Source organism: Mustela putorius, unplaced genomic scaffold (assembly GCF_011764305.1).
Source record: "Mustela putorius furo isolate JIRA1106 unplaced genomic scaffold, ASM1176430v1.1 tig00003899_pilon_pilon_pilon, whole genome shotgun sequence".
Classification (NCBI taxonomy): domain Eukaryota; kingdom Metazoa; phylum Chordata; class Mammalia; order Carnivora; family Mustelidae; genus Mustela; species Mustela putorius.
The window spans coordinates 7604807-7676391 of NW_025422048.1; the positions used below are offsets into that span (position 1 = coordinate 7604807).

Genomic DNA, 71585 nt, shown 5'->3' on the forward strand with positions numbered 1-71585 from the left:
GGGCCCGGAGATCAGGACTTGAGCCAAATGCAGATGCTTAAGCCACTGAGCCACCAAGGCCCCCAGCGCAGGTTCTCTCTTAAAACACCCAAGACACTTCATAACCTCATACTTTTGATGATGTAAATTCCATAAGGTCACATGGAAGTTTACCTAGTAAAGATGTATAAAATTCTGTAGGCTTTGGGTGGCTTATGGGAGAAAAGTGGTGCTTCAATAGCATTACAATGAATATTTCATAGTTTTCAAAATAGCTTATGTTTTAAAATACAACATTCATTTTCTTTTTTGTTTTTTAAAGATTTTATTTATTTGACAGAAATCACAAGTAGATGGAGAGGCAGGCAGAGAGAGAGAGAGAGAGGGAAGCGGGCTCCCTGCTGAGCAGAGAGCCCGATGCAGGGCTCGATCCCAGGACCCTAAGATCATGACCTGAGCCGAAGGCAGTGGCTTAACCCACTGAGCCACCCGGGCGCCCCCAGCATTCATTTTCTTAAAAAGATCTTTTAGAAACCTTGTAAATAGTCCAAAAATTTCATAGCGGGCTACCATAAGAATTTGCAGCTTGCCGTAAAGTCATGTTCTGACATTTGATGCCCTTTCTTAATCCCCTTATTTTTCTCATCTCTATTTTTTTAATTCTTATTTTAATTTTTTTTATTTAAAAAGAATTTATTAACGTATAATGTATTATTTGCCCCAGGGGTACCGGCCTGTGGCTCGTCAGGCTTACACACTTCAGCTCTCGCCATAGCACATCCCCTCCCCAGTGTCCGTCACCCAGCCGCCCTCTCCAGCCAGCAACCCTCAGTTTGCTTTGTGAGATTTAGAGTCTCTTATGGTTTAAAACTTTTATTTATTTATTTATGTGTCTGAAAGAGAGAGAGTGTATGCACAAGCAGGGGGAGGGGTAGAGGGAGAAGGGGAGAGAGGAGAGAGAACCCCAAGCAGATCTCTGCTGCGAGCAGAGGAGGCCTCCATCCCACCACCCGGAGAGCATGGCCTGGGCTGAAACCAAGAACCCGATGCTTCACCCACTGAGTCACCCAGGCGCCCCTCCGCCTGTATTTCGAACTGTCCTTTCAAAGTCAAGTTTCCCCCTTTTCCACCTTTCTTACTCCCCGATCCTTATCCTTGTCCAGACCTCAGCCCTCCCTCGACCTCCAGGTGTTGTCCTCACCGTTTCTCGGCCCCACCGATGGCTCGGAGAGGAAGAGCAGATGCGGGCGCACGTGACCCCCGGCGAGGCGCAGCGCTTGCTCCCTCACTGACGCAGGTGGATACATCGGAGTTACCCGGAAACACATTCACGGTGGAATATTATGGACAGGGTTCACCTGGACGGAGTGTTGGGCCAATAAAAGCAAATTGCAATTAGTTATTGCGTTCTTTTTTTTTTTTTTAAAGATTTTTTTTTTTTTGACAGAAATCACAAGTAGATGGAGAGGCAGGCAGAGAGAGAGAGAGAGAGAGGGAAGCAGGCTCCCTGCTGAGCAGAGAGCCCGATACGGGACTCGATCCCAGGACCCCGAGATCATGACCTGAGCCGAAGGCAGCGGCTTAACCCACTGAGCCACTCAGGCGCTCCAGTTATTGCGTTCTTAAGAAGGTTAGTTACTGGTTTGGATTTTTAAGGCATTTACTAAATAAGTAAACACTAAACACTTAGTGGCGATACAGCTTTCACCCTCTTACAGACCTACATCTGAAAAGGCAAACGTTCTCATTGAGGCTTTTCCTGAAGTTCTTCATTCCTTGAACCTCGTGATCTTTGGATTTCTCCATGATCTTAATTGCAGTCCATCCTAAAATTTGGGTCATTCTGCATCCAGGCTGATGGACGATGTGAATATGCATGTAAGAGAGCATGAGGGCAACTCCCCACGTTGTAGCTGACTTTGCTTACCGCCAAACAGACTTGGCTATATTCAGGGGAGCCCTAAGTCCCCAAAGTCCTAAGCTGCTCCAAGGAAACAGAGAACTGCCACTGGTCTTAAATCTCTCTCTCTCTGCGTCTCTATCTCATGCCTCCCCCAACTCACGCAAGGCTTCTTTCCACTTAAGGTCCTTCTCCTCTCTTGACCTCACTTTCACTCTCTGTAAAGTGAGGAAGGCTCAGTGATCTCTGAGACCCTGTCCGCCCTAATATTCTTTTGTTTCAAAACCTATGAATAAACATGATGCTAATACTCACACTGCTACTTCCCTTTTAAAATGACCTGTACTCTGGAAAAGAGAGGTTGATGAATGTTGTAAAAATCACTTCCTGGAAATGAGACGAGCCATTTTCATAATGAATATGATTTCATGCACCTAGCATTTAAAGAAGCAATTTGCTTGCCAGGTTGCTAAATTGAAGATTATCATTGTGGTAAGGAAATTAGTGGTTAACATTTATGGCCATCTACAAAATCTACTCCACATTGATAAGTTTTTCCTCATAGCCTAGAGAATGCTATTAAAGGGTTAGATTTCTGTTGTACAGATGAGTATTTTAAAGGTGAAATACAAGTGAATTGAGCTAGCTCATGCATTTAAATTTAAATTTGTCATATGTCTGTAGGTACTGAGCACACCATAAAGCAAGCTTTTAATGTTTCATGTACTTTTAAAGGGTGACACGGATGAGGCGCCAGCGTGGCTCAATGGGTTAAGCCTCATGATCTCAGGATCCTGGGATCGAGCCCCACATTGGGATCTCTGCTTAGCAGGGAGCCTGCTTCCCCCCTCTCTCTCTGCCTGCCTCTCTGCCTGCTTGTGCTCTCTCCTCTCTATCTCTCTCTCTCTCTCTTTCTCTCTGTGTGTGTGTTAAATAAATAAATAAAATCTTAAAAAAAACAAACAAACCCTATGGCATTTTTAAAAAGTGACATGGAGATTGTATTTGTGAGCAAGAAAGGTTTATTTAAATGGTTAATGAGGACACTCACCTCCCTCAAATAAAGCACATCTAAAAATATGTTTATCTTTCTGACCGCAAACCAAGGAAGAGTCCTGCTTATTTGCTTGCTACATCAAGTATGACCCATAGCTTTATAAGCAGACCAAGATTGATGGCAGGAGTGTCTGTAACCAAGATATTAAACTATTGGTTTGGGAAGACATGTCATGCGTCTGATTTTATTTTCAAAATATCTCTGAGCATAAACACCATTAAACAAATAAAATGCAATGAAATGTGGGCTGTGCTAAGTCATCTCGTCCTCAAACTTTCATTCATCACAGAAACTGGGAAGTATAGAAAGCTCCAGACGCTGGAAAAGCCAATTGTCATGATGGTGGTGGATGGCTATTTCTTTGTGGTCTTCAAAGGGCACCACTGCCTCGGAAAGGAAACGAGTAAAAGGAGCCCGTCCCGTGAGCCTGCAGTGACACAATAGATGCCTGATGGATCTTTCTTCTAAGTCATAATATTGCTCTTGACTTTTAAACTTTAATGCCTGTAAGAGCATCTTGAAAATGCATCTTTGTTTTGTGGGATTTAGGCTTGTGGGTAAATCCTGATATATGGAACACATCTGGGCTGGGTTTTGAAGGTTTGATAAAGTCTTTTTTTTTTTAAGATTTTATTCGTGCGTAATCTCCACACCCACTGTGGGGCTCAAACTCACAACCCTGAGATCAAGAGTCACACACTCCCCTGACTGCGCCAGCCAGGCGCCCTGAGAAAGCCTTTTTCATTTTTTTAATAATTCCTTTTCTTTTCTCCTCCTGCTTTTCCGTAGTCAGATACTAAATATTGGGAAAGGAACAAAAATTCATAAAATATGACTTGGTAGCTTAAAAGAAGGGATAAAAGGGGAAATGTATAAAAACAAATCCATCTAGTTCTGAACTAAAATCGCAGATCATGGTGTTCTACACATCTGCTAAGGATATGGTCCCAGAATTGTTTCCAGGAAGCCTAGCAGTCACTAGGAAAAGAGAGAATCTGTATGCTGAAAAAGCCACAATGTCGATGAAGTACGTACATAGCAATTATACAATGGATGTATAATTATTCTTGGTTGAGAGGCCAGGAAGTTTCCCCAGGCATCCGCATAACCAGTGGTACTGGGAGTGTAATAACAAAGGTCTCAAACACTGTCCCTGTGATGTTGAATTCCATCGGGCCATTGCTTAACATGGCCCTTAATAGAAGTTCATGGTGTGGGGGCGCCTGGCTGGCTCAGTCGGGGGAGCGTGTGACTCTAGTCTCGGGTTCTAAATTCAAGCCCCATGGGGAGTGTAGAGATTACTTAAGAAAATAAAATAGAGTCCTAAAAAATAAACAATAAAAAAGAAGTTAACGGCATAATATCATACCAAAGCTTAACGTAGGAAAAGCTGCTCGGCTGGAGGGCCAGTATGGTTCAATCTCTGTGCCCAAGCTTTCTGCTGACTCGCCTGACTCCAGGGACGTCTGGAAGCGTGGACCGATCGTGGCTTCTCCCCGCAGCCCTCCCATTTGAGGAGCTGTTCTTTTTAAGTCCGCTTTTGACAAAGACTGAGCGACGCAGAGCTGGGACCGTTCTCCCGGTAAACTGTTAGAGCTCTGCTGCTTTGTGGCGCAGGTCTGTACCACCAGACCTACATGTTTGTGGGGGCGGGAGACCTGGCAGTAAGGTAGCCTTTTCCTGAAACCTGAGGAATGAGAGAGAAGAGCTCAGCTGAAGTAAGTTATAAGATGAAAGGTTATTATAAGTGAAGGTTCAGTGACGACTGACTTTTGCCGGGCATTGTTGATGGGACTTTACATGCAGGATCTCTTTTAATTGTCACATCAACCAGTATTGTACCCATTGTCCAGATGGAGAGAGAGAAGAGCAGAGAAGCTAAGAAGTTTTGCCGGACATCACACAACTAGAAACTGATGAAGCTGGGATTTACAACCAGCTGGTTATTAGGCCAGATTCCACATTTTTAACCACCATAATACGTTGTGTCCTCGTGGCAAATCTTTTCTCATGACCCCAAAATGATATCTTGGAGAGGAGCAGAGGGCCATGAACCGACGAAGCATTTCGTACAGACAACTCCTTGCACTGCTGACCTTGGACTGCCCGCGTAGAGCAGTGTGGGCGCCCCAGAGGCCTAGATCCACCTTGGCCTGGCCGGCGGGGGAGATCCGTGACTGCACTCCGGTGACCTAGATTGGAGTCCTTCTGAGGCAAGCTTGAGTCAGTCTGGCTCAGTTTCCCCAACTGCGTAAGGAGGGATTTGAACTAGAATTGGAACTAGAATGGGGGTGGGGGGACAGCGGAGTGACGTCACCTGGGGAGCTTCCCCACGCAACGCTCAGGCCCTGCCCCAGACACGCTCGAGCTCCCACCGCGGGCTCGGTGTGCAGGGCAGGTGTGCACGGCAGGTGTGCAGGGCATAGCGCTATCTTTCCGAGGCCGGCTTCTCCTTTGCGAAGGTCTTCATGCTGTTGTGCCTAAAGAAGCAATTCTGCCTAGACAGGGGTGTTGTTGTGTTAAAAGCTAGAGCCGCGTGCCTGACTCCAGCTCCACCTAGAACAGCCAGCGGTACCGTCACTCTGGCGGGGTAAAGGTACTTGAAGAAGGGCCACGGGCACATGCTGAGGATCAATGACCAAACGGGACCAGTAAGGACCCAGGACAGGCTGTGGAAGTGCGCAAACCCGCAGCGTGGACTCCTCAGGTGAGCAAAGCCCGATCAGCAGCGGCGAGCCGACAGACGCAGCCGTGGTAGGAATCCCAGTAAAGCCGCGGTAGGAATCCCAGTAAAGCCGCGGTAGGAATCCCAGTAAAGCCGTGGTAGGAATCCCAGTAAAGCCGCGGTAGGAATCCCAGTAAAGCCGCGGTAGGAATCCCAGTAAAGCCGTGGTAGGAATCCCAGTAAAGCCGCGGTAGGAATCCCAGTAAAGCCGCGGTAGGAATCCCAGTAAAGCCGCGGTAGGAATCCCAGTAAAGCCGCGGTAGGAATCCCAGTAAAGCCGCGGTAGGAATCCCAGTAAAGCCGCGGTAGGAATCCCAGTAAAGCCGCGGTAGGAATCCCAGTAAAGCCGCGGTAGGAATCCCAGTAAAGCCGCGAGCAGTAAGGACAAGGCCACCGACTGCCGTCTCGGGCACTTGCTTGAAATCCCAGATGCCTGATCTCCCGGCTGGGTCTCCCTGGGCAAATTTCTCTAGCTTCCCTGAGCTTCGATTTCTGCATTTGCGATATAGAGACGGATCGGAGTGGACTCGGGGCTTTATTCCAGTTGGGTTATGTTTTCATTAACGTTTATTGTGTCCCTGTTACTTGCCAGATGCATTGTACGTGCTTGACACGTGTTACTTTATTTCCTCTTGACCGAACCCCAGAGAACACCGAGCTCGCAGCGGGCGGCCCGGCTGGGCCCAGTCTGCCGGGTTCCAGAGGCCGCGCCTCACCTCCCTGCCCTCTCCCCCGCCGCCTGGCCCCGACGACAGCTCCAAATGGACAGAAGCTACTAAATTGCTTCTTTATAAGCGAAGTCCATTAAATCCTCTCCATTATGAAAATGGCTTCTCTGGTTCCAGAAAGTGCTTTTTACAAGATTCATTAAACTCCCTTTTCCCGTGTACATGTCATTTTATGAGGGTGGCAGAAATCGAGCTATTAGTGCCATGGGTTTTCATTGACTCACAGAATAACAATGCTAGAGCTGTCAAGGCCCCAAGACATTGTTTAGTCTCTTCCTCTCATTTTACACATGGGGAAACTGAGGCTCCGAACAGATAAGTGTTTTGATCATGAAAAGCCACTAGGCTTGTGACTGAATCAAAATGAAAGCCCATATTCCCAGACCTAAGTCAGCGTTCACTTGCTCACTCACTGTCAGCACACAGCCTTGCAAGCAGCCGCCACTGGTGACTCGTTGATGCGTTTATTTATTCTGGGGATGCGTATTCATGGGGCGCCTGGGTGGCTCAGTCGGTTAAGCGTCTGCCTTTGGCTCGGGTCATGCATGATCCGCGGTCCCCGGATCGAGTCCCGCATGGGGCTCCCTGCTCGGCGGGAGCCGCCTCCTGCCTCTGCCTGCTGCTCCCCCTGCTTGTGCGCACGCGCGCGCTCTCCTCTCTCTCTCTCTCTCTCTCTCTCTCTCAAATAAATGAAATCTTTTTTAAAAAGGGATATATGTACTGAGCAGTTATGTAATTTGCCAAGCACTGTGCAGAGTCCAAGGGGGAGAAGAAATAAGCCGGAGGTTGCGCTGGACTCAGCCCCTTGCCGCTCTGGCTGGAAGGGACCGCGAAGGGGGCGTGCGGTGAGCCGTGTAAAGCGGCGGTGCTGGGCCTCGGCTGCGCGTGGCAGTGACCTTGGGGTGGTGAAGGTGCCGGCGCCGACCGTGCTCCGGGACCCACCCTAGCAAAGCTGCATGAGAATCTCCGGAGGGTCTGGGCTTGAGTGGTGCCCTGGGGGGCTGTGAGATGCCCCTCGGTTAGTGACCGCGCTCCGAGTGCGTGTTGTGACAGTCATGACGAGTGTGGGAAGGACCGTGCTCCCGCGCAATGCGAGGGCTCAGCAGGACATCGCTCTGCCAGGCGAAGGGAGGCCTGGCGGGGGGCACCGGCTCCGAGAGCAAGGGGAGTCGGCCCTCTCGAGCCCGAGCTCGCAGCTTCGCACGCTCACCAGCCCGGCCGGCCGGAGCCCAGGGTCCCGGGCACCTTCTCACTCCCGAGAAGTTGGTTGGAAGTTTCTGAAGCACGTGTTGGTGCCGCGCACGAACCTAGGCTAGGCGCTTCCACACAGGAGTGCGTTAGACCCTTGCGGGCCGGGGTGGGCGCTGTGACTGTGCCCGCCTTAGCACTGAGGAAACAGACTCGAGCTGATGAACTTGCCCAAGATCACACAGGAAGGGCTGAAGCAAGACTGCAGGTTACTCCCGAGTCCAGGGACCTCTTCCACCACATCATGGTGCGAAGGAAAAGCCCTTCTATAAGATGAGTAGACTGTCGCTCCTGTGCCATGTAGATAGGATGTTGGGGTGCCTGGGGGACGCAGGTTAAGCATCTGCCTTTGGCTCAGGTCATGATGTCAGGGTCCTGGGATGGAGCCCTCCCCTGCCCTTGGGCCCCCTGCTCAGTGGGGAGTCTGCTGCTTCCTCTCCCTCTGCCCTTCCCCTGCTCATGTTCTCTCTCTCTCTCTCTCTCATCAATAAATTAAGTAAAATAAAAACCTCAGGATGTTGATCAGGAACCTGTTAGAGCAGTCTGTTCCCCATGCTGGTTCCGTTCTCCCTCATCTTTCCTGTCCGCTTCCAGCACATCTTCCTGCCAAAGCAGCAGCAGGGACTGTCGTGAAAAGGAAGGAAGGCACTTGCCATTCAGCCATCTCCCTTCCAGGAGGTATGAACATGTCATCTCTTAGGATTTTGAAATCACTTCCCGTAATGAGTTTTGCCGGAGAACAGGCACAAAGAAGTGTGTCTCATTCTTAGCACATCTTCTCAGCACGCCTTTTAATGACTCCCGTGGAACCGGAGCCGCGCTTGCTGTGTTTCTGTCTTTGCTGAACATTCTCCACAATGGCTTGAAATTAGCAAGGCAGTTTTGAATACATTTCTGCTCTTTTGTTGTCGAAAGCTAAAATATGTATTTACTTTCTTCTAAAGTAACCAAAAATTTCCGACAACGTTGTGCCTGTCTGTTTGGGCTGCATTTGAGATCGAAAGGAAGCCGTCGGCACAGTGTGTGCCCGTGTCCTCGTACCGGGACTGCAGCCCTGGCCTGCGCATACTTCCATGCACTTGAAGGTGGAACCAGAGCGATGGGGGTATTTTTATTTTGTCAGTTGGCAGCCCATTCCCAGTCCAATGTGCTCATGAAAGTCTCTGCAAAGGAAAAGCCAGAGTAGGGTGTCAGAGCAAATAAAAGGCGAACCAGATTTCAGCTTGGGATTGTTATAGGGACTGCGAGGGAAAAGTCAATGTCACAATGCTGCCTACAAGGTGCTACCACTTGCGTGCCAGCTGCCCTTCCCAGCGTGGCTTGCCGGCAGAATGGGGTAACCATTGAGTGAGACGCTTTTTAGAATAAAGCACACTCACATGCACAGTGGCTCCCAAGACATTCGTCCCCGAAGAGGGACAGACCTGGTCTTGCGACCTTCACGGTTGATACTCTGCTGCTGACTTCGGGGAGGAGTGGCTCATGTGACATCTACCCTGTCCCCCAAAGTAACTCCTGCTAGGCAGGGGGCAGGGTGGGGCGGATGCAGTCCTCATCATCCCCAAAGTCCTTCAAACAACCCGAAGCACTCCTTCCCTGCGGTTCCCGCGCCCCGGGAGGAGGCCTTCGTGCTCGGGTTGCCAAGGTAGGTTTGAGAGGCCCGTGGCTCTGGCGAGGCTCTCCCCGCAGCCCGCGCAGACGAGGGCTCTGCAGTGTCTCTCAGAATCATGTCGCGTCTTCTCCCTCTCCTGGTGACTCTTCAGGCCTGGCTTTCGAACATCATCGAGCACGTGGCTTTTACGAGCGTGGCGTTGCTGCACAGGCTGTACACGTGCTGGGTAAGGCCGTGGCAAGGGCGGCACCCAGGACGCCAAAGACCCGTCCCGGACAATGGCAAGACGGGCTGCATCGTTGCAGACCTGCACAGGACTTGTGCTCCCTGGTCACCTTCAGACACTCCACGACCGTCTCGGTGGCAGCAAGGCTTGTGGAACGGCGGGGGGGGGGGCGATCTCAGGCACTTGGGGGAGAGCAGCTCTCATGTTTCCGTGAAAGGACTCTGTCCCCGCGTCGTGCATGTCCCCGCGCAAGAGGAGCGGAGGACGAGCGGATGCTCTTGCCCGCGGAAGCCCGCGAGAACTGGCACGTGCGGAGACCGGCGCGCGGGGGGCACAGGGTGCTCCGCTGCCCTCCCTCCCCTCCCGCAGCACAGCTGCTTGGGCTCCTGGCAGCGCCGGAATATTTCTTGGGCATAAAAGGCTGCCAGGCCAGGGCTGAGTGCCATGGTAAGAGAGGCGAGAAATGCACCAATGAAGGGAATTTCTCTTTCCTTTTCTCAGAACCCTGAACTAAAAATAAAACAGAGGACACTGCACTACTACAAATACAAACCAGCACAGGGGGAAACGCCCTTGGCCCCCTACACCCCCCCCCCTTACAGGATGGCTGTGAACGTGGCATGAATTAACACATACAGAGCACTTCAGATGCTGTTTACCACAAATGGAGGGCTATATAATTTTTTAACAGATTTTATTTATTTATTTGAGAGAGAGAATGAGAGAGAGAGAGCACACAAGGGAAGAGGTCAGAGGGAGAAGCAGGGAGCCCCATGCGGGACTCGATCCCGGGATTTCAGGATTATGACCTGAGCCACCCAGGCGCCCCTAGTTGCTATTATCATTCCTTACATTAGGGTGGCCCCACATCCCTATTGGATCCTTCAAAGGAATAAAACACGCAGAGTTGCTCAACATAATTCGCTTCCATCAAGTCTTGACCAAGAATAGAGTGAGTTGCGAGGCACTCACCTTTGCACATCAAAATCAATATAAACAGAGAAATGAAAGAAAAAATGGAAGGATTGGGCTCTTGCTAACTAAGCGCAGGAAACAGAGAATTCGAGCACTATTCCAGCAGAATCCCTCCGCGGAGAGTAGCTGCTCTCGGTTGAGCAAATAACATCACCAGGCCGACTTGAGAAAACCTTTGGAGAACCCCCCCCCCCGACGTCTCCCCATCTCGAATCTTAGGGGTTTGGGGGAGCAGCCGTGTCATTGCAGAGCTGAAGGAAGCCTGGGTTTCTAGAAGTCAAACGTGAAATGATTTTCCTGCCTGCTTCCCTTCTCCTAGAGGCCACCCCCCCCCCCGCCCCGTTTTGGTGAGTGTGACGGCCGGCCGGGCTGTCTGTGTTTGCTCCACTCCCTGGAAGGCGACAGCCGGTAGGGGCCCCTGAGATCAACTGGTCCACCCTCCTCGTTTTACACCCAGGGCTGAGAGCTGCGTCCCAGTTCGTCATCGGCACCGCCCCTGGCATGGCTGGGGCCGCGAACACTGGGAAAATGGGACAGGTTCCTCCTCCCCACATTCTCACGGAGGCCAAGGTCATCGCCCCCTCCCCCAGCCGGCTTCACACACAGTTTTCACTGTTCCTCTCCGCTGCGGCGGCGCGAGGCGGCTTCTGAAGCGTCAGGCCTTTGTCGCGGAGGGAAGACTTATAAGAGCTCAAGGAAGGTCAAAAGGGTGAATTATGCGGTGACTTGTGTATAATCAGCATCTTTCCAGTGCTCTCCGGGCTGAGGCTGACTGCAGGGGAGGCAGAGGTGGAGAAAAAGCATGGACAGTCACAGCACACGGAGCTTCGGGCAGGTGATGGTCCTCCTCTGTCTTCCCGGCTCTGCACGGCGTTCTGCTAGTTCTTTTCTCCGAAGAGCATTTAGGAAGAACAAATGACTCTTTCCAGATTTGTGTCAAAGTAGGAGTCGGAAATAACTGGATATCGTGTAAGATTTTCTTTATTCCTAGTCAAGAAAGAAAAGGCCCGAGAATTGGAGGACATGGTCCAGAACGGAGAGCTGTAAATCCCGAGGAGTCACTTCCATTCAAAAGGAGAGCCAGGAAGGCTTCACGGAGGAGGTGCACCTTGTATAGCTCTTCTCCCCTCTTCTTATTTCATTCTGCGTTGTTTCCTTGCACACGGGACTTCGAGAATCTGGTAGAATTTAGGTAAAATTAGGATAGGCGTAACTTTACATTCTCATACGACCATGCATAGAAATGCCAAGTGCCCATTGCATCCTGGGAACTTCCGGTCTCTCGCCCAGGGCGCCTGCGCACTCGGAATCGGCGGCCGGTGCTCTCTGGGCTGCCGGAAGCTCTGTGCTGTTGCCCGCTCAGCCGCGTCGAGGTAGGATTATGGCCCCAGTTCTTTGCAGAGCTCAGTGGCTGGGATCTCATATGAAACCGGGAAGAACATATTCCTAGGAATGTTTTCCCGCAACACCCCCCCCCCCGCTTTATTTATTTATTTATTTTGTAAGTAAGCTCCATGCCCCATGTGGGGGGCTCAAACTCACAACCCTGAGATCAGGAGGCACGTGCTCTACTGACTGAGCCAGCCAGGCACCCCCCCTCCTGCCCTTGACCTTTATAAGGGTCATTACCTTTCTGCCTCATCCATTCAGGCTTCCAGTACCTCCCATGCTGTCCTCACTTGAATATCTGTGTAAAGGCATAACGGATACGTTAGAGAAACCACTCAGCAAAGCAACCGTTTTTAGGTTTTAGGATCACCCCTTTCACTATGAAATAAGACGGCCCTTTCAAGTAACAAAATGGAGAAAGGATCAAATGTGAGTCATGACTCAGTTACATTTCTCTGCTTGAACGCTTCCCAACCATCGCCGTATGTAAGATGTGACGGACATCAGACTGTATTGACCTTTCACCCAAGAATAACCCTGGATGCACAATAAATTCACACCTTGCAGGGTTCTCATATTCCATATAGAATTTCTATGCTCCTACAGTCACCACACGTCCATGCTACAAACCAGAGGCCAGATAATGTTCAGGGTATGGAGGACCTGCTGGCACATTCATTCATTAGGGCATTCATAGATGTTCCTGTGCAAGTGCAGCCGTTTATTTGAAGCAAGTCATTTATCTACAGAAGCCTTCGGTGCATGTGAAGAAGTGAAAGTATGCTTCTCGTAGGTTCTTCGGAATTCCATATAAAAGGAGACAAGGGTTTAGTAAATGCTTTTGATGCCACGACTTTGGTTAAATATATGTGAACAGCCTGTATGATATAAACGTACAAGACTCTAGAAAGATCTGACCCCCGCCCCAATTCCTTACAGCCTTTTCTCATTTGGACTCCCTTACCCCCTAGTATCAGCAGCCCTGGCTCCTGCTTTCATTTTCATATGTTTCCCACCTCCGGTCTCTCCCTACCCTAGTCCACTATCCAAGGCCCCAAAGTGATTTTTCTCAATATACATTTGATCGTGGTACCACCTTGCTCAAACCCACAAAGCCCTCAGTGTCCTTAGAAGACATTCGAGGTCCTCCCCAGTTTGTTGCCCACCTGATCTGCCGCATCCTTGCCTCTCTCTCCTTCAGCCCTGTCCTGTAGTTAGTCACACCGGACCAGTGTCACCGTGACCACGAGACGTCCCGGGCTTGCCCAGGTCTGTGCCTTTGCACCTGCCGCTCCCTTCCCGCCTTTTGCAGTCAGCACAGGGCCCCTCCCTCTCCTAGGTCAGCTCGAGGATGACTTTTGCTAGGTCTCCCGCCCAGACCAAGTTGGTGGCTGCCTCGCCGCCATCTGGTCTCAGCGTGCGCACTCTGTCTCCTTGTAGCACGCGTTTCCAGCTCTGCGTTAGCATTTGTTTTGTGCCCCGCTTGCTCATGCACTCCTGGAGGATTAGAGCAGGAGTTTCGCGCAGTGTTTAATAAATGTTTGTTACATGAATGAATGAATGAGTCAATAAATTAATTATTTTCCCCCACCGTGGACATTAGTCAACATTTAGAACAGTCCATTTCCACTTGGGAATCCCTTTATTTCCATATAGTATGATGAGGGCTGTTAAGTTTACCAGGGGCCTGGAAAAAAGGAAATGTAATAAATGGGGAAGTATTTTAAGTAGGCATGTGTTAGCATTACCTTCAACGTTTTTTTTTTTTTAAATATTTATTTATTTGACAGAGAGAGAGAGAGAGATCACAAGTAGGCAGAGAGACAGGCAGAAGCAGGCTCCCTGCTGAGCAGAGAGCCTGATGTGGGGCTCGATCCCAGGACCCTGAGATTATTACCTGAGCTGAAGGTAGAGGCTCAACCCACTGAGCCACCCAGGCGCCCCTCCCTTAAACCTTTTAAAGACAGAAGTTATACTTAGGAAAACATTGTAAATGAGAATGTGGGGAAAAATGGTTTGCTGAGTAATAGCTAGGGGTGAAAAGTTCATTTCTTTTCCTTTTTTTTAAAGCTGTAGACCCAATGTGGGGCTTGGACTCATGGCCCTGTGATCGAGTCCCATGCTCTATGGACTGAGCCAGCCAGGTACCCCCCAAAAGTTCTTTTCTTTCACCCTGGGAATAAAGTGATAACCCACATTTCAGTCCTCTCCCTCTACCTGCTTTTGCCAGTGTTTACCAAGTGAAAAAGAGCCATTGAGTGGTTTCATCCAGACTTCTGGTCTCTGAAAAGTACAAAGGAAATACGTTCATTTTCATTGTTCTTGATTTTCTTAATTTTATGAAGATCAGGTGACATTTGCAAATGTGTTAACATGGTTTAAAAATAAGTTGCTTGCTGTAGGTAAAAATTATTCGTTCAGTTTACAAAATTGGAAATTTCTCCATCCAAAACTGAATTTATATGTTTGCTTTGGTATAATTTGAATCATAGCACAATTTGTAAAGTAAGCCGCAGAATTGTGCATTTTTAATTTTTTTAAAGATTTTATTTTTTGAATGCCTGCCTGGCTCAGTTGAAAGAGTGTGCAACTCTTAGTTTGAGATAATGAGTTCAAGCCTCCATATCGATGTAGAGATTACAAAAAAACATAAATAAACTTTTAAAATATTTCATTTCATTTTTAAGTAATCTCTACACCCCATGTGGGGCCCAAACTCATAATCCTGAGATCAAGAGTTCCATGGTCCACTGACCGAGCCAGCCAAGTGCCCCAGAACTGTGTATTTTTTTTTTTTTTAGATCAAAAGAGGTCTTAAAACCATTTTTGTCCAGTGTAGGTGACAGATTTGAGGAGACTTTGATGTCATTACTACTTGGCAATGTAAGAGATGTTATGTTATAAAAAAGCCACACAGAGTTTTTAATCTACCAATTCTAGGGATAACCAAAATACACATAAAGAATTCTGGATTTATTTATTTGAGAATTAAGCCAGAGTACCTGGGTGGCTCAGTTGGTTGGGTGTCCCACTCTTGATTTCAGCTCAGGTACATGGTCTTAGGGTCATGATCTCAGGGTCATGAGATCGAGCCCTGTGTTGGGTTCTGCACTGAGCATCGAGTCTGCTTAAGATTCTCTCTCCTCTGCTCCTCCTCCACCCTGTTCCGGGGCCCACGCCCAGGCTCTCTCTCTCTCTCTCTCTAAAAATGAAAAAGAGAGAGAAGAGAGAGAGAGAGGAAGAAAAATTAATTGAGACCTATACACTTATCTACCAAACCAGTCTTTAAGTTTTAGTTCTATCATCTTTACTTGGTTCTATGGTTTATAACAATCAATCATGAATGGAATTTAGTAACTTCAGGGCTATTCGGAGAAAACGAAATGAATAGTGCTTGAAGTTTTCTTAAGTCACAAGCTCCCTTTCTGCTATGATTCAGCAACTTTGAGCAGTTGCCGAGCAAAGCTTTCGGAATCTCTAGCCATCTGGCCCGTCTCAGAGCTCGATGGGGGGAGGCTTCAGGTGTCCGAGTCTGCACTCCAGTGTGTGGGGAAGCAAGACAGCCGGCCCAGAGGGTCACCTACTTCTGCTCTGGCCTCAGGGCTCAGGGCCTTTGCACTGTTTGGCACTACTGGGATTGTGTCAGCCTAGGGAATCAATGGGCAGTGTGCTGAGCGCTTGTATTTAGAAAAGTAGATTCAGAATAAGAATGGAAGCCCAAGTTTTGAGCCCCAGATACAGTCTGGACTTCCCACCTTACATCAGTGCCCACGGTGGCCCTGCAGTGACTGATGGGTTTCCGGGTCAGAAAGACCAAATACATCATTCAAAGATACCGTTGTCCTCTGGTCTCATTCATCCGCATTAAGGAAGACCCATGGTTGGAGGGTCAGGTGTAAACGGAAGAGCCGTTTGTGACCCAACGTCTCAGGCTTCTGAGAGCTCCAGGCTCCAAAGGCAGCTGTGAGCTTTGCCTCCGAACTCCTCCTCTGTGCCTGACGAATGCTTGACAGAAATCTTTGCCTGGGCGTCGGGGGAGTTTTTGCTTGTACAATGCTGTCATGATGTGACCTTTCTCATTTACTATTTAAAGAGTTTTGCTATGAATAACTGTTAAAATTTACCCGGGTGCCATTTAATGGAAATCCTCAAAGGCTTCAGAAACAATTTCATTTACAATGAAGAGATAGAATGCAATAAAAATATCCGGCTTCTGTGATTCTCTTCACTTACTGTTTCAAATTTTCCAAGCTCCCTTCCCTTCAAAATGCTCCTTTTTTTTGGTGTGTGTGTGTGGGGGGGTTTTTTTGGCTCCATGCCCAGCATGGAGCCCAATGCAGGGCTCTAACTCACGACTGTGAAGTCAAGACCTGAGCCGGGCCCAAGAGTCCGACGTTCAACCCACTGAGCCACCTGGGCGGCCCCAGTTTCTCATGTTCTCAGATGGAGAAAATTCTGCTCGCTTCTTTCTCCTTTCTTCTTGAGGCTCTTCTGATGAGTGCCACCTGGGCCCACTGGAAGTTTCTCTTGTGCTCACAGCTTAGATGAGGTCAATGGAGAGTGTCCCGAAGGACACAATTTCTTCCCCACAGAGCTTACCAGCACGCCAGGCCGTTTTCTTCACCTGCCCCTGCAGAAGCCAAGACGACTCTTCTAGAACACACGTGCTCGTGCAGGCGTGGAGAAACGTAACCACAACATTGGCAAAAGGAGAAGCATCTACCCTTCCCGACGCGAGAGGACAGTGGAACGAGAGCCGGGCAGCCGGAGAAACAAGAGGTCGTGGGATGTTCAGAAAAAGCGATCCCAGCAGAGCGAGCTCCGCCTTCGGCGGGGGAGGTCTGCGCCCGGTTGATGGGGTCGCTGCTGTCATAGACCCAGGACTGGTTGCGTCATCGGCGAGGCCCCCGGCGAAGGGAGCAGGCAGGGTCTCCTGTTCCAACATTGTTAATTTCAGGGGCCACTAGCGCCGCAGAGCGTGGGACCGAGGGGGGGACACTGGTTAGTGGGAGTCCCTGAGCAGCGGCTGCCTGCCCGGGCTGCTAGCCCCGACGTGAGCCCTGCACAGACCTGAGGCCCGGGGGTGGGGGGGGTGAGGGGGTCCCCTCATTATGTGGCCTTGGGTTTCTGCTCTCGTGACCGACTCCCTTCGAGGTGCTCTCCCTTCAGATTCCACGAAGAGGACAGGCCTTGTTTTCTTTACCCGATTTGCCTTCTGCTTTTCCCTTTGAGAATGTGACTATCATTAAGCTAAGAATCCCTGATGGTAAGCGGGGAAGGCTTACATGCGCGGCCCCCAGCAGATCCATCTGTACTTCCAGCTGTGCACAGCCCATGGTCAGAGGGAAGAGCGGGGTCACTTGGCTTCGTCTTCTCCATCGGGAGGACTCACTTCCTTAAACCCAGATTACCACAGCAGCTTCTGGGCCCCAGTCTCCGCTCGGCCCAAATGCTCAGATCATTCTTTTTGCCAGATGACTCGTTGCTTCTTTGTTTATCTTGCCAGACCCAGGGATGGAGCAGACAGGACACGGGTTTGAAGCCAAGTCAGAACTGGTTTCAAATTACACCTTTGCCTTGATTTAAGGACTATGTTCTATTTTGGAAACCCGAACTCATCGCTGCTCATAACCATCCTGCGAGGGCAAATATCTTAGTCACTTTGTTTCAGATGGAGAGACAGAAGCCCAGAGACGTTAAGTGACTTGCCCAAGGTCACACCGTGGGCGAGTGGCAGAGCTGGGTTTCCAATCTTGGCATGCGGGCCTGGAGGGCCTGTCCTTGAGTGTGCCCGCGCTGAATGAGGTGGCCCCTCCCAGCAGCCCGCGGGTCACCGGGGCAAGCACGCTCCCTCTCTGACCTCCAGGCTCCTCCTGGCACCCCAGCCCTGATTATCTCAGTAGTGATTACAGGGCCTCATATCCGAAATGCGTATGAAAGACTTTATAAGGCCCTGTATAAATATTAACAGTTTTATGATCTTTACTGTGCTTGAAGGCCTTTCCATTATTTATAGAATTGAGTCCAAATGTCTGACTCTGGCTTTCAAAGCCATCAAAAGGTAAGTCGAGCCAGTTGTTCCATGCTCTTCGCTGTTCTTCACAGGCTTATTTCTGTCTTTACATTTTCGAGCTTGTTCATTCCTCAAGCCTTTCCCCAATTCAAGGCGCTTTTTGTGTCATTCCTCCTCAAAGCAGATTTCTCAGATAATGCCAGTGCAGTGCGCATTGATCTTTTTCTTCTCTGACCTTGACCTCTCCTATCCCTTTCAAGAATAAGGAGCTCATCTTCCCAACTTGGTTATAAATTCCTTGAGGGCAGGAGTCATGTCTTCTTTTGGGTGCTTATGTTATGTGTCCCCGGCACAGAGAGGAGGTCCCTGACACACAGGCAGTAGCTAGCGATGTCTTCATTTCTCCCCTGAGTCGTGTTCTAGTGTGGGGCACCTGCTGGGCCTTCAGGAACACTTGTGGATCTGTCTTAGATGTGCATAGCATCTGTTCGGGTGTTCAGCACACAATGAGCACTCCATAAATTGTATTTATAGAGACGATCTGTTACCACATAAGGACTACCAGAAATTACTCACACTCTTTGTGTAAATGGATTTATACAATTATAATGTTTAGGAGCTGAAATAAAGATGAGGGAAAGAAAATCACGAGACTGTTTTTTTAAGGCAAAAAGAACAATAGAACTTCGAGTCCAAATGTTTTCACTGGTGTGTTGCAGAACAGGTGTGAGGTTTGTTGAAAATAATTTGTTATTAATGAGAGTTAATTTGTCAAGTCTGCAGATGATTTACTGTTTTTTTATGAATTGAAGTGGATTCTAGGTTTCCCCAGAAAGAAGCTCATTTTAATTCAATGGCTTCCTTGACTGGGAAGACTTTGTCTAACTACATTCTCATTCACAGACCTGGAGGCTCCTCGTCCTTTGGAGAACGGTCCCTCCACTGTTCTCAGGCTCTCCTCAGTCAGCAAATCAGAACAAAATAGAACCCCATAAAATTCGAAGTCTTACACAGGAAAATGTTTTTCTCTTGAACGGGGACCAAGGCTTAGGAAAGCTTTCTCTTGGACAGGCAAGGTTTAGTTGGGTCCTGAGATCGAGCCCGGTGTTGGGCTCCCTGCTCAGCGATGAGTCTGCTTCACCCTCTCCCCCTCCCCCTTCCCCCCAGCTCATGCTCTCTCTCTCAATGAATAAATTAATAAATAAATAATGTTTTAAAATAAATAAAAAAAATGATTTGGGGAAATATGTCTTTACCCTTCTCCTAAGGCTTCACCTGATCCATCCTTGGATATTTTTTTGGTCTAGAGAGAAACTCAGAAAGTCCAATCCAAAAACAATGAACTGCATCCCCATAGGCAAAGGCTCCCCCCATTTTAATCTGTACGAGCAGAAAAATTAGCTTAGTTTTGAAATTTCAGAACATTTGATCTGTTTGCATAGCAGAACTGAATAACTTTCTGATGAATTTGCACAAAGCAAAATCTGAATAAATAGTTTCAAACTAATAAGATTAAAGGTTACCTTGTTACCTTGTTACCCTGTACCTTGTTACCTTGTTAAAGGTAACAAGTCTGTCTCTCAAATTACCCAGATGATTGCTTAACATGTACTTGCTTTTCAGAGATCAATTTGATAGATAAAATATTTTTTTAATCTCAAAGATTTATTTAAAAAATTTTTTTATTAACATATAGTATATTATTAGCCCCAGGGGTACAGGTCTTTGAATCATCAGGCTTACACACTTCACAGCACTCACCATAGCACATCCCCTCCCCAATGTCCATCACCCAGCCACCCTCTTCCTATCCCCCTCCCCCAGGCAACCCTCAGTTTGTTTTGTGAGATAAAGAGTCTCTTATGGTTTGTCTCCCTCCTGATCCCATCTTGTTTCATTTTTTCTTTCCCTACCCCCCAGACCCCCCACGTCGCCTCTCAAATTCTTCATATCAGGGAGATCTTATGATAATTGTCTTTCTCTGATTGACTTATTTTGCTCAGCATAATAACCTCTAGTTCCATCCACATCATTGCAAATGGCAAGATTTCATTTCTTTTGATGGCTGCATAGTATTCCATTGTATATATATACACCATTCCTCTGTTGAAGGACATCAGGTTCTTTCCATAATTTGGATACTGTGAACATTGCTGCTATAAACATTCAGGTGCATGTGCCCCTTTGGATCACTACGTTTGTATCTTTAGGGTAAATACCCAGTAATGAAATTGCTGGGTTGTAGGGTAACTCTATTTTCAACTTTTTGAGGAATCTCTGTGCTGTTTTCCAGAGTGGCTGCACCAGCCTGCATTCCCACCAACAGTGCAGAAAGGTTCCCCTTTCTCCCCATCCTCGCCAGCATCTATCGTTTCCTGGCTTGTCAATTTTAGCCATTCTGACTGGTGTCAGGTGGTATCTCACTGTGGTTTTGATTTGTATTTCCCTGATGCCGAGTGATGTGGAGCACTTTTTCATGTGTCTGTTGGCCATCTGGATGTCTTCTTTGCAGAAATGTCTGTTTATGTCCTCTGCCCATTTCTTGATTGGATTCTTTGTTCTGTGGGTGTTGAGTTTGAGAAGTTCTTTATAAATTTTGCATACTAGCCCTTTATCTGATATGTCGTTTGCAAGTATCTTCTTCCATTCTGTCAGTTGTCTTTAGGTTTTGTGGACTGTTACCTTTGCTGTGCAAAAGCTTTTGAAGTCCCAATAGTTCATTCTTGCCCTTGCTTTTCTTGCCTTTGGTGATGTTTCTAGGAAGAAGTTGCTGCGGCTGAGGTCGAAGAGGTTGCTGCCTGTGTTCTCCTCAAGGATTTTGATGGATTCCTGTCTCACATTGAGAGCTTTCATCCATTTTGTGTCTATTTTTGTGTGGTGTAAGGAAATGGTCCAGTTACATTCTTCTGCATGTGGCTGTCCAATATTCCCAACACCATTTGTTGAAGAGATGATCTTTTATCCAGTGGACATTCTTTCCTGCTTAGTCGAAGATTAGTTGACCATAGAGTTGAGGGTCCATTTCTGGGCTCTCTATTCTGTTCCCCTGATCTATGTGTCTGTCTTTGTGCCAGTACCATACTGTCTTGATGATGACAGCTTTGTAATAGAGCTTGAAGTCTGGAATTATGATGCTAGCAACTTTGGCTTTCTTTTTCAACATTCCTCTAGCTATTTGAGGTCTTTTCTGCTTCCATATACATTTTAGGATTTTTTGTTCCATTTCTTAGGAAAAAAAAAAGATTTTTTTTTTTACTTTTTTTTATGTTCAGCATAACAGTATTCATTATTTTTTCACCACACCCAGTGCTCCATGCAATCCTTGCCCTCTATAATACCCGCCACCTGGTACCCGAACCTCCCACACCCCCTGCCACTTCAAACCCCTCAGATTGTTTTTCAGAGTCCATAGTCTCTCATGGTTCACCTCCCCTTCCAATTTCCCTCAACTCCCTTCTCTCCATCTCCCCTTGTCCTCCATGTTATTTGTTATGCTCCACAAATAAGTGAAACCGTATGATAATTGACTCTCTCTGCTTGACTTATTTCACTCAGCATAATCTCTTCCAGTCCCGTCCATGTTAATACAAAAATGATGGTATTTTGATAGGGATTGCATTAAATGTGTAGATTGCTTTAGGTAGCATATACATTTTCACAATATTTGTTCTTCCAATCCAATGAGCATGGAGCATTTTTCCATTTCTTTGTGTCTTCCTCAGTTTCTTTCATGAGTACTTTATAGTTTTCTGAGTACAGTTTCTTTGCCTCTTTGGTTAGGTTTTTCCTAGGTATCCTATAGTTCTGGGTGCAATTGTAAATGGGATTGACTCCTTAATTTCTCTTTCTTCTGTCTTGTTGTTGGTGTATAGAAATGCAACTGATTTCTGTGCATTGATTTTATATCCTGATATTTTACTGAATTCCTGTACAAGTTCTAGCAGATTTGGAGTGGAGTCTTTTGGGTTTTCCACATAAAGCGTCATATCATCTGCAAAGAGTGAGAGTTTGACTTCTTCTTTGCCGATTCGGATGCTTTTAACTTATTTTTGTTTTCTGATATCTGAGGCTAGGACTTCTAGTACTATGTTGAATAGCAGTGGTGATAATGGACATCCCTGCCATGTTCCTGACCTTAGTGGAAAAGCTTTCGGTTTTCTCCATTGAGAATGATATTTGCAGTGGGTTTTTTTTTTTTAAAGATTTTATTTATTTGTCAGAGAGAGGGAGAGAGAGCGAGCACAGGCAGACAGAATGGCAGGCAGAGGCAGAGGGAGAAGCAGGCTCCCTGCTGAGCGAGGAGCCCGATGTGGGACTTGATCCCAGGACTCTGGGATCATGACCTGAGCCGAAGGCAGCTGCTTAACCAACTGAGCCACCCAGGCGTCCCTGCATTGGGTTTTTTATAGATGGCTTTGATGATATTGAGGTATGTGCCCTCTATCCCTACACTGTGAAGAGTTTTGATCAAGAAAGGATGCTGTACTTTGTCAAATGCTTTTTCAGCATCTATTGAGAATATCATTTGGTTCTTGTTCTTTCTTGTTCCCACTTGGTCGTGGTGAATAATCCTTTTAATGTAATGTTGGATTCTATTGGCTAGTATTTTGGTGAGAATTTTCACATCTGTGTTCATCAAGGTTATTGGTCTGTAATTCTCGTTTTTGATGAGGTCTTCATCTGGTTTTGGGATCAAGGTGATGCTGGCTTCATAAAATGAGTTTGGAAGTTTTCCTTCCATTTCTGTTTTTTGGAACAGTTTCAGGAGAATAGGAATTAATTCTTCTTTTTTTTCTTAAAGATGTTATTTATTTATTTGACAGACAGAGATCACAAGTAGGCAGAGGCAGGCAGAGAGAGGGGAAAGAAGGCTCCCCGATGAGCAGAGAGCCCGATGGGGTGCTCAATCCCAGGACCCTGTGATCATGGCCTGAGCCGAAGGCAGAGGCTTAACCAACTGAGCCACCAGGCACCCCAGGAATTAATTCTTCCTTAAATGCTTGGTAGAATTCCCCCTGGGAAGCCGTCTGGCCCTGGGCTCTTGTTTGTTGGGATATTTTTGATGACTGCTTCAATTTCCTTACTGGTTATGGGTCTGTTCAGGTTTTCTATTTCTTCCTGTTTCAGTTTTGGTAGTTTATAGGTCTCTAGGAATGCATCCATTTGTTCCAGATTGTCAAATTTGCTGGTGTATATTTGCCCATAATATGTTCTTATAACTGTTTGTATTTCTTTGGTGTTGGTTGTGGTCTCTCCTCTTTCATCCATGATTTTATTTATTTGAGTCCTTTCTCTTTTCTTTTTGATAAGTCTGGCCAGGGGTTTATCAATCTTATCAATTCAGAGAAGCAGCTCCTAGCTTCACTGATTTGTTCTACTGTTCTTTGGTTTCTATTTCATGATTTCTACTCTGATCTTTATTGTTTCTCTTTTCCTGCTGGGTTAAGGCTTTTTTTGCTGTTCTTTCTCCAGCTCCCTTAGGTGTAGGGTTAGGTTGTGTATTTGAGACCTTTCTTGTTTCTTGAGAAAGGTTTGTACCGCTATATATTTTCCTCTCAGGACTGCCTTTGCCATGTCCCACAGATTTTGAACAGTTGTGTTTTCATTATCATTTGTTCCCATGAATTTTTTCAATTCTTCTTTAATTTCCTGGTTGACCCAGTCATTCTTTAGAAGGATGCTCTTTAGCCTCCATATGTTTGGGTTCTTTCCAAATTTCCTCTTGTGATTGAGTTCTAGCTTCAGAGCATTGTGGTCTGAAAATATGCAGGGAATGACCCCAATCTTTTGGTACCGGTTGAGACCGATTTGTGACCCAGGATGTGATCTATTCTGGAGAATGTTCCATGTGCACTAGAGAAGAATGTGTATCCTGTTGCTTTGGGATGGAATGTTCTGAATATATTTGTGATGTCCATCTGGTCCAGTGTGTCATTAAAGGCCTTTATTTCCTTGTTAATTTTTTGCTTGGATGATCTGTCCATTTCAGTGAGGGGGTGTTAAATTCCCCTACTATTATTGTATTACTGTCAATGTGTTTCTTTGATTTTATTATTAATTAGTTTATATAGTTGGCTGCTCCCATGTTGGGGCATAGATATTTAAAACTGTTAGATCTTCTTGTTGGACAGTCCCTTTGCATATGATATAGTGTCCTTCCTCCTCTCTTATTTTAGTCTTTGGCTTAAAATCTAATTTATCTGATACAAAGATTGCCACCCCAGCTTTATTTTGATGTCCATTAGCATGGTAAATGGTTTTCAGTCCCCTCACTTTAAATCTGGAGATGTCCTTGGGTCAAAATGAGTTTCTTGTAGACACCATATTGATGGGTTTTGGTTTTTTATCCATTCTGATACCCTGTTTCTTTTGATTGGGGGCATTTAGCCCATTTATATACTATTGAGAGATATGAATTTAGTGCCATTGTATTGCCGGTAAGGTGACTGGTACTGTATATTGTCTCTGTTCCTTTCTGGTCTACTACTTTTAGAGGACCTCTTTCAATATTTCCTGTAGGACTGGTTTGGTGTTTACAAATTCTTTTAGTTTTTGTTTGTCCTGGAAGCTTTTTATCTCCTATTTTCAGTGATAGCCTAGCTGGATATAGTATTCTTGGCTGCATGTTTTTCTCATTTAGTGCTCTGAATATATCATGCCAGTTCTTTCTGGCCTACCAGGTCTCTGTGGATAAGTCTGCTGTCAATCTAATATATTTTTTTCCCAATCTAATATTTTTATCATTGTATGTTACAGACTTCTTGTCCCGAGCTGCTTTCAGGATTTTCTCTTTGTCACTAAGACTTGTAAGTTTTACTATTAGATGATGAGGTGTGGACCTATTCTTATTGATTTTGAGGGGAGTTCTCTGTGCCTCCTGGATTTTGATGCTTGTTCCCTTTGCCAAATTAGGGAAATTCTCTCCAATAATTCTCTCCAATATACCTTCTGCTCCCCTCTCTCTTTCTTCTTCTTCTGGAATCCCAATTATTCTAATATTGTTTCATCTTATGGTATCACTTATCTCTTGAATTCTCCCCTTCATTGTCAAGTAGTTGTTTGTCTCTCTTTTGCTCCAGAGCTCTCTTGTCTCTTTACTTCTCCAAACAAGTTTTCTCAAATATCCTCTATGCCTTTTTTGAGCCCAACTTGCTCCTTGAGAATCATCTTCTGAACTCTAGATCTGACATATTGCCTATGTCTGAATTGATTAGGTCTCTAGCCTTCAGTACTGCCAGTTGTTCTTTTTTTTGTGGTTAGTTTTTCTGCCTTGTCATTTTATCCAGATAAGTATATATGAACAAGAGAATGAAAAACTGAAAGTGTGGCAAAGGCCCCAGAAAAATGTACACTAACCAAATAAGAAGATATACCAAATCAGGGGGAGAAGATAGGGGGTAAAAAGAAGTTTAAAAAAATCTTTAAAAATTTTTTTTAAAAATTAAGAAAAAAATATATATTAGACTGGTGAATAGAATAGTGCCAACCACTTGATTTGGGGGTGTATTTTGGTCTTAGAAGAAACTACCTTGCAAAATTTTAAAGAAAGAAAACATATATATACAAAAGTAAGGGTAAACACGATGAAGGGATGGAATATGACTGTAAAGGTGATCATTTTTTAAAAAATTCTAAAAAAAGGGGTTGGTAAGTTGGTTGGGAAAGGAAAGAAGAAAGTGGAGAGAATTTGCTCAGGCTGGAGACTAGAACAAAGCCCTGTGCTAGATTTAGGGTATATTTTGATCTATTAGAAGAAGTCATATCCCAAAATTTTTTAGAAGAAAAAAACCCCTATTTATATAGAAAAATAAAGTTAGATACAATGAAGGATAAACTATGACTATAATAATGAAGGTTTAAAAAGATTTTTTTAAGAAAGTTATTGTTAAGACAAACTAGTTAAAAAACGTTAAAAGAGGAAAGAGGAAAAGTTAAAAAAATTAGAAAAAGAAAAAAATTTACAAAATTTAATTAACTTTACAATACTAAAGAATCATGGGGAGAAAGCCATGAATTCCATGCTTTGCTTTCCCCTCCTCTGGAATTCCGCTGTTCTCCTTGGTAAGTGAGCTTGGTCTTGGCTGGATTTCTTGCTGATCTTCTGGGGGACCGGCCTGTTGTAATGATTTGCAAGTGTCTTTGCTGGAGGCGGAATTGCACCGCCCTTACCAGGGGCCAGGCTAAGTAATCTGCTCAAGTTCGCTCTCGGAGCTTTTGTTCCCTGAACGCTTTCCATAGAGTTCCGGCAGACGGGAATGAAGATGGCGGCCGCCCAGTCTCCAGCCCAGAGGAGCCGAGAGCTCGGGGCCCCACTCCTCAGTGTGCCCCCAGAGAAAAGCGATTCATCCCTACCGTCTCCCTGGCCTCTGGCCATGTTCCGAGCTCACCCGGCCTGTGACTGAGCGTCTCTGTCTCTGGTGCACAGCCCCGCCTGGAGTCTCCAACCCCAGCAGATCCTGCCGCTCTGCTCTTCCGGTGGAGGAAGGTGAGTCTCCCTGGATCTGCCACTTGTGGGGTCCCTGCTCACAAAGCGGTGGTCCGATTGTGCCACGGGTCACAGTTTAAGGTAACCCGGAGCTGAGAGCTCACTCCTTGGCTCCATCTCTGTAGCTGGCTTCCGCACTCTAATACCTGTGAGCTCTGCGACACTCAGACACCCCCAATCCTTCTGTGACCCCGCAGGACCTGAGACCACGCTGTCCCTGTGAGGGCTTCACCCCAACTTAGCCTCTGGAGTGATGTCCCTCGGTGGAGCAGACTTCTAAAAGTTCGGATTATGTGCTCTCTTGCTTCACCACTTGCCAGGAGCTGCCCCTCCCCCCCCCGTGGTCTATCTTCCCGTCACTTCGGATTCACTTCTCCCCACGACTTCCCTTTCAGAAAGTGGTTGATTTTCTGTTTCTAGAATTGCTGCTTTTCTCTTCAATCCCCTCTTGGGTTTGTAGGTGTTCGGAATGGTTTGATAACTATCTAGCGGATCTCCTGCGACCTGATGTCATCTCAGCCTGCTACTCCACCATCTTGCTACTCCCCCACCCAAAAATTGAAAAAATATATTTTGTTCCAAAACTTCATGTTGAACACTTGAGATGTAATCATACTCTGAGTCTTTAGTATCTGGGTGGAATCCTATTTTATTTTTTTTTTAAGATGACAGCTTGGGGGGCCGCCTGGCTGGCTCAGTGGGTAGAGTATGTGACTCTTGATTTCAGTATTGTGAGTTCCAGTCCCACGCTGGGGGTAGAATTACTTAAAAAAAAAAATCTTAAAAAAAATGACAGCCTGGACTGGCATAACCTACACTTCCTTTTTCATAAGCTTCTGTAACATGACAGGAAACACACTGCAAAGTGTAGCTGGGTTTTCCCTTCATTCACTAATGTTTTTAATAAACCCCTCAGAAACCTCTGGAAAGCAGAGGAAGTTTCTGAATGGGTATTTTTCTTTTCCACTCTTCCAAAGATCCTGTCAGCTGAATATTGCAAGATTGAGGGAGCTTTAGTTCTTTGTTTCCAGTTAAAATCTATTTGTCCAGTTAGAGACACATGGGCCCAGCAATAAAACTATGGCTGAAGTTTATGATCAGGAAGAGGCCAAATGCCACTTGTCAGCTAAGAGCTGTGCTCGCTGGAATGAAACATTGCATTTCTGAAGTGCAACTGAGTTGTACAAGGGTTTGTCGGTATCTCTGATGATAAGAACCTTGGCAGTGTTGGCTAAAAGGGTGGGGTGAGGAACAACCAAATGAGAAAACTACGCTATGCCCTGAAATGTGGTAATAGGATCTCCCTAGATAGACACGTAGTTTAACTCTTTTTTTAAAAATTTTATTTACTTGTTTGACAGACAGATTACAAGTAGGCAGAGAGGCAGGCAGAGAGAGAGAGAGAGGAGGAAGCAGGCTCCCTGCTGAGCTGGAAGCCCAATGCGGGGCTCGATCCCAGGACCCTGGGAACATGGCCTGAGCTGAAGGTAGAGGCTTTAAACCATTGAGCCACCCAGGTGCCCCTAACTCTCTTAATAATAACACAGAATAATTAAATATGGCAGCCCCATAGTGCACTCCCCTGCAAAACAGCTACATGAAAATTCCATCACCTCCCATGCTCCACCAAACCACCAAAAAAAGCAGTATGATGTTGTGATTTACAAAGAAATAAGAAAAGTGGATTGAACATTTTTGAAGTCATTCAAGAAGTGAAACTGATCCAAGACAAATGGTGCATTTGAATCCTATAAAAATAAAATCAGAGGAAAGCTATGTCCGAGTCGTAGCCAAGAATCCTAGAGTATAAGTTTAGATATGTCCATTGAGTTCATCCTCTCCAATGCTGCTTCCAGTTGGAGAAAATGGAACCCAGTGAGGGCTATGGCTTGTCTTCCTCACAGTTTTTTAGCTTCACGAAGATCAGACGCTCAGATCCTAGGACACCTCGTTATGAAACACTACCAGTAGGTTCTTATTTTGTTTAAATGGGACTTTACGAGACAACTGTGTTGTGACAGAAATGTGGCTTAATATGGTCTTGAACCCAAAGACTTTCTCTCTTATCTGGAAGACTTAAGAAACAACCTAATTACATATACAGAGCCATAGGAAGAACTATGTGATAAGCGCTAGAAGAATTCATCATTCAAGCTTGTCAGGGAGTGCATTTTCTCTCAAGTCAGAATCTCCCAATTCTAAAAGCCAATAACAAGGCAATCTCACAGCTCAGCAGTAAAGCTACTTTTAAATCTAGAATGAGATCATTGGGTTCAATAGACAGACTCAAGTATCACTTAAAATTGGGCCTGCCTGCGTGTAATAGACTTTGGATCTTGGCTGTGTGTTACCATAACTTCTCTGCCATCCTCATGGTGTGTGTGTGTGTGTGTGTGTGTGTGTCTGTCTGTCTGTCTGAAAATGAGTTCTGAAAATGTTCCAAGTGAACATTTGTTTCAGATTTCCTGGCATAGCTAAGAATCAGTTACAATTATGCTTTGAACTTATATCCTCCAGTTTTCAACCTTGTCTTCATTGTTCACATGAAAGCCAGAGTCTTTCTCATTTATTCATTAAGGAAATATTTACTGGAGAGTTATTATGTTCCCAAACACTGCATCAGGTGTTAATAATTTGAAGATGAAAGGGGTTTGACAAGCGAGGGACTTGGCCAAGGATTATCCACTCACCTATCTTGTCTGTCCAAGAGTCACTCGTGAGCTGGAAAGTAACTTGTATTTCCTGTTGGAGCCAACATTCTGCCAAGATCAGATCTGTCGAAAAATGCCAGGTAACTGGATCTGACAGATAATTAGCTCAAATGTTCCTTTTTAGGATAATGTTGATAGCAAATATAAAATAATGTTTGAAAATTAAATTAATAAAAATGATGTGTACTAATTACCCAGTCGTTGCTCAGGGAAACAGGGATCAGGTGCATTTCCAGCCCCCCTTCTGAAGGAAGCATCTATTTTGATGGTCTTTTTCCAGTCTCAACAGACACATCTGTCTTGCTGATGTTCTATTACCTGCATTCACAATGGGGAGCTGTGCATTATTTTCATTCCCATTCCTTTTCAACTCATCTTTTAAAAAAAATTGATTAATTTCAGAGAGAGAGGGGTGGGGGGGCAGAGGGAGAGGAGAGACTCCCAAGCAGACTCGGCACCCAGCATCACCCTGAGATCGTGACCTGAGCTGAAACCAAGAGTCAGGTGCTCAGTTGGCCACGCCACCTAGGCAGGCACCTTTTTAAAGGAGCCGATGATCTAGCCTATCAAGTCCAGCTCTCATTCTTCCACAAAACAGTTCAAAATGAGGCTAGTCCCATTGTTTTAGCCACCTTGTGAAGGCTACATGAAAAAGCTGAATGAATTCTGCATGTAGCGAGTTAATAATCTCAAGAGGGACTAACTTGTCCGAAGTCTTCGCGTCCACCACAGGAATCCCAGACCCTTTGACATGGCGATGTATTTGGATGTTCAACCAAATGCCACAATTACAGCCACAAATGTACCTCTCTCTCTCTCTCTCTCTCTCTCTCATTTTAACACTACTCTATTCAAATGTAGTGATACTATCTACATTAGAGATGAATTTGTAATTTCCATTCCTTGGATTTGCATGTCAATCTGTCTTATTTTATAAACTATGAAGTTATCAGATTACTTACAGTATTAGAATTTTATCGTGAAAACCAGTTGGCTGTGGAGTGTGTGTGTGTGTGTATGTGTGTGTGGTAGGGGTGTGTGAAAAATCAGTAGACTTTCCTTCAGGTCCTAGAGAGACATCTGTGTTTAAATTGGGTTTTTTTTTTTTACTTCCAATTTTTTAAGTTTGATACTAATGAACATTCATGGAAAAGTAGTAATATATTTTCAAAAGACTCAGTTTACCCTTAACATGTAAATTATAATCATATAAGGAGCAGAAGACCTTAATTTGTAAGCTTTTGAACACCTTACAACAAAGTTCCAGTAATACTTTTTCATTAATTCCACTTAAATTTTTCTAATCCTAAAGAATTTTTCTAATTTAAAATACATTGTCATTAATTCCTCTTAAAATCATAAAGAAACTTTTCTAACGAATTCAAATGTTCTTTTTTGGTGGGTATTTATTTGTTGACTGTATTTATTTACTAAAAGGTAACTCTAGCATAAATACCTGTGTGAACAGTTTATCCAATAGAACAATGCTGTTGATGACATTTTCAGTACTTTTCATTTTGCCTATTAACAGCCCAAACCATGACATTCAGTTTTTGAGACGGTGTCCCTACTTGGCACAGAAGTCTACACGAGAGCTCGTTTCATTTGCCATTTATTCCAATAACTTGACAACAGTTATTTGCATCTAACTCTAACAGTATTTGTACAAGTACTTTCAAGCTAAAACTGCTAAAAATTTCCAATAGGCATGCAGTTCAAGATATTTACAAAGTAACATATTTATTGTAAAGCGTGTGACTCTAAGCTCTTTATAGGATGTGAATACAGGAGTCACTCTACCCTCTACGAAAACACGGCCACATCTGAGAGAGGCGATTCTGCTGGCGAGAGTCCTGTGTTCAATTGGGTTGAAACGGGTTGAAACAGGTTGGCTGCTCTAACTGTACAGGAATGCTACTGTGCCATCATGGAATCGCCCGATAGCTCAATTCACACAAAACAGCCCCAGAGTTTCAGGTACAAGCCCTTAGCAACCAAGAGACCCGCAGCACAAGCAGCACTGGCGGAACACACTCATTCTGCAGGTGGGCTCTGCTTTAAGCAAAGTCAAGATTGAAAATCCAAACATACAAAACCAATAAAGTAGAGGGATGACTTGTATTCTAAGATGGTCTTCTGCTTTATGAAAGTATTCACAAGTTTTGTCTAAGTGGCAGTTCCCCTGATGCACTGAAAATACAATTTGATTCACAGAACTTCAGTTTACATGTGACTTTTTGCACAACCATCGTGAGAAGCAAAGTAACGCCTATATACAGTACTGAATTTTCTCTCTCAGGATCTAGGTAAGTGTCATATCACTGTACTGGAAAAGGACACTTAAGCCGAAGTGTTACCTTTTGAGCTACTGAAATATGGAGCAAATACTGCCTCTAAAACAGTTTTGGGACTCAACTTTATAGCATAGATCTTTAGATAGCCCAAGTACATAGCTATCCAGAGGCCACAATGTTGGGCCCTATCCTGCAGAAGTTTGTCTTATTTTTGTGGATTTCCCCCCTTTTTAGCTGTGTAATTTTAAAGAGATGTTAATGGTGGTTACACTGTAGCTAGTCTATTTATGATGTCTCATTCTTATACTTCATTGCACAGAATCACCTTTAAAAATGCAACTTCCTGCATTTCATTACTTTTCCCATTGTTGACCCGGGGTGATTTTCATTCAAATAAGATTCTCTTTTATTAGCTGTAAGCTCCCTGGAGGGAGGGTGTTGGGGGGGGGCAGAGATCCTGTCTACTCTATTTCTGTCCCCCCTCGGCACACATCATAGAGCCTGGCACCTAGGAAGCAAGCTCTCAATAAATATTTATTGAATGAATGAAGGAATGAAGAAATCATTGGATTGGGAGAAACGTCTGGAAAGCTTTCTTCACTCTAGCATCCAATCCAATATGTTTCTGGAATATGTACAATCAAAATGAATTTCCAGAATCTGAAAAAAAATCACAGAACCTCTGTTGTTCCCTATACATTTTTTGTTTTGTTTTTGGTAGAATCCACTAAAATATGGAGCCCTTGATGACATAGACAGATTTAGAAAAATTAAATCACCTTAGAGGTCAGAGGGCAAAGCAGAGAAAATTGAAGAGCGTTTCCTTACTCACCAACTGCTAGAGGGAACTAAAAAAGCACACAGATTGACCAAAGTCCAAAACCAAATCAAGCTGTTGGCCATGGTGTCCAGACCCAGAAATAGTACTTTTGAGTGTTGCAATACAAACTTAGCCACAGGTATATTCAGAAACAGTGAAGGCAATTCATTAAGAGCTAGAATCGAAGGAAATTACCATTTGCCATTTTGTAGGGCCAGACACATAGATCTGTTCCAGGCAGGGCCGGGGGAGATCACACTCCGTTGGCTGCAACCATTTCGCTGTGCCGATGCTCATACCCATTACAGGTTGCATAGGAACTATAAGTGAAATAGCAAAATCCAGCTGTAGGAGACAAAAACAAAATCCGAAAATAAAATAGCACTTGAGTGGATAAAGCAAACCAATATAGTCAGTGGGCATGCTCATAAGTTAATAAACGTAAAAGCGTTCGTGATTGTGTTAGGAAATAAAGCTTCAGAGTCTACGGTGTATGATGCCTTTAAAAGAAATAGTCTGAACCGCATTCAAACAGTTCAACTTAAAACCTAATACAAATAAAGTAAAAATCTAAGGAGCATGAGAATCTGGATTTATACCAGAATTAACGAAGTGAGAGAGTTTATGAATCTGCCTTCTTCTGGAATGTCTCTTTAGGATCATGTAACTACGTAAATATTAAGCTGTCTCTATTTAAGATCAATGAATGGGTTTTTCTATGGATAATGGAATGACTTTCCTTTCAGGCGAATAAGAGCAAACGCTGAAGTGGGGTCACTACCTCAGTAGTTCTAGCTGGATGTGTAGTTGGAACCTAAAAACTGTATTCACAGGATATGTATCCTAATTTGCCTTTATAGTCACTTCCCAAAATACCTACCTCGGTATTCTGTGTTTATCATTGCACCAAATAAGAGCAGCCCCAAGAGGATTTTTGAAACTCTTACAGGTATATATGTGTGTGTGTGTGCGCGCGCGCGTACACATATGTGTATATATGTACATATACATATGTATATGTACACATATGTGTATGCATGTGTCTACATGTATGTGTATGTGTGTGCATACGTGTGTGTATATGTACATATATGTGTATATAGACACACACACATGTATATAGATACTTCACTCAAGGAGGAGATGGTTTTTCCGGGAGCTGTCTCCAAGTTCAGTTACCAGAACACTCTCTCTCTTCTTGTATGCAATGTAAAATCTCAGTACATTAACTTTCTTGTAGATCATTTCGTGCCACCATTTTTTACCTCAATCTAATGGATTTGGAGAGGAATTATGATCTCTAATCAAAGAGGGAACATGTTAGATTGTCCCTTTCGCTCTTCAGAGATTTTAGGTTGTTAAAGGCATTTTTCCCCGAATGCCCTTTACGTTTAAATATACATAATTGACACAATTGACTTCTATTGTTAAAAAAAAAATGATATTGTACCAGTAATTCTTAATCCAAATCATTTGGACTTAAGTAATTTCTAATTGAAAGCCTATCACATGAATTGTTTATGGTGACAGACAATATACTATTAGTCATTTTAAAGCTCTAAAAGTGAGTTATCAGGATCCACTTCAATCTCCACATGATAATAAAGGATTATTATGTGCAGTAACCTATTTATGAAAAGGAAACAGTGTGCTTCTTTCAGACGCCATCAATTGCTTTAATAAGGAATTGAAAAGCGGGGCTACTTTACATGCAGGTCACCGTCCCAGTTGCATAAGGATTTACAATAGACAAAACAAAACTATTTTTTGTTGTAAAGAAGGGCCGTTTGTTTCAATCGCACAATAATGTTTGCATCTAAAAATTCTTTACAGGCTAATAAGGCTTCATATAAACGTTACATAGACTTGGTTAGTTAAAATCATTCTAACGCTAAGACCAAAATGAAAGGCTTGCTGGAGCTGACCAGGAAAAATTCAATTAACCACATGCCTAAAGAAGGCAGAAGAGAAAAGATGTTTCCTTTCTTGGTTTAGGTACTTTTTAATTGATTTGAAGATGCAAATGTTACATGATCAGATAGCACCCCATTAGTGCTCCCATAAATGTAAGAGGAAAACACCGCTTTCCCAGAAAATGTGCAAATTGAGGATTCGGAGCCTAATCTTTAAGCCTAAAAGAAATAGAAAGCGATGCACACATTTGTTTCTGCTGCCTTGAATTTGCAAACAAGTTAGTTGGGATGTTTGAATCTCACCTTTGAAGGGTTCCTTCAAGGTATTTAATGGCTCATATGTTTTTATTAAATGAGGTGTGTGGCGGCCTCTACTGGTGTGTGTTTATAGAAAATGTTTCAGTAGGCAGAAAAAATACTAATTTCAATTAAAAAGTTAGAAATACACACTCTGTCATTGAAATATACAAAAATATCTAATTTAATGCAGAAAAAATATATTACACGTTATGTAATGCACTCTTAATTAGGAAAATAATCTAAAACACTGACCACGTTAGTGTAAAATGATTTACGGAAGGGCATTAATTGTTCAATTCACTCTGAGATTGGGTTAAATATATTTTATTAATGAATTACTAATCCCGACTGAGGCAGTTTCTTACCTCTAGTCCACTGTTAAATCCCCTTAGTTGACTTAAATAAAATCACTTAGAACAAACCCAGAGGAAAGGAAATATTTTACAGTTAAATCTCTAAAGTCCTACAACTAGAATCATTTGATGACAGGCTGGTTTCTATAACTCAAGCAAACTGTACGTTGACTTAATAGAGCTGACATTTTGATCTATTTTACAGTGTTTTTAATTTCAAAAATACAACACATTAAAATATGTTCAATTTATCAAAGCTAAAAGCAACATTTAAGTAATGTACTTAAAGTGCAAAGGCACTTTAACACAAAGAAGTGATGCCTAGTGGCTATACTTGGTAACTGAAGACGGAAATACCATATATCATTATTTACAAAAGAATTTATAGTCTCAAAAGATCTTTGGAGATCTTCTACAAAATACACTGAATATCCATTTTTATGTGAAAAGTCTGCTTACTCTTTCTTCATTCATTATAATTTCCTCTTCCCATTCCCACACTGGAAAAATAAAAGAAGAAAAAAAACAAAACCATAAACAAAATATATGAAAACAATGCACTGTAGAAACATTCATGTTCACTGATGATTCCTAAGGAGAGAAGGGAGGGTGGGGGGAGCCAGAGAGAAATAATTTAAAGGAAAACTCGGAAAAGCGGTATCATTGCTTCACCCCATCCCCCAGACATTTTCAAAGTCCCCCGCTGATGCCGAGAGATTGAGATTGAGGGAGAGAGAGAGAGAGAGAGAGAGGACGCAAACACGCACAAAAGCAAACGCGGTGTCTCCAACAGTCTGGAGCAGCGTCCTTGGAAGCGGGAGGGTTGTAAATGGTTTCCGTTCACAGCTGACTGATTGCAGTTTGTTTCTCCAGAACTTCGAGGTAGTCTGGCTCTGATTGCGGCTTAGCTCGCAGTAAAGGGTGGTCGGGCTTTGACTGCCCCACAAAGCATTTCCTGGGAGTTCCGTATAAAACGGTTTTATTGATTCTGTCCTGGTTTTGGCGTCGAGATTCATACGAAGGGGCGAACTGCCTTTTCGGTAAGGTACAAAAGTTATAGTGGACCAGTCCTGCACTGGGAAGTTCCTTGACTCGCTCAGCGATGTTCTGATACAGCAGCTCGGGCTCCCTCGGCGTGGCCTGCTTCTCGAGCAACTCGGTGGCACTTATCGTGTACGCCAGCGGGGCGGGCTCTTCTTTCTTCTCCTCCAGGTTGCCATAGCTGAAGTCTTGCAGGTTTCGGTAATAGGCTACCGGGTCTCCTTCCTTCTGCATGTAGATGGGGTTCTGGCACATCTGCCCCACGGGCGGGGGGATGTAGTTGTAGACGTGGCCGTCTGTTTTGTCCTGAGCCTCGGTATTGTAAGACCCATACTGCAGCTGGAAGGAGCTGACGTCTAGGTTGTTGGAACTCCTCGGCACACTCGGCACCCCCTTTCTGCGTTTCAGGACAAAGACGAATAAGCCGGCCCCAAAACAGACAGATAGGATAAAGACAACAAGCAACCCTAAAATCAGGACAGAAAGTGGCACTTCAGTGTGGAGCTCTGGGTAGGAACTGGGAGACACACTAAGCGACCGAGGAGTGTCTGTGTTGTGATTCATGGATAAAACGGTTCCGTCTGACAAGTTGGGGCTGTCGGGACAGATAGCGTCCCTCCCCAGAAACTTCAGGATCTCCCCCGCGTGCTTTGCGGGAGATTCGCAGGTCACCTCGTTGATGATGACGGGGGAATTGGCATGTTCCGTCCAGTCCTTTAGCCCCATGATGTCACAGGTGCAGTCCCATGGGTTCTCTTGCAGATCTATCTGGATAAAGGCCGGAAGCTGATCCAGAACCCCTTTCACAGGCAGGTGAGAAAAATGGTTGTTTCTCAGATTCAGCCTGGTGAGGGCCGTTCCCCCAAATATGTTGTTGGGTAGGGAGCGCAGCAGGTTGTTATTCAGAAACAGCAGCTGGAGGTTAATCAAAGCATCAAAGGTCAGTGGCTTAATCTCCTTGATGACGTTGTACTCTAAATAGAGATACTGCAAGCTGTGCAGTCCGTCAAACATCGAAGGGTACAGCACTTCCAGGTAGTTGCCATTCAGGTAAAGTCTGCGTAAACTGGTCAGGTTTGTGAAGGCACCTTCCTGGATGACCGCGATCCTGTTGTTCCCTAAATGCAACAAGTCCAAAGAACTGTATTCTAGGAGGTCGTTCTTGTAGACAGTTTGAAGATAGTTCCCTGTCAGGTAGAGCTTCTTTGGACTGGTAGGTTTGGGCTGCAGGTCGGAGATGTTCGTGAACTTCCTTTCTTGGCAATTTACGTTGAGACCGTTGTCCGAGCTCTGAGAGGTACAGACGCAGCTGCTGGGGCAGGTGAGAGGCACGGGGGACTTGGTCTGGTACACCATGATGGGTCCGAAGCTCTGCCTGTCCTTTGACACGGTGACCCGGGGAGTCGGGCGATTTCGCATTTTGGGGGGTCGGCTGGCTTTGGGCGCCCTGGTTGGGTTGAGAGCGGGATTCATGGTGGGCGACAGCCTTTGGACGTGCGTGTCGGCATGGCCGCCCCTCTGACCGGAGTCGCCGGTGCTTTTTCTGGGACAGAGATCTTGCCTGGTCAGCTGGGTCACGTCTTTCCCGTGCAGCCGGAAGGGAGTCTCACAGACGATCTCCCCGACGAACACGGTTATGGTGTCCAGCCAAGCCTTGAGAGGAAGCAAGTCACAAGTGCAGTTCCACGGGTTCTCCTCCAGCTGGATCTCCATGATCCCGCCGATGTGCTCAAGGACGCCGGCGAAAGGCATCACCTTCAGCCTGTTCCCTCTCAGGTCTAAGTGGGTCAGCAGGACGAAGCGGAACACATTGCTGGGCAGGGACAGCAGAAGGTTGTCATTCAGGATGAGCACCTTGAGCTTATTGAGTTTGCTGAAGGCCCCTGCCTCGATGGCACTGATGTAATTGTAGTCGGCCTGGAGGTACTCGAGGTTCTCCAGGCCCAGGAAGGTATCTTCCCTCAGCACCTCGAGCTTGTTGTTGTTGAGGTGCAGTCTCTTGAGGGTTTTCAGGCCGCTGAACGCCCCGGTTCGGATCTCCTGCAGCCCGTTGTTGCCCAGGTGGAGAGTCACGGCGTTGGAGTAATTGACGAACTCGTTAGGGTACAGTCTCGTCAGGAGGTTTCCATTGAGGAAAAGCTGGTAGATTCGATACTGGGGGGGCTGGAGCAGGCTGACGGTTGTAAATCCTTTGTTTTCGCAGTTAATATTCAGGACGTTTTCCTTCTCTTCGCACAGGCAGCGGATCTTGCAAATGTCTTTGGCAGTTTTGCGGCTCTCCGTCTGTAAGATCCCGGCCACGGTTAACACACTGAGGAACCAAACGCCGCTCAGCATCTTTAGGCACCGTCGGTGTCAGTTCAGGTACCTACAGGCAAACCTTGGGGAAGGGTGCCGGAGAGAGCAGGACGCGGGGGAGAGAGAAACGAGGAAGCCCGATTAAAATGGCAAAGCAAGGGGGCGGAGTGGGAGGCAGGGAGAAAGCGGGGAGCGGGCAACACGGCAGAATGAAATCGCTGCGTTCGTTTCTCAACGCGGTTTCTTCTCGCCTCGCCCTCCCCCTCCCGCCCGGCCCCCGCCAGCCCACCCACCCACGCGTCCCGGAGCACACATGCTTGCACCTGATTTCCCGGCGGGGCGCAGCCAGCCGCGGAGTCATTAGTAATCGAGTTGTCCTACTAAATCCGGCCCATCACCTCCTCCCCTGGGGCATCTTGAAGAGATCTCGGGCGGCTCGCCCGTCTTAGCTCGCAGCAGAAATCGCTTTACTTTTTTTTTTTTTTTTTTTTTTGAACTGCGCAAAAAGGGGGTGGGAAAATCGGGACTGGCGGTGGGGGAGGGGGAGAGGATGGAAGAGCAAAGACAGCGCGGGGTGGGGGTTACTCACACATCAGGAGAAGACGGGACCCCTCTCCTCTGCAGTCCGCCAGTAGTTTAGCATCTTCGGAAAGAGAAGAAGAGCAAGGTAAAGGGAGACGCCGCCGCTTCCGGGGGGATGCCCTGCTTTCTGCCGGAGGATTTAATTTGGCAGGGTTGGGGGGGGAGGGGTGCGCAGGAATTAGAAATCCGGCAGGCCGCAGGGGAGGAGAGGAGGGCCCGAGCGGCGGGAGGCCGAGGCGACGGGGACCCGGGGGGTGCGATTGCGTAGGGAGGTCGGGGAGCCGGCCGGCCCCGGCGGGCGGGCGGGCGGCGGCGGCGGCGGCGGCGGCGGCGGCGGCGGCCGAGCCTGGGCGCGCGCTTCCAATCCGGCGGCGGCGGCGGCAGTGCGCGGAGCAGTTTGAATTTGAGAGGTTTTGCAGGCTCCCCCGGACCGGGCTGGGGTGACGTCACGCGGGGAGGGGGCAGGCGGCGGATCGAGGGCGCGCGGTGGGGGAGGGAGGGGCAGATGCTTCCCTTCCCTGCGAGCGGTTTGCAAAGCTCAAATCCGGGCTGCGTCAGTTGCTTCTGAACTACTCCACCTCCAACCCGGCGGGCGGCGAGCCGCTGCGAAGCTCCGGGAGAGGGATTCTCCGGGAGGGGCCCGGCCGAGGGGCTGGGACCGCGGGGACTCCTCCGGCCTCCGGTCCCTTCGACTGGTTTCTCCCACCTGCGACTCCCTCCTGGCCCTTCCGGGGGGGGGGTCCCTCCCAGTGAGAGAGGGTGTGTGTGTGTGAGCGTGTTTGTGTGTGCGTGTGTGTGTGAGTGTGTGTGTAGGAGATGTGCCTCTTTGCCTCAGGACAGGGGCGCTTGTGCTCCGATGCTCTTGGTGCGGAGTGGGGGTGTGCCCGCTCCGGAGTGGCTGTGTAGGAGGGCGAAGAGGGGCTTTGTGCTTTACAGACCGAGCTTTGTTTCGGGGCTGGGAGAATTACTTTCCGGGCGGTGACTGGCCAAACAGATACTTGCGGGGATTCTGAAAGCCAGCTCAGCGTCAGAGAGAAACCACACCAAAACCATTCTCCTCGAGGCTGAGTTAGGCAGATGATGAAGTTTAAACGTGTGCTTTTTGCCTGCAGGAAGGAGAAGTGGGTGTGAGAAAGGGCCTGCCAGGCTGAGCCTCACTTGGCGGGGTGTGGGAGCCCAGGAGTGGGGGGGGGGCGGAGGGGGCCTAAGCCTCCAGGCGGCATTTAAGTGCCAGGTGTTGGATTTTTGCCTTCATTATCTCGCGCCTCCTGAATTATCTTAAGGTCCCCTGGAACCAGGTGGCTCCTGGTGTGGAGTCCATCTGCAAGACAGGAACGTCTGCTGTTGCCCGGGAGGGCCGGGGGCAGCCTCTGGAGAGGCAGGAGAAGGAGGCGATGGAAGAGAAGGGGGCGAAGGGATGCACTGAGGCCGCGCCTGTCCCGCGGAACACTTACACTTGCTTTCCCCGCCTCTTCAGTCCCAGCCTGCTGCGGACAGGGTCGACACAGGGTCCCTTTGCTGGGCCACATTTGGAATAGAGATAATCCCACCGGCAAAACGAGCCGCCGGAGAACGGACAGCCCCCTGCTTGTCCCCACCTGCCTCCCCGGCAAGCTCAGGCTCTGGATCCTTCGGCCCCCACGGGCTCTTTCCTCCCGCAGAAGGGCTCTGAGAGTCTGCAGACTTAGGCATTAAGACAACCTGTGGCTCCGCCAGTCTCCTCCAGAATGTTGCTAATGGCTTTCACCTTGCCCTCTGCTTTTCCTTTGGGGAAGAGCCTTGCCCCTGACGTGGAGAGCCCTCTCCCCATCCTGTAATGCTTGCTTGGTGTTGGGCAAGATCCTTTCCCTCTGGGGCCTCAAATTTCCCTTCTCTGTGCCAAAGGGCGGCGGGGAGCTGAGCTGTCCTCGGCGGGGGAGGGGCAGCTGCGAAGGCCTCCCACTCGCTATGGCAGTCTCCTCACTGGGTGCGCAGGGATGCGTGCCCGATGAAGCTTCCTTTCACAGCAAAGGGGCACTTGTTCCTCCGTATTTCTAAATATTACACAGAGTTCCTAGAGAGACGTGGCTTATTCGTTGTCATTCATTTAACAAAACATTAACTAATTAGGTTAATATTTCATGGAAGCAGAAGCCAACATGAGAGCGGGACAGGACTTTTGCAATCAGATTCATCTTATAGATGAGGACGTTCCTCCACCAGAAGTGCTGACTTGCTTAAGTTCAAGCATCTATAAAATGAGAAACCGAACCCAGGGATTCCGAGTCCTGGGCCAGGAACTTTCCCCCAAGCTCACTACTGCTTAGTGTGAACTGGAGAAGAACGGTCTGCCTACACTTACAGTGGTGCTGGTGTCTTACCTGAAGGTGTGCTTTTTGAAAAAATTGTATTTGAAAGCGAAATACTAAATATTAGTTTTAGTTCGCAAGTAATTTCCTGCAAGACCCTGACGACGCTGTCAGGACTCCTTGAGGACAGCGACGATTTTCTTAAAAATTTCAGAGGGAGAGGGAGAGACAGAAAGCGGGCAGATAGATGGGGGCAGCTCGAAATCCGTGAACATTATTATTTAGAGTGAAAGCCAGGCGGAGGTAAGCTGGCTGGAGGGGGGGGGGGGGGGGGGCGACACTGGGAACCCGGAGATGGTGTGACACATCTTCCTCCCCTGGTTCGCTTCCGACCCGGGTCGGTGGACTCTCCCACTCCTCCTGGGCCTCTTGCCTGCTGTCCCCAAGCCTCCACAGCCGCTTTCCGCAAACACGGTTCCAGGGAACGAATCGGCCTCAGCCCGAGAGAAGCACTTCAAGGAAGTTCGGTCCGGCCCCGCGTCTCGGGAGGAACGGCCGCGGCACCCCGCTAGGGAGAGCGGGCTTGGACGGCGGCGGAAAGCTTCTGGGCGAACCGGGAGCCCAGAGGCGGACGCTCCAATAAGGCCCACGCTCCCTCTCCTCTTCTTTTTCCTCTCGGTGGCCTCGAGCTCCCTCGCATCTGAGTGGAGCCCCGCGCGGGTGGCGGGGGCTTGCACGGCGCGCGGGGAGGGCCGGCGGGGTTGGAGCCCGCGCCGCCCGGCCGCCCGCCGGGCCTCGAGGGGGTTAACGGGAGTGCGGCGGGCCCGCTGCGGAGGGGTGTCAGCCGCCCGGCCGCCCGTGTCTCCCCCCTCCCCAGTCGCGGCAGGTTCGGTTCCCGGAGGCCGCTTCCGGCGGCCAGCGCGCCGGACGGTTCCCCGCTCTCCGGGCACCGGGCACCGAGCACCGACCGCGAGCTCAGCCCTCCTCGCCCTCCCCCGGGGCCGCGGGACGACTCATGCCCGGCGCTGGGGCCCACAGCCGCGACGGCCACGCGCGCTGCCTTCGCCCCGGCGACCGTCCTCCTCGGGGCCCGCGGTTCGCAGCCGGCGCACGGGGACGCCCGGCCGGCGGTGGCCCCGGAACCTCGCGACGCCCCGGAGCCCGACCACGCCCGCGCGGGCAGTCTCGGAGCCCGCGAGCCCGGGCGGGCGGGGGCGGCCACCGAGGGGGCGGCTGCCGGCGCGCGCGCGGTCCCCGGCCCATCGCGCCCAGGCTTCCCGCACCCGACCACCCACCCGCGAGGGGAGGCGGTGGGCAAAGGCAGGGGGCTGAGCGCCGCGTTCCCGAGCGCTGAGAACTTACCCGGCGAGCGCGCCACCCGCAGCTTCCCCAGGAGGCGCCTGCAGCACCGGCCAGCCGGGAGGCGCGGGAGCCGGCACAGCCTCGGACCCGCGCGCCCGGGAGCGGGGGGCTCGGCGCGGCGAGCGGCGCCCCCAAGGGCAGGCAGATCCCCCACTGGAGCGGCTCGCCGCCGGGCAGCGCTCCTCGCAGGCAGGGAGAGGGAGGAGGGAAGGAGCACGGGGGCGGGGGTGGGGGATGGGGGGCGGGAGGCAGGCGCGGCCGCCCCTCTCCCGCACTTATCAATCACCCTGCAGCTCAAATGGCCCCGCCGCGCTCCCGGGAGGGGCCTGTAGCCGCCCACAAAGGAGCCGCCGCTCCAGCTCTCGGACGAGCGCGGCGGAGCGCGGCTCGCGCCTCTCGGCCCCTCGCGCCGGGCACCCTGCCCCGCCCTTGCAGCGCCGGCCGGGGGGCTGCGGCCGGGACTCGGTCAGGAGAGATGAGGATGGCCCTCGGTCGGTACCACATCCCCCGGGAGACTGAGACCACTGGGCGGAAGGTGCAGACCACGGGGAGGCCGCGAGCCCCGGAGCTGGACGCCGTCCGGGACGGCTGCTCCCCTAACTAGTTCGGGGGCCGATGTTTAAGGACCTCCTACGAGGATGGCCAACAAGGAATTTCCATATAATATGGAGCGAAGCGCGGCTTGGGCAAACGTGTTAACAGAAGCAAGCCCTTAGCAGCGTGCCAGTCCCTGTTTTCGTTTGATTCTTCCTATTCTGCGCGACGTGGCCCGGACCGACGGCGCGCACTGTGGACCCCCCCCCCTTCCTTTGCCCTCGGGTTAGCAGTCCAGGTGGCCGCGATGCGACCACAGGAAGGCGCTCAGCCGAAGAGTCACTGTAGTTCCAGAGGGAGGTGCGGGGTTCGCCAGGAACGTTGCCGCTGCCTTCAAGACCTGCCTTCCCCAGGGTGTTCGGCATGAACTTGCACTTGTGTTTGTGTCAGCGAGGAAGAGGGAGTTTCTCTGAAGGGCAGAAGACATTTCCCCCTCGATCCGGGAGGAGGGGGGCCTTCACGAACGCCCTCGCCGCCTCTGGTCCTTCCTACACCCCCTCCAGAGTCTGTAAAACCCCCAGTTGTTCGAATCTGCAGTTTGATGATGGAGGGGGGGGCGATGAGAGGGACCCCAAGTTACAGCAAACATTAGCTCTCCCGCTAATGAATGAATCTGCTTTAGGGTTTGTGTGTTTTCAAGGTTATTTCCTATACAATGAAGCCAGTTCTCGCTGCCCTGACTCCCACCACATTCTTATCCTTACCCTGGGGCGGGGGTGGGGGGTTGGGGGGTGGGGGCTGTCTTTTGTGCTTTTCCCCACTCTTTTCATAACGGTTTTCTAAGGAGCGGGTGCTGGGCCTTTTGAAGAGAAAATTACTGGTAATCTTATCTTGTGACTGTATGCAAAGTTTACTTTTGGAATAGTCCAGAGAATTATCTCGTATAATCTTAGCTCTGAGGTTTTAAGGATCATTGCTGCTCCTTTCACTTCGTTCCTTTTGGGATTTCCCTGCCATTCAGATCAACAATTTGGGCACAACAGCGTTCTCACATGGGCACAGGAGCAGACTATTCACAGTTACTTACTCAGAAACATTACCCTGTTTCATTAATGTCCTTTTTCGTGCAAAATACTAACCGCACTCTTTGCCACAGACTACAGCTGTGATCTGGGCACATCATATTATTACTAACTAGGAAAAGTTAATGCTGTTTCCTCTGTGTCTTTACCTCCTTTCTGACTGTGTCATCTTTTCTTGTAGTTATTTAATGGGTGCTATAAACAACCACAAAACACAGAGCTAAGAGGCTATTCAAAGGCAGAAATAATGAGACAGTCATGCTGGAAAAAGGAGACAGTTTACTGAGAACGGTGGTGTGTCTCCAGCCAAAGGGAACACACACACACACAAAAGCAGTAACTTGTATGCAGATTAGATGAGGAACACAGTGGCAATGATAAAAACCGACATTTTATTTTTGATCCGGTAGAAACATGTAAAATATGGCATGCATCAATTTTAATTAGCCTTGGAAGCAAGGCTAATGTGTTTACCAGCCCTCAGAAAAGCATTCAGCAGGCTGCCTTTCCACAGGGGACCACACTGATGGTAAGATAAAAGGAGAAAGAGCCGATTTTTCTTTTCGTCAGCATACAGTTTTCCAGTAGGGGGGTAGCTGTTCCGAAGGGTGTCGTGAACACACACACACACAGACAGGATGACGAGCAACACAAAACTTTGTGTGAGGGCTGCGGCATAGATAATTACGGTAGGAGAGAGCTCCAAGTGTGTGAGTTTCAAATGTAACAATTTATTTGAAAGTTTCTTTGTACTGACTTTTCTAAAAGTTTCTGCATTAGGGGAAAATGCCCTGCTATACTTGAATATCAAAGACATGCATATTAAGGTACTTTTGTTAATGAGTAGAAGTGGCATTGTTAATTCTTTGGTGTAGTGACCTTATAAACATCTCTTTCTGTGCTCTCTTTTCTAGTGATCATTTCATCTTATCCATGGGCTTAGAGATGCTTGACTGCGATGCCAGTAGGGAAACAGAGCAAGAAAATGAAATTTTTCTTTTCATTCTAAGATTCAGGGAAAACCAGAAATTTCACCTAGAATTAATCAAAAAACAAACATGTGCATGCATTTCTAAGGTGATGCAAATGTTGCCCGATTACTGTGTAGTGCACAGTTTGAGAATGTTATTTTTCTACCTTCTCTGCACCTATGCAGAGCTGGAAAGCTCTTAAAAAAAAAAAAAAAGACCAAGTAGGAACCTCATGCAGAGCGAGTAATTCTAAGACAGATATGAGATGTTCTCAGAGTAGACTCTCTTTGGAATCAGAGGTTTCAAAGATTTCAGACAGAGACAAATTCCTAAATAAAGAAACGCAGCACAGAGGACATGCCATTAATACCGGTTTATTCATAGTTTAGAGGATACTGTAGACTTCGGTTCTGCAATGCTATTGAGAGTGTGGATATTTTTAAATTCAATTCCATTATTTTGATTATTTTGGCAGGCATGTTGGCTTGGTTGGTAGAGTGCTGGGCCAGGACCCAAATAGTTTGTCTTTTAATCCAGCACACCTCCAAACCCTCAGAAACCTGGGTTCAAATCTCACTTCTTCCTCCGACTTGCAGGGGAGACCTGAACTGGCACCTCTGTCAGTTTCCCCATGTGGAAAACTGGGTGCTAGAACCTGCCATGTGCAGTCGGTAGAGATGGGATTTGTGCAAAAGCCCCGGAAAAGTGCGAAGCGGTACATACATACAAAGGGAAATCTTGACACGAGGGATTCCTAAACTCACTTCTTAAAATAACTAAATTATACAAAACCAGTGATTTTAGTGAGAAAGCAACATTTTAACTGAAATTGGATAATGAACTCATGATTAGGAAGTTATTTACGAATTTGGTTGGCATTCTATGATGTCGCACATTCCAATGGAAACAAAAACATTCCACCGTTTCCCTCAATTGTTCCATATATATATACATATATATATATATACATACATATTTGATGTATATAGAATGTGTATGTATGTATAAACAGCTTACACTTATTTAACAAATACAAACAAATCAAAGGAACACGATCTGCACTATGACCCAGCAACAGAGTGAGAGGGAGACCCTAGGCTCCCTGATGCCCTGCTTTGTGATCTGCTTGGGTGTTGAAGCAAGAGTTTCTGGAACCAATTCTCCTTGTCCTAGCCATGTGTCCTGAAATATTCCATCGCTGTATACTTTAAAAATCGCCAGCCATGGCCTACTAAATTGACTTCATGAATGACTAATAGGTTGGATCTCAGAGGTCCAAAAACACTGACCTACAGAATCCGGAAGGGGAGGAAGGAAAAGAAAAGAAGTAGAGGAAAAAGAAGTTAAGGAAATACTTACGGTGCTCAACCAATTGTGTCGAGTGTCACTTAGCGATGCAATCTCCTCCCTGAAGGTTCTAGAGCCTCGAGCCTCGTCCTTACTGATGGAGTGGGGTGATTCATCAGTAAGAACTATATTTAAGCTCACTGGCCTTGGGAATGAATATACATGGCAAAAGCCACAGATTTTGCAGATAAGGCTTAGGACAGCCTTAGCAGGTATTTCATTTATCCTGACACATTTCATCCTGTTAATCTCCCTGGAGCTGGAAGTGATATTTTGGTCTGGAGTTACAACCTAATGCGTCCAGGAGGAAACCAAATTTATTGGGTTCGACATTGCACATTATTGGAACGATATAATGCAGTTGAGCCTCTGTACTAAGTTTTGTTGATTTTATTTATGTATTTATGTTTGACTAGTATAAATATATGGTAAAGTATGTGCTGTAATGGAGAGTTTAGTGCTGACTCTGCTGGAACAGTCAAAAATGTCTGCTCACAAGATGCCCAGTTCTAAAGACTTACAGCCCAAAGAGCAGCGACTAAGGATTTGCATTAAGTATTTCTGATTTTTTTAAAAAGTCATCATTCGTGGAGGGGACCAGGCTATTAATATTCAAAAATAGCGAGGATGGCACACTCCAGATCTAGCCTGAAGTTGTGATTTGCACAAAACGAAGCAAGGTAGAAATTGTGGGTTCAGAGGGGGGGTGAGTGAAATCTAGAAAGTAAATAAAATCATTTCCAAGTAGTAGCTGAGTGCAGCATTCAACCATCATTGCAAATCAATGAGAGGAGAATGGATTTTTTTTTTTTTTTTGCCTTGAGTCTTGATGAGTTATTACTCGGATGTGGTTTCAGTTCTTTTTTCTTCCCTCCATTTTTCTTCTCCTGGGAAGTTTCCTAAATGACATGACAAGGCTACCTGGCATGCACCTTATTCACCCAATGATTGCAGGTGGGGTCACCCAGAAGTCAAATGGGATGGCTCCGGAACGTATGTCCAACTTTTGCCTCTGTCTGTGGCCATATTGTGCTTCCTGGGCAGATTAAAAAGAAAAAAACAAAGCTTCAGATTCCATGACATTAGATATCCCTGAGGCTTTCTCAGAAAACCTAGCCCAAAGTCTCTCTGGAGTGGGGGAACCATATGGAGTTTCTTGTAAGCACTTTGGAGCAACCCCAGGAAACCATGACAGACCTAGAGACATAATCACCCACGGATTTGTCCCCCAGCGTGGGCATCACCACAGCAACTGGTGTGCAGTAGTGGGGTCCATGTCATTTTATTAATATTTTGAAAGAAAGCAAAAGCAAGCTTATTGCTTGCTACACATCAATGCTTCAGAATAATGAGCTCAGTGTGCTGAACCCTTAGCTCTTTATATAAAGATCTAGTGGGCACAGGTCAGGAAATGGCACTATTGGAACTAGAGAACTCATTTGCCATCCTTTAAATATATTGAATTGTTTTATTTTAAAGCATTTTTCCCATGACATTTTTTCCTATGACGTATATCATAAGATGTGTACAGTATTATGAAATGATGAGTGCTGGTTATTGTTTGCAGCAAGCATGGACAATTGTCACATGAATGAATCCATGTTCTGCTCACGATTTAAAAAAAAATTTATTTATTTAAGTAATCTCTACACCCCAATGTGGGGCTCGAACTCATGACCCTGAGGTCAAGAGTTTCATGCCCTACTGACTGAGCCAGCCAGGAGCCCCTCTGCATACACTTTTTGTAAAATATAATCATCAGTCAACCTAAGATAACTTCTATCTCCTCTTTTAAAGATTTTATTTATTTGAGAGAGAGAGAGAGAGAGTGGGCGGGGGGCAGGAGAGGGAGAAGCCGCCTCCCCACTGAGCAGAGAGCCCAAAGTGGGGCTCGATCCCAGGACACTGGGATCATGACCTGACCTGAAGGCAGATACTTAACTGACTGAGCCACCCAGGCGCCTCTAACTTCTATCTCTTGAATACAAATAAACAGTACAAAACAATTTTAGATAATCCTGAGTCCCCGCTGTAAAGTTCCAGTTGCTTGGAATTCAAATATATGATTTACTCAAGGGTCTGAACAGAGCTGCTTTGATTTACATTGATAATATTGGAATGTATTAGACTACAACCAAATTCGTTTATTATGCCTGCTATGGCCACTAGCCAAGTTCAATCTTGAGCTATAGTAATGTCAAATTGTGCATCATCACTGACCTTTAAATAAGTGGTTTATCTAAAATAAAGTCTAGGAACATGAGTGAACCATGATACCCATGTGGCCTTAAATTACCAAATTCTTTTTTTTATTTTTTTTAAAGATTTTATTTATTTATCAGAGAGAGAGAGAGGGGGAGAGAGCGAGCACAGGCAGACAGAGTGGCAGGCAGAGGCAGAGGGAGAAGCAGGCTCCCTGCCGAGCAAGGAGCCCGATGTGGGGCTCGATCCCAGGACGCTGGGATCATGACCTGAGCCGAAGGCAGCTGCTCAACCCGCTGAGCCACCCAGGCGTCCCAAATTACCCAAATTCTTGATCCATTTTCAGTATTAATATTCATTAACACCTCAAATAATTTTTTAAAATTCCTGTGACATATTAATATGACAAATATTCTATGCAGAAAGTTCTCAAAATACAGGGGAGTAGGGCAAGTGATCTACAATTACACTTTGCAGATGTACAAAGTTGCTTGCATGCATGTTCAATTGTTATCTTTCATTGAAATACCAAAGTAATTAGTCATCTTTAAGAATTTTCTACTTGTAAAATGTCAGTGATTATTTTGGGTTGATGTTGACTAAAAGCACTTGATAGCCTAAGAATTTGTCTTTTATATGTCTGCCTGCCTGCCTTCCTCTCCTCTCTCCTTTTTCTTCTTAAAGTTGGTCTGCGAATTCCTTCCTCCACAATCAGATGTTTTGTCAAAGAAAACTATGAACACCACAGGCAGAAGTCTATCTCCCAGGAAAATGATCATTGCAATGGGCCAACACCGCAGAGAGGTTTCCCCCAGAAAGATGCCATCGTGATTGCTGTTTCCACTTGAGTTGTCCCTTGGCTAGTAGAATGGTAGTGCTGGGCGGGGCTTTGGATGGGAAGGTCTAGGGATACCACCGGCATCCACCTCCTCTGGGCTCTTGGTACAGGGGCAGGTTTCTGGGCCCTGCCCCAGACTCGCTGAATGGACTTCTCTGAAGGTGCAGCCAGGGAATGCTGTTTGTGTAAGATTCTCCAGGGACTTTGATGCAATTTGCAGGGCCAATTCTAGCAGGGAGAGAGAGAGAGAGCACACAAGTGCGCACCAGTGGGGTAGGTAAGGGCCAGAGGGACAGGCAGACTGAGCAGAGAGCCCGATGCAGGACTAGATCCCAGGACCACAGGGTCATGACCTGAGCCAGAGGCAGATGCTTAACTGGCTGAGCCACCCAGGTGCCCCTGCTACTTTAGTTTTAAAATTGTTTTGTGTTTTTTTTTTTTTTTCAGTGACAATCAGCTTTAAAATTTAATGCAGCAAATACACTTTGCTTAGGAACCATGTTACAGTAGGCCTGTAAGAAGTGGCTTGCTGGTCAGCCACATGAAGAGACAACATTTTATTTCAAACTCTTTTGACTGCAAGTTTATTGCTATTTATTTGTGCTTTGGGTGATAAACTATATAAAATGGAAAAAAATGCTTGATAAATACTTATTGAATTGAAGGGAAGAAAAGAACACAGACCTTGCTGTTGAGTTGGAAAAGATTTCCTTTCTTATCAGCATATCGATGCTAAAATCGCAAATTTAATGGAATCTGAAGTAGCTTAGTTTTCATGTTATCCTTTCCTTTCCTGGGTCAGCTGAATCGTTATGAAGACATTGCAGAGAGACCAATGTCCATAATAGTTTTTCTTTTGCCTTTTGCTTTCTTCTTCAAGATTTTGAGCAAAGTTATATAAACCCTTCGGAAAAGGCTTTGGCGCGGCGGGGGTGGGTGGGTGCTGAGGGTGCCACGTGAGGGCTTGAAACTCTCTTGACCTGTAAGTGTCAACTTCAAGAAAATTTCTGCTCGAAACTTTGAAGATAAAATAGAACATCTAATTAACATTTAGGAGTGGAAGATATATATCCATTTCAAGTAACCTGACCTGTATTTCAGCAGAGGATCTCTTCTTGACACATTTGTAACTCATTTTAATTGCTAATAGGTACTGTGTGTACACACCCAAGGCAGAATGGGGGTTAACCTCACAGAGTTCCAAAGGTGAATTAACTTGAAATTAAACAATAAATTTTTGTGAAGGGACATTTCATTTGCAATCTTCTAATACTGCATCAGATGCGTATGATTGACAAGTACCAATTATCCAAGAAAGTTGGAAGGACTAGTGGCATTTTGTGCTTCATCTGTATTACTATAAATATTTTCAAGGGGAATTGGGTGACTTCAGGGTATGAAGCATGGTGATGGGCTTTGGAGCCGTACAAAACTAGGTGGGAATCCCAGGTTGGCCACCTAACTGGAAGCATGTGTCTGGGCAGGTTACTTAAGTTCTCTGAGTCCTGCTTTCCTCTTTTGTGAAGTCTGGGCAATTCTGCTGATTTTGTGAATGTTGTGAGAAACAGAAAACAGATACGAAATTTTTCATATTGTGCCTGACATTTAGGAGGTCAAGGGGGAACCATGTTCTCCTTCTGGTGTCCTTAGCTTGGTCCATAGAGTAAGGAATACCGTCTTTTTTGCCAAGAAGAAGAAGAGAGGACTTATGGGCGCTCGTGCTGGCTCTCTCTCTCTCTCTCTCTCTCAACCCCCAAAAGAGAAGTGACCTTGCAAGTGAATTTGAGTAAAGAATCTGAATAAACTTAGCTCGGTGCCTTTTGTGTTCTCTCTCTTTTAGGTCTACTTACCTGTAGAATATGGCTAGCACTGCCTGGAATTGGGTGGCTGAATTAAGTTGAATTGACTGTGGCCATAGACCTCACTAGCTTATTGAATTCAAGGTTAATAGTATGAAGCTGATATTTTGATCTCCACGAACCTGATGCTTTTGTTTACTTCTCAGTAGGTGCGAACTGAAGGAGCGGACTGTGTGGGGCATCGGGCAGGCTCAGTCGGTAGAGCATATGACTCTTGATCTCAGGGTTGTAAGTTCAAGCCCCATGTTGGGTGTAGACCTTACTTAAAAATAAAACATTGTTGGGGTGCTTGAGTGGCTCAGTGGGTTAAGTGTCCGACTCTTAGTTTTGGTTCAGGTCAAGATCTCAGGGTCCCGGGACTGAGCTCTGCACAGGCACCGTGCTCAGTGGGGAGTCTGCTTGAGATTCTCTTCCTCTCCTTCTACCCCTCCCTGCCACTCTCTCTCTCTCTCTAAAAGAAATAAATCTTTAAAAAATTTTTTAAAATTCTCAAAAAGGGGCGCCTGGGTGGCTCAGTGGGTTAAGCCTCTGCCTTCGGCTCAGGTCATGATCTCAGCGTCCTGGGATTGAGCCCCGCATCGGGCTCTCTGCTCAGCGGGGAGCCTGCTTCCCCCCTTCTCTCTCTGCCTGTCTCTCTGCCTACTTGTGATCTCTGTCAAATAAATAAATAAATAAAACCTTTAAAAAATTTCTTAAAAAATAAAGGAGCAAACAGCTATCACTCCCAAATTGCCAACAATAGACAATCAAAAAATTGAAGCTGCTGTTATCATAGCTTTCTATAGTAATTCGATCTCACAATACCAGATGTCTCTACTCCAATGCACTGTTTATGGGACACTACCATATACTCTGATTCTTTATTCCTTAATTGGGAGGAAAAAAATGCCCATTGCTATCTTTTTTCTAAGTGAACAACATGATTTGTCAAAACTGAAATTCTTTCTACAATTTCAAAGGCAGAAGAAATACTATGTTTGGTGCTTCCTCCAGTTGAATGCTGCTTGGTCATACATTGTATACACTCCTTGTAAACTCAGAAAATGCCCGATATATCAAAAGTAACAGAGTTTAGGGGCGCCTGGGTGGCTCAGTGGGTTAAGCCGCTGCCTTCGGCTCAGGTCATGATCCCAGGGTCCTGGGATGGAGCCCCGCATCGGGCTCTCTGCTCAGCAGGGAGCCTGCTTCCCTCTCTCTCTCTCTGCCTGCCTCTCTGCCTACTGTGATCTCTGTCTGTCAAATAAATAAATAAAATCTTTAAAAAAAAAAGTAACACAGAGTTTAGAAGTATTATGAGGGGATAATGTTTGTCATAGGGAGACCAACCCTCCCAATGTAGCTTCAGCTGGTTTGTGAGAGAGAGGGAGAGAGACAGACAGAGACAGAGAGAGACAAGAGCAGAACATACAGAGAATACCATCGCAAACACCTCTGTTCCCGCCACCAAAATGGATGATGGAAAAAAGACCTAAAGCAAATCCAAACAATATTAATATAAAAGAAATATGTGAAGATTCAGATGACATCTCACCCCTTTCTCCTCTGCCCACAGGGACCACATTGATGTGTATATTTCCGGTCCCTTTTGTGTATCTTTACATATAAATGTGTATATATTTATGTATATTTATGTATTCATCCATGAACAATATATAGGCTCGTTTTGTGAAGAAAACACCATATGTGTCATTCTTCATTTTTCTAATTTAACATTTTTAAAACTCTCCATGTTGATGCATAGGAATCCTTTGATTCAGCTTAACTGTGAATTAATAGTCATCATATAAATGTGTCAAATTAGATTTACCCATTCCCCGATTGATAGACATCTCAGTTGTTTCCATTTTCCCCCCATTTTTAAAACCACCAATAGGAACAACCCACGTCCTTGTTACGAACGCCTTTACCTGTCACTTGTCTTCAGTGTTCTGAGCGGGCACTGGTTTTCCTTCCATAGTGTAGACGCCAGATTTCTTTTTCTGCAGGGCATCTTATGCTGTTTCTGACCATGTATTGAGTTCTTTTATTCACTGTTTACTTTTTTTAAAGTAAGCTCTGCGCTTAAAGTAGGGCTGGAACCCAGGATCCTGAGATCAAGAGTCATATGCTGTGTTCACGGAGCCAGCCAGGCGCCCCTCTGTGTTTACTTCTTGAAGATGGTGGCCTCCCCCATTGACTGAACGTGTGTATGGCAGTGACTGGAACATAGCGCGTACTCACTAATGCTTGTTGAGTGAATGAATGGAATGAAAACAACAAATAAGTGACTTTCTTTAAGGTGAATCTGCTCCGTCCTTCACACAAAGAGGCTTCTGGCAAGTCTGCACCATGGCTTAGCTAAAAATACCCGACCTGTCTGGCTCCCTGTAGTACATGTGGCTTCGATTTAAGCTCACATTTCTGCTGGGTGCTGTGTAGTAGGCCAAGAAACCAGACCCCCAGATGGGCATGTCATTTCCCTGAATCCTGGAATCACTGGTAATAGAAGTGACTGTCATTCTTTTAAAATATAAAGTTGTCCCCAGAAGTCTTCAGACAGACCTTAAGACAAGCAAGAGCTACTGCAGCCTTTCCATGTCTGTTCTCCATCGCTTGCTTAGGCAAAGAAACCAGATTTTCACTCTAGCCTGTGCCAGAATCAAGACGATCATTGCCGCACGTGTTCGTGGCTAAGCACGACTCTGTGACTGAGTTCCGGCTAAGGAGAGCGGAAGTGTCCGGGAGTGAGTGGAAGCTGTATTTAAAGGGGGAAGCTGAGGAGGTCTGCTGGCCTATGGCATTTCCCCTTTGTTGGTCACTATGTCTGGCTGTAAGTAGTCCCTGGGTCAGGGAGGGCCTCTGGATATTTTGAGCTGGGTTTCCTGACGGGCCTGTTCGTAGTCAGCTAGGGGCTCACTGACCCCTTCCTACAATCCATCACTCAAGCCTGTTTGCCCATAAGCAGCCTCTACTTCTTGTTCTGTTCTGCAGTCATCCTGGACCATAGAGACTACGGTTCTCTAGGATAGAGGAACAAGTCCCCGGAAGGGACTCAGGTCCCTAAGGGCCAAGGGGAACCATCATAACAGCCCTCAGCTGTTTACCTTTTTCTTTAATGTGAGAACTAAACTTCTAGAGTCAGGTGACACTAATCCAAACAGATACATTTAACTAAAGCAATATCATCCTAACAATCTTGCCATTTACTAGTAAATATCTCGACCTGCTGGTACAGTGCCGTGCAGTAGCTGTGTAAACCTCAGCAGCTCTGTCTCACCACTAAGCTTTTCTCTTCTATGGAACAGCAGGATAAGCTCAAGACTGACATCTTTGTCTGTTAGACAGTCCTGTGACCATATTTAAATATAATCGCTCTGGATGGTGAAACTAGCATTAGTCAGAAATGAAGCCTGTCTTTATAGTTTGGCAAAAAGCTCATTAATTGGATTTTTTTTTGATCGTTTGAATGCAGACTAGCCTGAAGTTTATCTTTGTACTATCAAAAAAAAAAAAAAAAGCCCCTAAACAAATCTGCAGGGTAATTGTTGGCTTACTTTAGAAACTAACTGCTTTCTAATTGAAAGTTGGCAGCTTCCTATTCGCATAGAAACAGTTAATGTACTAACTTTCAATTATTTTTAAAAATCCATTTACTAAAACAGTCTGACAGTGGGGGGCCTGGCGGCCTCAGTCGCTAGATCATGCAACTCTTGATCTTGGTGTTGATAGTTCGAACCCCACGTTGGGTGAAGAGATTACTTAAAAACAAAATCTTAAAATAATAGTCTGACAAGACATTATTAGTGTTACTCGTTTTATAGTGAGGTGGTCCAAGACTGAACCTCAGTATTTCTGGTTCCCTGAAGACGGGCAGCACGGATAGAGCTGCTTTTCGAAAATTGCAGGAATTGCTTCCCCCAGGGCCGGAAGAGTAAGGCGGGAATGTCCCTTTGGATTGGAAGTAGGTGGTCTTTCTCTCCCTTCTGGAAGGGGTTAACTGGGAGCACCGTTGACATGCAGAAGTAAGCTAAGTACTTATTCTTTGTCCTCTGATATTGGAAGTCATCTAAGTGTAAATAATTCAGAGTGGAATGCTAACTTATTTGAATAACGCAAACGTTTACTTTTGGTGGAGGATGGAGGCAGAAGGCGGATTAAACCCTCATGGATGTCAGGGGATTTCCACTTCTGGAACGAAACCTGGGAACAGGGGACAGAGAGATGATGGGAGAAGAAACTCTGGTTGCTGACCTGTCCGAGACCCTCCATATCGGGGTGTGTCCTGTGAATTTGATGGACTGAATTGTCCTTTTCTGCCTTGTAACGTTCTGATGAAATTGTCATTCCCAGCGCAATGGGTTGACCATTACTACTTGGGTTTAGATTTGTGTTAGTACTGCCCTGTGGAAAGGAAGACAGAGGGGTCTTGCTTCTGGATTCAGACAGAGGGTTTTTTTTTTATTATTATTTTTAAATTCATTCATTTATTTAAGTAATCTCTACACCCAGCTTGGGGCTTGAACTCAAGACCCCGAGATCAAGAGTCACTGAGCCTGCCAGATGCCCCTCAGACAGAAGTTTGTGAAGACTGGAGGGGTTCCTCTTAGTGGTAACTAGGTGGACTGAAGGCAGCAGTGGCCCGAACGAAGAAGGAGGCTGCGGTTTAGAGCCAAATGTCACAAGGAACAAGCAGGGGAGATACATGGTCCCCAGGAATCATCTGAAATACACAGGTGGCCTCTATTACTAGTGATTACCTGGGGTGACATCTCAAGTCATTTTCTTTAGATATTCAAGAAATGGGATTCCTAGAGGGCTAAAAGATGGGGCACTAGGGTTCCCCAATAATACAGCCGTTTCTCTTCAATGCCTACTAAATTCTGGTCCCTGAGTAGAAGACAGTTGATACACATGATCTCCTTGTGTATCAACTGTCCTTGCTCACAACACCTGAAAGGCAGCATATTCTGGTAAAAAGAATAAAAGCATATTCTTTTTACCAGAAAAGGCAAATGCATAGAAATATTGGAGATCTGTGTTTACCTTTTCTCACTAGTTCATACTGCACTGCCTTGTAGTTCATGCGGATTGGTGACGTTTTGGTAGTCAGATTGCAACACAACTTAGTCAGAATTACTTATCAATAGGATTCATTTCCAGGAAGAACGTGGAAATATTTCTGCAACTCCAGAGTCTTTAAAAAATAGTATTTCTGCTGAAAGTAGGAGAGGGAAATATCTTTATAGCTTAGAGAAACTAAACTCTTATTTTATTTTACGATTGGATGCAGTTGAACCTTGAACAGCACAGGTTTGAACTGCAAGTCCACTTGTATCGTTCTCCTCAGTCAATACAGTAAAGTACTATAAACGCATTTTCTCTTCCATATGATTTTCTTAATAACATTTTCTTTTGTCTTGCTTACCTTCTCTCAAGAATACAGCGTATAATACATGGAACATACAAGATCTGTGGTCATTGTTTATGTTATCAGCAAGGCTTCTGGTGGACAGCAGCCTATTAGTACTTAATGTTTTCGGGGAGACAGACGTTACACATGGAGTTTTGAATGCCTTTGGGGGTGTTGACACCCCAGCCCCCATGTTCTTCAGGGGTCAGCTATATTTTGTTTTGAATCACGATGCAGAATAACAATGAGGGTTTTTGATATTCTGGTATTAAACGACCGAAAGTGAGTGCTATTTACTCAGGAGCTTCATGGTTTCAGTGTTATTGCCATGCTCTCCAATGACAGGACACTGTATACAGATTTAATAACGAAAAAATGCAGCAAAAGTAAAAGGCTGTAAAAAATAAAATAAAAGGCTCCATTAGTAATGGATAATAAAGTCAGGGAAGCTCTTAATGGTGACCAGTATCACAGTTGCTGAGTCTGCAGCTTTTCTTAATTTTTTCTTAGCTGGTTTACTACTGTTTTGCTGTGGAGGGTTGAACACGTTTCTCCGCTCTTCTTTAACCAGCCAGACGGCCCAAGATGATCTGCAGAAGTGCGCTCAAGCGGAATCGGAAATGCCTGGCAGTAAAGGTCGATTGGCCTTTCCTAAAATTAGGAGGAATATTTATAGCCATTCAAAAAGCAGATTTGGTTGATTACAAGGAGTAGAGTGTGACCTTACGCAAGCCCCTTGAGGGACCTTTTTGTCACTTTGTCATATGTGCGGTGGCACGGCGTTGAGCTGGTGACTTGGTTTGATTGGAGAAAGGGATGCTATGGTCTTCTGATCACTCTCCTGACCCCTGTACCTCCTAACTCCCCATTAAGTAATTCCCGAGGAAGCCCCTGGAGTCCTACGTAGGTAGGTCGAGTGTAGGGGGACGACAGTGCAACCTGTCAGGTCCATGAGGCTTCAAAGGAGAGAGAGTGGGGGTCAGGCTGCCTGGAGACAAGACGAGTCGCAGTGTGGATGGGGCTTAGCCGGGCCTGCAGTCCTACACGGAGCTGGGAGGGGCACGGGTTCTGAGCGCAATCAAACCAAAAGCTTGTTTGCAGGCAGGAAGTGAAGCAGTTTCAAAATGATTTGGCAGAATCTGGAATGATCCCTAAGGCAAGTCTGGGCAGGGTCAGCAGACCAGAGACTGTCAGGCTGTGCCTAAGGCAGGAATGAAGCAGGCTGGGGCTTGGACTTTGGGACTCGGGTCTACATCTCAACACGACTAGTTTCCAGTGAGTCTTGTGGCTGCTGCCAGAGCTTACAGCAGTCAGCATCCCGGGGTGGAAAGGGTCAAAGCCACTTTGGACCGACTAGCCTTCATCTCTAGGGAAAGAGGCTGCGTCTCTGTCCTCTGGGACGCTCCCCCAGTGCCCACTGCGTGTGATACCACACTCTCTGGATGTATTACGGGCTGGGCGTGGTCTGGGGGAGCATCTCCCTGGGTCACTGCCATCTGCTCCTTTACCAACTTCTCAGTCTGATTCTAACTTCCTCCTCTCAGGTCTTGACAGCTAGACTCTTAGCAGTATGGGTTTTTCTGTTTCGGTCATGTGTTTTTTAAGATCCTTTTGTGACTTCAGCCTAGTGACATATTAGCTACATAAGAAATGCATTACCTGTATCTCTGGGCGTTGTCTCTGTCTTCTCCATCTCGAAGTCAAGGCCTTATACAAACAACAAATACTTATCGAGTGTCTTTTATCTATCTATCTATCTATCTATCTATCATCTAATCTATCTTTTAGAGAAATTGATGTGTATTCGGCACTATAAGGGATATGAAAAATCACATTTGCTATAGCAGGGTCCACTGGGGACACTTCCATCTTGGAGAAAGACAGAAAATAAGTACTGTGTGGCTTGCAGTTGTCCCAAAGTTTTCGAGTATGAGGGGTTTAAAAAAAATAAGTGGATAGAATTGAGATGAGAAGGAAAGGTGGCAGAATCTACTTACTCGTTTGACAAGGTAAATAATGCCTGCTGGATACAAGGCACTCTTTTGAGGACTTCGCAAGCAAGAACTTCTCGAATGCTCATAAGCAGCCTTTGAGGTAGATCAAATTATGGGAAAACAGAGACACAGACAGGTGGAGGAGCTTATGCGAGGTCCGGTAGCTGAGAAGCGTCTAACTCTAGGCATGCACTGGGGGTACTTGGGGGGCTTAGTCGGTTAAGTGTTTACCTTGGGCTCAGGTCATGGTCTTGGTGTTCTGGGATTCGTTGGGCTCCCTCCTCAGCAGGGTCCCAGCTTCTATCTTTGCCCCTCCTCCCCCACTTGTGGTTCTTCTCGCAAATAAATAAGTAAAATATTTAAAAATAAATAGAAATGCACTGGTCAATGTGGCAGCTTTCTCAGTTGCACTAACCACATCTCAGATGTTCAATAGCCAAAGGCGGCTGGGGGCTACCGCAGTGGCTAGCACAGATCGAACAGTTCCAGCATCACAGAACTTTCTGGTGGATAGTGCTGGCCTACCGTCCATGTATTGAACAATTTATCTGCACTATCTCTTGCTGGGGTAATGATGCAAGCAAGCATGGGGGTGACTGCATGCTTCTAAGTCCTTACAGAGAAATTTGCTTCAGGATAGAGCCAAAAGCAAGAAGTGGAGGCTAGTTTTGAATACTGGGCCCGGTACTGGGCTTAGTCCCTATACTGGTTTCCTGTTGCTCTATTCAGGTTGTCAGTTTCTTCCTGATTCAGTTTTGGAAGTTTATAGGTTTCCAGGAATGCATCCATTTCATCTAGGTTGCTTAACTTATTGGCATATAACTGTTGAAAATAATTTCTGATGTTTGTTTCTATTTCCTTGGTGCTAGTCGTGATCTCTCCCTTTTCATTCATAATTTTATTAATCTGGGTCCTCTCTCTTCTATTTGGTTTAGTTTGGCCAGTGGTTTATCAATGTTATTGATTCTTTCAAAAAACCAGCTTCTACTTTCATTGATGTGTTCTACTGAATCTCTAGTTTCTATCTCATTGAACTCTGTGCTAATCTTCATTATTTCCCTTCTTGTGCATGGAGTTGGTTTAATTTCTTGTTGGTTCTCCAGTTCTTTAAGGTGTAAAGAGAGCTGGTATATTTTGGATTCTTCAATTTTTTTGAGGGAGGCTTGGATGGCTATGTATTTCCCCCTTAGGAACTGCCTTTGCCGTATCCCATAGGTTTTGTACCAATGTGTCTTCATTCTCATTGGTTTCCATGAATTGTTTCAGTTCTTCTTTGATCTCCTGGTTGGTCCAAACATTCTTGAGCAGGATGGTCTTTAGCTTCCAAGTGTTTGAATTCCTTCCAAACTTTTCCTTGTGATTGAGCTCCAGTTTCAAAGCATTGTGATCTGAGAAGATGCAGGGAATAATATCAGTCTTTCGGTATTGGTTGAGCCCTGATTTGTGACCCAGTATGTGCTCTATTCTGGAGAAAGTTCCATGTGCACTGGAGAAGAATGAGTATTCTGTTGTTTTAAGATAGAATGTTCTGTATATATCTATGAGGTCCATCTGGTCCAACATGTCATTCAATGCTCTTGTTTCCTTATTGATTTTCTGCTTGGATGATCTATTACTGAGAGTGGTGTGTTAAGATCCCCTACTATTAATGTATTCATATCAATATGACTCTTTATCTTGATTAACAGTTGGCTGATGTAGTTGGCTGTTCCCATATTGGGGGCATAAATATTTACAGTTGTTAGATCTTGGTGGGTAGACCCTTTAAGAATGATGTAGTGGCCTTCTTTACCTCTGACTACAGTCTTTAGTTTAAAATCTAATTTATCTGATATAAGAATCGCTACCCCAGCTTTCTTTTGAGATCCTTTGGCATGAACGATGCTTCTCCATCCTTTCACTTTCAGTCTGGATGTATCCTCAGGTACCAAATGGGTCTCTTGTAGACAATATATGGATGGGTCCTGTCGTTTTATCCAATCTGCAGCCCTGTGCCATTTTATGCGAGCGTTTAGGCCATTCGCGTTGAGAGTGATTATTGAAAGATATCTTTTTGTTGACATCATGTTGCCTGTGAAGTCTTTGTTTCTATATATTGTCTCCATAAATTTCTGTTCTATGACACTCTTGGGTTCTTTCTTCTTTTATAGAACCCTCCTTAATATTTCTTGTAGTACCGGCTTGGCGGTCACATACTCTTTTAAATCTTGCGGATCTTGGAAGCTCTTTATCTCTCCATCCATTTTGAATGTCAACCTTGATGGATAAAATATTCTTGGCTGCAGGTTCTTCTTATTTGGTGCCCTGAATATGTCTTGCCAGCCTTTTCTGGCTTGCCAGGTTTCTGAGGACAGGTCTGACATTATTCTGATGGACCTTCCTCTGTACATAAGGAATCTCTTCCCCCTAGCTGGTCTCAAAAGCTCTTGTCTAAAATTATGACTCATTAGTCTTATAATCGAGTGCCTCAAGGTCTTGGTAGATTTGTTGATCTTGGGGGTGTCCTTTCTACTTCTAGGACACAAATGCTGGTTCCATTCCCCAGACTGGGAAAATTTTCATGGAGAATTTGTTCAACTATATCTTCTAGTCTTCTTTCTTTCTCTTCCCCCTTAGGGATCCCAATAATTCTGATGTTGGAACATTTCATGGCATCATTTATTTCCCTAATTCTGTTGTCATGGCTTCTAAGCTGTTACAGGCCTCCTCCTGATCCCTTTTCTCTATCAGTTTGTTCTCTAGAGCACTAATTCTATCATCTGCATCAGTTACCCTAGCTGTTAGAGTATTTAGATTAGATTGGAACTCATGATAACATTTTTGACTTCTTCCTGGGCAGCTTTCACTTCTGCTCTTAGAGATTCCATGTTGTCACTAATGGTTTTCTCCAACCTAGCCATTGGCTGGATAGTCGTTATCCTGAATTCCCTTTCAGACATACTGTTTATGTCCATATCCAATAGTTCTGATGGAGAGGGCACAGTCTCTGAATTTTTCCTCTGTTGGGTGTTCCTCCTCCTAGTCATTTTGGTAAGAGATGATCAAGGGGATGTGTAGTTGAATATATCAACCACGATCCAGGCAGTGTACACCCTGGAACGCTTCTGAGCAATTGGAAGTCACCACCAAATTGCTAGGTAGCTAGCTACCAAAATTAGCAACTCGCAGCTCATACGGGTTGGAAGTCCAGGCTCGGCTTAGCTGAGTGCCCGTGCAGTCCCACCAGGGGGCAATCAAAGCGTCAGCCAGAGCTTCTGCCTTATCCGTGGCTTGAGATCCTCTTCTGAGCTTGTTGGTAATTGGCAGAATTCAGTTTTTTGAAGCTTCAGAGACGAGGTTCTCAGCACCAGTCGGCCTGCTTTTCCGTCTGCCTGCTGTTCCCTCCCTCGTGATCCTCTATGTAACATGGCGATTTGCTTCTTCACTGGGAAAGTATCGGCCGCTGCCCCTCTGGTATCTGAATTCTAGTCCCAGTTTTGCTTATTTATTTACTTATTTAAAAGGTTATATTTATTTATTTATTTTAGAGAAGGAGAGAGTGCATGCACATGAGGAGGGGGAGGAGCAGAGAGAGAGGGACAAGCAGACTCGCATGCTGAGCATGGAGCTAGATGTGGGGCTCGATCCCATGACCCTGAGACCATGACCAGAGCTGAAATCGAACCAGAGTCTGATGCCCAATGGACTGAGCCACCCAGCATGCCCCTAGTCCCAGTTTTAAAGGACTCAACTGATTAGGTCAGGCCCACCTAGGAAAAACCTCCCTTTTGATTAAATTAAGGGCAACTTAAGAGGGACCTTAATAACATCTGCAAAATTCCTTTGCATTTGCCATGTACATAGCATACTCATACCCATATTAAAGAAATCCCATCCTATTTATAGGTCCTGATCACACTCAGGGGAGAGGATTATACAGGGTTTACTCACCAAAGGGGTGTTTCAGCAATCCATCTGCCACAACTCTATGTGTTTTAAGAAAGGAAGTGGGTTTTCTGACAACAAGGTGGGAAGATAGGGCTGTTATGCTTTCAAGAGGCTGTTTGTTCCCCTTCAGTCATTTGGTCTCAAGTTAACAAGTGTCACATTAAAACCTTGGCCTTCTGAGCCACCCAGGCTCTTGGGATCAAACCCTGCATCGGGCTCCCTGCTCAGTGGGGAGTCTGCTTCTCTCTTCCTCTGCCCCTCTCTAATGGTTAAGCATCAAACTCTTGGTTTCAGCTTAGGTCATGATTTCAGAGTCCTGGGATCAAGCCCCACATGGGACTTGACCCTGAGCATAGAGTCTACTTTTCTCTCTTCCTTTCCTTCTACTCCTCCCCCTGCTCCCATGAGCTCTCTCTCTCTCTCTTCCTCTCAAATAAATAAATGCATATTTAAGAAAAACCTTGGCCTTCTGATGGGTGAAAGGGAGTGGGAGATACAGGCTTCCAGTTCTGGACTGAGTACGTCATGTGGCTGGAAGGTGGACCATAGCAAGGCTAGTCAATGAAATTGACAGACGGGAGCTGTGGCGACAACAGCATCACCTTACACACTTGTTGCATCACCGTGTTGTGCACCTGAAACTAGTGTAACATTGTGTGTCATCTAGGCTCAAATAAAAAGAAAAGAAGCCTTGTCCTTTTGGTCTCACCATTTGTCTATTAATGTATAGTCTTGAAATGGATATTTTCATGCTTTTGAAACCCAACGATGCTTAAAAATAAAAATGATAACTTTGGCATTAATATTTTAAGTACAAAATGAACACATGGTTCTAGTTAGAAAAAGTAAAATGGTAGAGAAGCCCACTGACAATAGAGTAAAATGGGGAATTGTCCCGTCTGCCACTGACCCCCTCGTTTTTGCCCCCCAAGAAATATTCTTTCAGATTCTTTATTGAGCATATGCAGATGCAGATATTCCATATTTTTATTTTGCATGCTTATTTTCTACAGTTCACCATGGATAGTGGCATTTTTCCATGTCAATACCTACAGACACTCCTCTTTCTCATATACACGTAAATATATATATATGTATATATATATATATATACACACACACACACACAAACACGTGTGTGTGTATTTACATATAAATTTAACTACACATATCCATATTCATACAAAATCATGAATGTAAAGATTGAAAGAGGTCATTCTGAAGGGAAAGCTGTTGTAAAGAAGGAATGTTCACGCACAGCTCCTTATCTTATCCTTGTAATAAATTGTTGTTTGGACTAACCCTGGTTTTAGCCTCCTCAGAACTAAGGAGAGCCCATCTTTAAACTTACCTGAATCTTTAATCTTTGTTTTATGTCAAGAGCTATTTTCAGACCATAATCACAGCTCTGGAGCTTTAAAGCATCGAGGCAACTCGATATCAAAAGGATTTGACTTTGTTCTTTCCAGGGAGACAGACAAAAATGCCTGCTTGAAATAATCAAATGGCAGGAGAATTGGCTCTTTCTAATCCCCGCGCTCTCCCCGGATAAGGGAGGATGAAGAAGAAATTGTTCAAGGAGAAGAGAAACAGAACATCTCTCTGAAGTCTTCTGTCCGTAGCCTTTTCCATACCTTTGGCCTGTTCCAGGGACTCGGTCTCATCTCTGGTCCTAGCACCGATCCTGTGCCTTAGGCGGGGAAGATGCAAGAAGCCTGAGCCAGATGTTTTACTGTAAATCAGCTCTCCTGTCGGTGCTGATCTGATCAGCGAATTCTACCAGTTGGCTTCTTGCCCCATTCCTTATGATGAAGGTGCCATTTGGGGACGTTTTTGTGAACAAAGAGAGGTGCTGTTAATAACTAACCTGGGAAAGAAAGGCTTTCCAGGGCTGCCCCGTGCAAAGTGGACACACGGTCGCTCTACTCATGGCCAGGCTGTGCCTGGCCCCCGCGAATGATAATTACCCCCCCGCGCTTTGAGCCAGGGCTCCCCAGCCACCACGCTAAGCACTAGACTTACAGTGTCTTATTTAATCCTCACCGTCAATGACCCTATCGGATATTGCTATTATCTCTGCCCATCTCACAGACGAGGAACGGCAGTCCCCACGGTGAGGTTCCCACGTGCGAGACAAATTGCAAGGATGTGGAGAGGGCGAATGGGGGTGTCAGCTCAAAAGCAAGGAGGGCCGCGCTGCAAAGAGGGGATGAGTGACGGGAAGGATGAATCCTGCAGGCTGTGTTTTGGGGCTAAAAGGGTTTCCTAAGAGGCCAGGAGACCGTGGGTTGATAGATGATTTTTTTTTTAGAGATTGTATTTCTTTCTTTGACAGAGAGAGACACAGCGAGAGAGGGAATACAAGCAGGAGGAGTGGGAGAGGGAGAAGCAGACTCCCCGCCGAGCAGGGAGCCCGATGTGGGGCTCGATCCCAGGACCCCAGGATCATGACCTGAGCCGAAGGCAGACGCCCAACGACTGAGCCACCCAGGTGCCCCCTCATAGATGATTTTTGTTGCCACGCTCAGGGATTCTTTTCTCTGTGGCAGCACGGAGTTCAAGGAGCCCTTATCCTCCATCTTGCTCACTTCGGCATCATCTTTTCTTACCCACGGGTATGCCTTGTGTAAGCCGCGTTTCCTCAGGCAGATGGCAAACGACTCAAAGGCGGGGACCAAACCGTTCTGGCATCTCTCTGGGTGACTGTCACAGTGCTAAGTGCAGAGAGATAGTCAGCAAGAATTTGGGGGCTCTTTGTTTTCTAATGCTGCCATACCGGGCGACTGTGAATGGGGTTGCTTCAAACAACCCAGAGTGAACGTCCTGGTCCTCCGGAACGTCGGAAGTCTGAGAGGGGTCTCACTGGGCTACGGTCAAGACGTCGGCGGGGCCCTGTTCCCTCTGCGGGCTGTAAGGGAGAATCCGTTTCCACATTTCTCGGCTCGTGGCACCTTCCTCCATTTTCGAAGCCTCTCTTCTGCCTCTCTTTCCAGCTTTAAGGACTCTTGGGATGACATTGGGCCCCTCCAGATAATCCAGCATAATCTCATCTCAAGGTCAGTTGATGGAACGACTTTAATTCCTCCTTGCTGTGGAACAGAACCTACAGTTTCTGGGGATTAGAGTGTGGGCATCTTCCCGGGGCCACTACAGTGCCCTCCACAGAGCGCAAGGAGAAAGCGGGGAGGACGCATGTCTCTCCTGGGGACCGTTTTCCATTGCTGACAAACTTAGTGGCTTAAAGAGCACAGAGCTATTATTGTACAGTCCTGCAGGTCGGACGTCTGAAGTGGGTTTCACTGTGGCATTCCTTTGGAGGCGCTAGCCCAGGAGCCATTCCTTGCCTCTCCAGCTTCTAGAGGCCACCTGTGTTCCTTTGCCACATAACCTAATGTATTTACACCATCTGGGGATTAGGACCTGGACCTAATTCTACCCCACACCCTTTAACAATTTGCCCCCAAATGTTCAAATACGCACAAAACTATGTACTCAGAAAGTACAATAAATCACCATTTACTCATCCCTGAACTTTGGAATTAGTTCATTTTTTAAAAGTAAGCTCTAGGCCCAGTGTGGGGCTTGAATTCACAACCCCAAGATCGAGAGTCACGTGCTTTATGAACTGAGCCAGCCAGACACCCCTTGGACTTTGTTCATTTTTAAGGGTTATTCTCTGAGTGGTTGAAACGTTATTTCATACAGTAAATACTAGTCAGCTTTATTTCTGAATTTTTTCCACTTCTTATATAAACACTATCGATTAAGTTTATAAAGTGTTGATTAAACATTTTTGTAGACTTTAATATCTATAGTGGTCATAAGTGATGTGAAATAGTACTTCTAAGCACCCTTAAGGCAGAATATTATATTTAAAAATCAAAAAAAGTAAGAAGGACACAAAAAAACTAATATTCTGAATCCTCATGTATGCAAGAATACCTCTGAAAAGCACATTTGTGGGAAATATTTTTCAGAGCTTGCAGTTTTTAAGTCTATGGTCTGTTAAAAGTTTATTTACAAATCCCATGTTTGGACTGTAGTTTATATTTTAAGACAATCTACATTATATTTTCCCAGCTTTATTGAGCTATAATTGACATATAACATTGTATAAGTTTGAGATGTACAGAGTGTCGATTTGACACATGTACATATTGTGACATTGACAATTTACATGATCAAACCCAAGGACACACAGTTTTAAAACAGAAAATACTTGGATTGTATGCATTTTCATTCAAATTTATAAGATTCACAATGTAGAAAGCTTTTTAAAAATTTCGTGATAGCTTCATTATGAGGAGATGGCGTTTTGCATTTGTGTTACCACCTTGCTTTTATTTATTCCCAGAGTCTTGTTGGACTTAACAATATCGGAAGTTTCAGCCTGGAGAGGTGTTCAGACCAGTGTTCAAGCTTTTGCTGTCCGTGTTAGTGACAGTAGATCTGACTCTGTGTGTTCTGTATGTGTATGTGTTTGTATTAGTCAAACTAATGCTCATTTTGGTAGCATATGACAGGGAATTTGTGATATCTTAACCTAATTTGGGCTTATTTCACACCTGCATAAAATCTGATGCGGATATTTCTGTTTCAGAAGTTCTCTTGAGCAGCCCTGCTGCTGGCCATCATCATCTTCCATCATCTCGGATGGCTTCACTCCCTCCCCTGCAGTGGGGAGGGAGAGGGAGAATGTGGGGAAATTGCATGGAGCAGTGTAGGGGCCAGGCCTGAAAGTGATGTGTTTCACTTCCACCACACTCCATTGGCCAGTACTGGGCCATGTGGTCCCATCTACATGTAAGGGGTGGGGTGAGACTAGAAGATGTTGTCTTCCTGCGTGCGCTGGAGGAAAATGAAATTGTGTGAACACATAGTAGTGGTCTCTTCCAGTTTGTGAAGAGAGTTTTAAGATCTCCAATCTGCAAGACACTTTGAGGCTCAGCATCTTATCTTACAGAAGTGGAAACTGAGGCACAGTTGTGGAGGAAGCCTTGTACAAGACTATAGGGAAAGTGCCAGGCCAAAATTCTAACACCTAGTATGTAGATAACAATTGGGATTGGTTCAGACCCTTCCTCGCATCTACCTGGTGGAAAATGGAACCCCATGAACAGCACCGCTACCATCGCTCTAATGAAAAGTTTATTTATTTTTATTATTTGATTTTTGTTTAGTTATTTTAATTAATTAATTAATTATTTTTATTGTTTTATTATTATTATTTATTTTTTTTAGTTAAAAAGTGAAGAGAGGTACAAGTTTACAAATGCCAAGATAATGTATATGTAATTTCTTAATATTTTAATGTAAGTTTGATCTTATCCATCATGGACTAGTGTGACATTATTTTATTTTATGGTGCTGAACATTTTTTTGTCCATTAATGAGTTTTGTAACCATTAAGTACCATTTTTGAAATATATGCTTGAGAGAGATAAAACTAGAATGCTTAATATCTATACTTGTTATGCTTTAATATCTTGCCTAAGAGTTTGGAAAGGAAATGACATTTGTGTCCTGTATATGCCAGTATTTCTAAACCTTTCCTTTAGTATTCACATTAGAGATAAGTGAAGAAAAATTAAAATTATCTGGAAATTGAAATGTTTCTTCATTAAATTTGAAGTTTTCATTTTCCAGAATATATTATTCTATGATTTCAGCTCTAATATTCTTGTTCTTACCATGCGACCGATACATAATACATAAATTATAGATATGGAAAGATTTGGCTTGGGGGCTTGGAGTGAGGTGGCAAATGGAGAATAAAGAAAAATAAATACAAGTTCTATGAGATTATTCCTTCTTCCTACTGAGGGAGCATCAGAGCTCTCTCTACGGCTACAGTGCGATAAATACTGTTGCTCCATATCTATGTCCCTGTTAGTTCTGAGCCAGTTTCTGCATGTTTCGGTTGAAAAATTCTTGCTTGAAGAGCTTTGTTTTCCTAGCTATTGTCAAAACGCTTTCTGTGGCCATGTGCCTCCGTTGTGGGTTAGTGTTCATCCTCACTGCATGGATAGAAATGCAGTGTTCACAACCACTACCACATCTAGGGGACCCTGGCCACTGCAGTGTGCTACACATTTACAATAACAGCAACAGCAAGAAAACAGCACTGATACCTAACGATTGTTTTTACCAGTCATCTGTTATTGGAAGTTAATTCTCAGTGAGGATATGAAAGGATTCAAGGGTGCCAGGCAAAGGTCACGGCCAGGAAGTAGCTGCTCATGTTTGAGTTCCTTGTAACAATGGCAGTAGTTGAAAAGCACAGAAGCTGCCAGCACCAGCGACGCCCCCTTTCTTCACATTGACATACTTGTAATACCCACAGTGACCTCTTTGAAACGCTCCAGCAGTGCCTTTAGGGGTGAAATCCCTCATCAGTATCCAGCTTGGCAGCTCTCCTAGTTTCACGGCCACGAGCTTCCTCTCCTTCACTGGTACGGGGGACGCCATCTTGGGGTCCGAGGTGTCCGCTCTGGATACCTAAGGATTATTGAGTTGTTATGGGCCAGTTATTGACTGTCTGCCAGTCACTGTTCTAAGCAATATATATTCGCTCATTTAATTCTCAAAACAAGAGTCTGCATCTCTCATATATTCCTTTTTAAGAACAAAGAAAACCTTCCCAGAAGCTTCTGGCAGATTTCCCCTAAAGTCTCCTTGGCCAGAATTACATCACTTGCCCAGGCCAAACCAAGCATTTACCGAGAGGAATGCTTGGCTTAGAAAGTCCAATCAGAACTCATCACCCAAGTATGGGGAAAGAAATTATAATTCAGAGGAGGTTGAACAAAATCTGGGTTGTGCTGGCAAGGGAGAAGGGAAAGGTCAGGCTATTGGGTAGGAAGCCAACAGTGTTTACCACAGTAGCCAGGGAGAATGGAGTGGAGATCAAGAGAATCTAATTTGAAGGCATTTTTCAAACTCTAAATATTGAAGTGAAAATAAAATTCCATTAGTATTTGTACTTAAAAATAATGAACATCAACCAAAATAGCTACAGATTTTCTGGGCACCTCTACTTAATTTCTTCTTAATGGTTTGCAGTGTAACTCCAGGCAGGTTCACTTAAGCATTTGGCATTTCTTCCCTGAATATGACAACCCAATAATGAGACTTTTTAATTCCAGAAACTAGAGCTGTCATTCTACGCTCGTAGTTCATCCCCGATGTTCACAGCTTGATCTATTTCATTTCCCCCGTCACCAGGACTCAATAAAGGCAGGAGGAAACATTTCCATAGCCACTGAAAGTATTTGGCAAGACCTCCAGCAATCCTATGTCAGAGGGCCAAAGAGCCGGACACGCACAAGGCACTCGTGGAGTAAACATCTGCGGCGCCCTTCTGTTACCCAGGTGCGAGGTACAGTCTTCTTTCTTTCCTGTGTGTAATAACCCCCAGTTAGCATTACAGTGATTTTGGCCTGATCTTCTTGGGCATCTGGGGCCCACTGCCAGTTTGTACGGCGGTGGGAGTCCTTGTGAAATGTGGCAGATTTGTAAGCATCTCTTTCTCTCAGACAGACACAGATTTTCCACATTGAATATTTATTATAGTTGAAGTCACACTCTACACAACTGTTTCCTGTTTTGTTTGTTTTGTTTTCACCTAGAATCGTTCTCAGCCTGTAATGGTGTTAAATTTTCCGTAAGTCTTTTTGGATTTTATCTGTGATAGGTGAGTTTTGTCCTGCTCCCAGTGCTGTACGTACCTTCTGCCTGCCTCGCTTGCCTGCCAGCATGCCCAGAGCCCTCCTTCCTAATGAGTCTATCGCCCTTGCTCGCAGGGGATCAGTAATAATGTGTTTTTGTCCTCTGGAGAGGCAACCGACAAGGGCCACTTTGCCTCCAGTGTGGCAGTCCTTTCTGTTTTATTTCTTGTGGACACTATACTGGTTCTGTTGAAGTTGAGTCAGTGTACTTTGGAATCGCCTTCCCAACTATTTTTCTAGGAACAGACAAATTTCATTATTTTCTCACCAGGTGATGCTTTTTTTCTTTTAAGATTTTATTGATTGATTGATTGATTGATTTAACACACACAGAGAGAGAGCGAGAGTGCACAAGCAGGGAGAGCAGCAGAGGGAGAGGGACAAGCAGGCTCTCTACTGAGCAGGGAGCCCAATGCAGGGCTTGATTCCAGGACCCTGGGATCATGATCTGAGCTGAAGGCAGATGCCCAATGACTGAGCCACCCAGGTGCCCCCAGATATAGCTTTAGACTTAAAGAATATACCTAGGTTGATCGTTCACTTTTTTTTTTTTAAGATTTTATTTATTTATTTGACAGACAGAGATCACAAGTAGGCAGAGAGGCAGGCAGAGAGAGAGGAGGAAGCAGGCTCCCTGCTGAGCAGAGAGCCCGATGTGGGGCTCGATCCCAGGACCCCAAGATCATGACCTGAGCCGAAGGCAGAGGCTTAACCCACTGAGCCACCCAGGCGCCCCAATCATTCAGTTTTTAACAACAGATTTCCCTTCTAATGACATCTGGATTTTTCTGAAAATTTACCTTCAGAGGATGAAGATCAGTGAGTGTTGAACACGCTTGTGACGAGACTGCTGGGTTTAAGAGAGTACCGTGTGCTCAGTGTGGAAGGTCCTGTTTCAATACCATCCCATCTCATAAAGCAGTCCCCAGTCATGGCCGGAGTGAAACTTCCGTCCTTGGCTCTGCAGATTAATCCCAAGGCACTTAATTATTCGTGTGCAAAGTTTCATGGAAAAACAGGGCTAGCGGTCGCTGGCGGACCTAGTGTGCCGCCTGGGCGCTGTGCGGCTCTCCAGCTTTTACGCCGCGTTACAGCTGCAGAGGCAAAACTCACAGGAAATACACACGCTCGAGCACTTCAGAAGCTATTTTATACAAGTAGATTTTATAAATAACCACAAGCTCTCTTATCTATCAAATCTCAACACCTAGCCGCCCCTGTGCTCGCTGGAGAAGTGTGCACTCCCTAGAGAGAGGAGAGAAGAAAGCCTTGGGGTTCACACCCCGAGCTGCCAACATTTGTGTGCGCTGTGACAGGTAACTCCTGATTATGGAACTCCTTATCTTCAAGGAAAAAAAAAAATTGCATTGAGTTTCCCTGCATTGCCCTTTATGTGCATTTCCAGAACTAGAGTGG

General features: G+C 45.7%; 1 protein-coding gene and 1 pseudogene across 2 annotated transcripts; both read right to left on the bottom strand.

Annotated features, from left to right (window-relative positions):
* Positions 1-34683: 34683 nt before the first annotated feature.
* On the bottom strand, positions 34684-42484 carry SLITRK2 (SLIT and NTRK like family member 2). 2 transcript variants are annotated; one of them, XM_045068150.1, is made up of 3 exons: positions 42300-42484; positions 38657-38710; positions 34684-38149 (listed from the first exon to the last, which is right to left on the bottom strand). In XM_045068150.1, exon 3 carries the CDS (start codon positions 38104-38106, stop codon positions 35569-35571), a length of 2538 nt encoding a protein of 845 aa, XP_044924085.1. In that variant the 5' UTR covers positions 38107-38149; positions 38657-38710; positions 42300-42484; the 3' UTR covers positions 34684-35568. The 2 variants fall into 2 exon arrangements, with proteins under 2 accessions (XP_044924085.1, XP_004774300.1); XM_004774243.3 differs by lacking the exons at positions 38657-38710; positions 42300-42484 and adding an exon at positions 38391-38509.
* Positions 42485-68600: 26116 nt separating this feature from the next.
* LOC123388464 lies at positions 68601-68910 on the bottom strand (annotated as a pseudogene).
* Between the last annotated feature and the right edge of the window lie 2675 nt (positions 68911-71585).

Coding starts and splice junctions, on each gene's coding strand:
- SLITRK2 (XM_045068150.1), bottom strand. CDS start 38,106: ATGCTGAGCGGCGTTTGGTTCCTCAGTGTGTTAACCGTGGCCGGGATC.